We start from the raw sequence: 60,948 nt of genomic DNA on the forward strand, positions 1-60,948 counted from the left end.
TGCTGGTGGACTTAATTACTTTGTCCCGGAATACAGTTTCTTTCCTCTTTGGTTAAGCTGTAAATGGATATGCCTTTAGCAACATTTCACTTTAATAATTACAAGCCAAAAATATGTGAAGTTTAGTTATCTGTAACCGAGCGGGGGGGGGGGGGGGGGGGGGGGGGTCGTGTCAGAATAGTTTGTGGTAAGAGACAAAACTTAAGGGATTTTATGTGATTTGTGTTTGTGAAGAGTAAAGCGAACTCGCATTCCAACCATATGATCATGGCATGTACATAATCGAGGCTGGACCAGATATTCCACTGATTGAAATTGTTAGCAATCATGCACGCAATCTGTGTACGAGACTTACCACCCGATCCATTTGGTCGTCTCAAGGGTTTGCTGAAAATCAATTCTAACCTGGAATTCTCACCAGTGGAGAGGGAGGGTGAGGTGTGTGTGTGTGTGTGTGTGGGGGGGGGGGGGGGGGGGGGGTGTATGGAGGGGGTTTGGGTTGGGGGTGGTTGGGGGTTGGGGGTGGTTGGGGGTTCGAGGGAAGGCTACATTACAGATTGGCTGGTACCAAAACAATGTGTGATCTGGCTGATCGGGCGTCATTGTATCTCATCGACGTTGAGCAATGCTCATGCTCTCAACCACTGGTTTGTCTGGTGTGATATAACCATATATTCATGGTCTGCAAGGTGGCATATAATAATAACTACCTCGTCCTAGTACGTCAGCTCTATCTACAAACATGCGGTGCTATGAACCTAAACTGTCTGGCACAAGGGTGTGCAAAGATAAATTTTTAAAGACGTAGTCATTCGATGCTATTAAAAAAATCTGTGACATGTTGTTCTCTCTAACCTGCACATTATGAAACATATCACATCGTAATTACACATCTGGTATTTTTTATAACAGTATTTAAATGTTTCCTTCTTAAAAATATGCAAATGATGTTTCTTTCTTTAAATATGCAAATGATTTTGGCCAAAATGGTCCCCGGCATACCTTGTCCTTTATCAGTTACGTCAGATTTCACTGTGTTACACTGTACCTGATTCAAACATCGTTTATTTACTTGCAGTGTTGTTGTTGGTATGTGTCCATCACTTAGAGGCGGCCAAGAGGGTCAATGCAAGGCAGGTACTCCTCGAAGGCCTCCCTGAAGTTGTACCAGGGTACACCAGAAGGAGGTCAGCCCGGGACACGGAGACAACCAGGACCCGCAACATGAGGGAGGTGTTCCAGCTAGCTGGTGGGGAATCGTTCCAGGAAACAGAGGAAGCCAACACTGTGCAAGGAACTCGACAGGTCAAAATGAAAGAAAGGTACCATGGCCAAGAAGTGTTTGGCGCATCAGTGACATTGACCATGACTGAAGAGTCCGGGGTGGTAGTTGATGCTACTGGAGATTATGTTAATAACATTGAGGAAGACGTTGACGAGTCTAGAGGAAGCATCACTGAAGACGAGTTGTTTGCTATATTGATTGCTTATGCTGGTGACCAAAGTAGGACGGGGGATATAAAAGGTAGGAGTATCGCGTATGAGGTATACACAGACGAACATGATGTGGCCCATCATGTTGCCATTGTTGAATATTTAATTGAGACTGATGATGTTCAGAAACGTCCTAGGGGTATCATCGACACGAGGACTCGGGAAGTTATGACCTATTTTGACAGCTTGGAGACTTGCTTTGATAGGGAGGATGAAGAAATGATCGGCGGAAATAAGAAAATAGGCATCATCCATTATGATGGTACGCATAGATGTTTGGATTTAAGACAAGAGAATGGAATATGTTATTTGGAAAATGAGCATGTTAAAGTGATTGACATGAACAACTCAGCCATAGAGAGATCAACGGGGGTGGCACGTTTCGATTGTGCTGGGAATCTTAATGACAGTATAAATGGTGCATATTCACCTGCTATAGATGCTCTGTACTATGGCACTCAAATAGTAAAGATGTTCAAGGAGTGGTACGACACAGACCCAATCAGAGGAGGACTTACGCTCAGGGTTCATTTTTCACGAAACGTCATGAATGCCTTCTGGAACGGCCAGAACGTTTCCTTTGGTGATGGCAGGCGAAGATTTATCTACCCACTAGTTTCCCTTGATATTGCTGCCCATGAAATAGCCCATGGTTTCACCGAGCAACATTCTGGTCTCATCTACATTGGACAGTCAGGAGGACTCAACGAAGCCTTTTCGGACATGGCTGGAGAAATGGCAGAATTGTACACCAATGCTACTGACTGGCAGGTTGGTGCTGACATCATGTACAGACGGCCCATGCGGTTCTTTGCCAACCCTGAGAAGGATGGAAGATCGATTTCCCACATGGATAAATTTTCAAACAGAATGTCTCCACACACGACGAGCGGTATATACAATAAGGTGTTCTACCTCTTAGCACACGAATATGGCCTGAATCCTATAGAAGTCTTCCGGGTGTTCCTCCATGCTAATAAGATGTACTGGCAACCCATGACCAACTTTATCAGCGGAGCGTGTGATGTGATGCAGGCAGCTTATGACATGGGCCAGCCAGGAGAACCTTTTGTCAGAGCGTTCCAAGAGGTTGGGATCGAGGTTTGTGATGTGGAAGACCACCTGCTCCATCTGAGGCTTAACCGGACTAAAGACCAAATCACCGTCTCCAATGAATCCAGTCCGGCTTTTGGTATAGATCTCCCAGACTGGAGTAAGGAGATCCTCGTCGAGGCAACGAGTGACAGCGGAGATGACATAACCATCACGGTGTTCAGTGAGCCATGGAAGCAGATTAACGACTCCACTGTTCCACTGGTCCAGAGCTCTAATCGCGTCACGTATGACGTGAGTGGTGCAGGACCGCATTTCTACGTCATCCGACTGTCAACCGGGGGATCTGCCTCGACAAATGTCGGCCTCACTGCAGGATATACTTGCCAAGAGAACTACTCGACATCGAACCACAAGTTCACCTTGTACTACAACAAGGAATGTGGAAATGCATGAATAACAGAAGGAGGATGGGTGGTAGTATGCTATCAGGACATAAAAGAACTGGTGATGCATTTAATGCGAGGCGAAGCGGGACCTCACAACCTTATACCAGTACTTTTAGGTGCTGATAATATGCATTTCACCCTGACGTGAATCAAAGCTAAACATACTCAAAGGGAAAAGCACTTTTTTCCTCTATTTCTGTTATTTTCTTTGGAGATGCATAGTGTTGTGGTGTGAAATTTGGCTGAAGATTTTATATAATTTGTTTAAAACAGTATTCTTTTCACACCACGAAATTTATAACTGAAATTCTCACAAGCGAGTTATGGAGAAATGCTTACGTTTGTCATCGATCAAATCAAATAAACCACAGAAAGAAATTTCAGGACTGACGTTCTCTTTGATCCTTTAATGTATTCAAAAGAACGTCCCTGGTTCTCCTTTGCAAAACGGTTGTTGTTTTTCGAATACTGATCAAACCGTAAAAGCAATAATCGCATAATTATCATTTTCAGTGATCAATTTAGATGTATGTGACCACTTACTTTTGACTTTGAATATGTGGCGAAACTCATCATAAAACTGGTGTCGCTGACAGCCATGAAAAGTGTGAATGTCGTGACTTTTGTCATGGCGGTATACATGTACTCAACGTGCTCACATCTTGATACCTTATTTGGCAAACGTCTATTAAATGTGTAAAAGATGGAAACTAAACTGAAGCGAAAGTAAAACTTGCTGAAATGGACATGAGGTACATCTGAAACTGCCTCGCATGTTGAAAAACTGTGTAAATGCGTCGACTACATAAAATACCAATAAACCTTTATCTATATTCATTTGGTAGATAGAAGTCACTTGATTTCTTCAACGTCTGTCCTTGCATTGAGAAGAACAATTCACGTGTACATTTTGTGATCATGTTATGTTTTCTTTGTTTTTTAACGCTACAATCATCAATATTCCTGCTATGTGACGGCGGCCTGTAAATAATCGAGGCTGGCAGACAGACCGGTCAATGATATTATGTGCAGTGTCTCGCGCCGTTGGGGTACGATGACAACCAAGTCACCAAGCCTGACCAATCGATCCATTTAATCGCCTTCTACGACAACCATACGTTGCCGGGGACCAATTCTAACCTGGAATCCCGACGTGACCATCGTCCTTTAAAGTTATTTGTATCAGTCAAACTTCGTAAGACATCACATTAGTTTATACTATGTTCAATATTAGCTTCCATGTCCCATGTCCGCTATTAATGTGTTTATGCTTGAAAAGAATAAAACTGTCTTCATTTTTAATATATATTCAGATGCTATTTGGACAGTGTATTTTGTTCTATATATGATTCCTATTCTATATTGTATAATTCTAGGAAAAGGCCAATATTTGGATTTTACATATCTCAAATAACAAAAGATTATACCCAAATTATCTCAAGATGTAAACAAAGATATCAAATAAATATGATTCATGATCGAATGTTTTGTGTCACGATTACTTCTCACCATGTATTGAATTGGTAGCTACACGTACATGAAAATTTTATCGAAAAACTATGGATTATAACATTTTCACTACATGTAATAAAAGGATTATTTCTCATAACTTTATGTATTTAGACTACAAAAATATCCATGCATATTGTTTCCGACAATTGTTGTTTCCAATGGCACCAACCCGTCTGATGACATGTTTTATATATGTATACTCTTCAAAAAAGAAACTTGACATAGATGTAAAACCACTTTTTGCCAAATATCTAAAATAATTACATTAAATAAGAACCAAATAAGTCAAACAGAAAGATGATGTGTCTATTATTCGCGAAAACACATGCAAAGCACATAAACGTAGCGTTTGGGGATCAATTTTACAGCTTCATCCAAACGCAACCGCCTGTAAAAAACGTGCAGCACAGGATCCTGCATTTAGGCATGCAGGCCCCCCTGCTGAATGGGTATAGAAATCAACATCAACGGCTGTTCATACAGTCCTTATAACGGCAGTAGAGGCGGTGACAGTATGCCAAGACTGAATGCAGCTCAACGGAACAACGCCATTGGAAGATTAAAAGCTGCAGCAACTCAGCAAGAAGTGGCCAGGCACTTTGGCGTATCCAGACAGACAATCTCCGCACTGTGGACCCGATACAACAACACCAACAGAGTTGACGACAGACCAAGGTCAGGAAGACCAAGGGTGACAACCCAAGCACAAGATCGATACATCCGGCTGCGACACCTCCGAGACCGCACTACCACAGCCACGTCTACAACCACACAGATCCCTGGGTACCCAGAATATCAGATCAAACGGTACGCAACAGACTGAGGGAGGCTGGACTTTTTGCACGAAGACCTGTTCGACGTCATGTATTGACCCCACGTCATCTGGCGGACCGTCTGTTTTGGTGCCAACAGAGGGTTAGATGGGCACGTGCAAGGTGGAGAAATATACTGTTTTCTGACGAGTCCCGTTTCCTACTCACACGTGCTGATGGCCGTGCACGTGTCTACAGACGTCGGGGTGAACGGTACGCCCCCAACTGTGTGCAGCAGGTTGTCCCATTTGGCGGCGGGAGTGCCATGGTATGGGCCGGAATTCATCACGGTGGTAGGACGCCTCTCGTGCATGTGGCAGGTGCATTGACAGGTGTGCGTTACAGAGACTTGATCCTACAGCCTTACGTTCTTCCTCACGTCAACGTTCATGGCGGACAGTTCCAGCAGGACAACGCTCGACCGCATATTGCATGTGTTTGTCAGGACTTCTTACAGCACAACAAACTCCAGACATTACCTTGGCCAGCCCGGTCACCAGATTTGTCCCCGATTGAGCATCTGTGGGACGAGTTGGATCGACGCGTTCGCAGAAGGAATCCACCGCCCCAAACACTTCCGGCGCTTCTTGATGCACTTCAGCATGAATGGCAGCACATCCAACAGCGTGTTATTGACAACTTGATTGCATCGTCGGTGTCAAGCGATGATTGATGCACGTGGTGGGCACATCCGATACTGACATTTTCTGTACCCCTGTGACATTAACTGTATCGTGTACGTGTGTCTGTCTAGGTGACACGATTAATGTTTTGAACATTATGTACATTGATCTTCAAACAGTGTTTCAATTATGGTTTCTGTGTCCTATCTTGAAACAATCGCATTATATTACATTTTGAAAGTCAGTGTCAAGTTTCTTTTTTTGAAGAGTATATATGTGTGTATATATACATGTGTGTGTGTGTGTGTGTGTGTGTGTGTGTGTGTGTGTGTGTGTGTGTGTGTGTGTGTGTGTGTGTGTGTGTGTGTGTGTGTGTGTACACGACGCACACAACATGATTAGTTAACCACAGTCAAGTTCGGCATTTCGAAGTCGGGTAAAGCGAATTCCCCATTTAATGACGCTGGCTTTTGAAGTTCGTTATAACCGAGGATGAATGCATTATTTTGGCTTCAAAGACATATTCAATGCCCATTGCATTTGTCAAAATCACCACGTCAATTTCTTCAGATGTAAGATGTTTAAAAGAAACAAAGCATGTCAGAATCCAAATGAAGGAGTAAGCATATACTCCGAAACGTTGTGTTCCTCACAATAAAGGAGTTGACATTCATTAATTCCCTCCCTTAATCCAAATGTGTTTCTTTCTTCAAAACCAAAATTTCAGAATCCAAATGACGTTAAAAGAATCTCATTATCTAGGGATGGAAGAATCTCAGGCTCATTCTGATCAACTGAAATACTCGTACTTTCTACTGGTTCATTGTTCCGTCTAAGGTAATATCATTCAAGTACTGGTGCTGATTTAATTACCTTCACCACAAACCTGTGTAGATTCTACACAAAGAACAAGTTCTCAGATCATGATTATTTATATATGCCCTGGCAAGACATGGCAGTCTAATTGTATCCCATGCCTTTAATCCCATCTTTTTAACTGAGTGTATGTCACTGATCATTATTGTAGGACCTGTACAGATCATGTAGAACGATATTGATACCGGTCCTTGAAAATGAAAGTCCCCCGTGGAATATATAAGGACATAAAAGACTTATGTTAGGATCGTTTCAGTGGGACATTGGAATCTGACTTATTGAATTTGAGGCGAAACACGCCGGTATACAATCGATTGTCTCAGTGATGAGACGCACTAATAGCGTCAAAGGAAAGGCCACTTTCGCGTTTTAACCGAATCATATACAATACTGTTCAGATGAAATACTGTAATGACAGATCATCTCCGTTGATATATACCTCGTTGGTTCCTTAGTTCCCAGACTATCTAAGAACTCTCAGAAATCAAAGACATGTAAAGGATATGTTAATGTCAAACCTCAACACCAGAGAGCTTCCAATCCCGACTTTCCAACGAAACAGATTCCATTGGACGTGTTAGGCAAATCAGCAGTGAAAACCATGTGAATGGATCACTGAAAATCAGTGATGACACGAGGTGCTCGCGAAAAGGGCAAGCATAACGCTTGTTTGTACGCCTAATAAATCGAAACGATGTTTTAAATTTGCAAACATTGATCATTCCTTTAACCTCGGGGTATAAATCCGACAACAGAATAGTAAAAGCCATGACGGCTACACAGACGTATATATACATACGCAATGACCATTAATGGACATTCACATCAGTAAGCATGAAATATTAACGTCACTGTTCAGTTCGTGTTGATGATGGTTTGTGTACATCAAACATTAACTTTTGGTCCCCACCAACGTCTGCCGGATGTAAGAGGCGACGGAATGGATCAGGCTCGGTGATTGCGCGTCATCGTACACCGACGACACCGACGACATTGCACATTATTTCAATCCCTGGTTTATATCAACCAGACTTGATTATTCACAGACCGCCGTCATATAGCTGGAATATTGCTGAATACGGCGTTAAACAGCAAAGATGCCAACAGTAACATTTATCCCAGGTAGAAGTTGGCTATTGGGCCTGCACTATCGAGTCCACAACTTTATTCTGACGAGCACTACCAAAGCCAATATTCCCTGCTTATTCTACTGACTTGTCACAGCGAAACAATTTTCTCAATTGAATGTTTTGTGGATTGGTTACAGTCAGTTCTTGAAATATGCCATTTCGTGAAATGATTAGTTGGGTTAGTCAGTTCTTGAACTGACTCATTTTCCTAGTCATTTCATGAAATGACTGAAATTTATTACCAGATATTACATGTAATGACTAAGCAGTTTCCATAATGAATAATTAAGAAAGAAAAAAGAAAGACCCATTCACAGCTTTTAATTACACCCACATATGTTACACTCAGACTCATGTCACTGTCTTATTGTCACTCACTGAACTGATTATTTCCTGTGGCGATTTAAGCTAAAGTTTTAAAGTTTGGCCTGGAAGTACTGACACCTACATGTATGGTATTTTTTATATCACTGCAGCCACACCTGACAAAGCATTGTTCACCACTGATTTACTGGTTCAGTAAGACGTTTCGGAGGGTAAATCTCAAATAAAAACCAAGTAATTGGTTTCTGGTACCATAAAGAATGGGAGTCTTCGTTGCATTAATGCATTGATCACTGTTATTTCTGTCCACTATGAGGGGGCACGGGTGGCCCAGTCGTCTAAGGTGCCGCGATTCTCTGTGCAGAATTGCGTCCCTTGGGCACGCCAGAAACCTGTGATTGTGGGTTCGAATCCCGGTACGCCCCGATTATGTTTCCAGGTTTGTCAGCACCAAACCTGTTCTCGTGGGTTTCACCAAGTGGTAAACGTCTGAGACCTGCATCACTCCGGGCTTCCCTCCCACATTAAGCTGACAAACCGCGATATACCTGGAATACTGTTAAAAGCGGCGTTAAACCCAACTCACTCACTCACGCTGTCAACTATGACATCTCTAGCCCGATCTACCATAGGTATGGGAACAGCAACGTTGTCTCCTGGTGGAACTGCAGGTTATTCCATACGGTGTCTCTTGACCAAACGTTCAGCTTGGGAGACTTTGCTTTTCCGACTGCTCCCATAGATATCAGTGGACGAAGGATGCAGAAGACGGTTTTGATAAACCATAATCCATTTACGTTACCATGGCACATTGACTACATGTCCGTGAGGTAAACATGTCCATGGGAACCCAGTGGTCAAGATGGGCTTCACCACAACACGTGTTGTCAGTGGTCACTCCCTCCAGACATATTGATTTGAAACATTGTACTGTGTTTGTCAAGATGTTGTCGCATGTGGTCAGCAATTCCGTCTCGACCTTGACCCGTGAAGATCCGGGTAAGAATAGCTCTTCAACAACCCATGCTTACCGTAAAAGGCGACTATGCTTGTCGTAAGGCGACTAACGGGATCTGGTGGTCAGGCTCGCTGACTTGGTTGATGCATGTCATCGAACCCAATTGCGTGGCTCGATGTTCATGATATCAATCACTATATTGTCTGGTCCAAACTCGATTATTTACAGACCGCCGTCATACAGCTGGAAAATTGCTGAGTGCGGCGTAAAACAACAAAGCAACCAAACAACTGTCTCTACAGCCATGTCCAGTAGAAGTGTGCACATTGGAGCAACTAATGCTGTTTGTTCATGGATAACGCTGCTTGACTGTATTGTATCAGTCAAGTAATGTAAAACAGACACACAACTTTTGTCACTTCACGTGTGACTGGTTCTATCAGTCATTTCCTGAAACGACTGATTTCATAATTTGATTATAACAGATATTCCATCACTTAAGACTTCACTATTACGCAAATCCTTCTGGTTCAGGCTAAAAACCGTATAAATCCACCCTCGCGGCTATAGTGTAGTGACATAGATTTCCACAAGGGGGATACAACGAGTTTTGTAGTGTACACAACGTACTTGCGAATACCCATACAAGCTAGGCCTTCACGAACATTGTGAACATCTATACGTGTTCCTGTACTGAAACCTCGTGTGACTTTTGTTACATTAACAATTTCAACGTCATATCTCGCTTGAAAATGTCAAGAAATAGTGTAGGCAAAGCCTTATGCAAGAATTCCTTGCCAGAATTCAAATTCACAATCCTACTATTTCCCCTGTTATTGCCTTACTTATCGGAGATATCCTGAATGGATGTTTATCGATTTTGTCGTCTAAGAGACGACTTAAGACGATAAGTATACGGGGAGCAGAGGTGTTGTTTTCAATCTATATGAAGTTTGTCACCAAACATTTGGTCTAAAATGAAATCGTGTGACTGCAAGGCTATTGCCAGCATCCTTACTTGCTCTGGAACATAAATAATCGAATTGTGATTCTTCAGCGCTTGGATTTGTTTTGACAACACTTCCATCCTTTTAATTAGGGGCCATGCCACGAAGTCTGCAATGTTAACAGATTGCTTGCACAGGCTGGTTGCAGTGGGGATTGTAGGTGTGGATCGTTAACTCCTCCGAGCTATTAAGATAATTACTAGCGATTTTGCTATCTGTTCACTCTGGTGTGTGACGGCGCGTGAACAAATTGTATTAATATTATCTGAGTTTAAAGACAAATAGTGTTGTTATGTCACAACGTTTGTTCTAACTAGCAAGACTGAAATGAACATTGAGATGTTTAGCTGATGGTGCGTTCATAAAATCTTTCATATCTTACTAAACCTTGCTCATGGTCGTGCTAAGTTATACTATTTTTGTATTAATTAATACTTAGACTGTCACTGAATACAGTTTCTGTTCTCTTTGGTTAAGCTGTAAATGGATATTCCTTTTGAAATATTTCACGTCAATAATTACAAAACCCTTACCATATTTCATAAGAAATGTTGTACGATTCCGACTATGTCATGAGTATGCGTTTATGATTCACTATCAAGTAGTGATGATACCAAATGATCGCGAAAAGGTGAGCGTATCCTGCCCCACCGGTGGCACCCGTCACAAACACATGCAAAGGCAAAGAAACAGGAGCACATATGGTACAGGTCAAAATAGGGAACTGCATCGGACATCATTATTGTCAGTGATGGGTCAAATGTGGAAATGTCCTCCACATGTTTACCATTAAACTTTTTGAAAGCTTTACTTTGGCCGTGAATGTTGTAACCTTGATGAAACAACTTCTCAGCAAAAGCTCATCTTTTGAATGTAAACGCGAAACTGAGGTTCTATCCTCCACCCCAAATGGTTTTGTACTTGGGGAATGTGGCAGATAGCCATTGTATATATTTTCGATCAATCGCTGTATAACTTACTGGTTATAACTACCGACACTTTCATCTTGCGATACCCAGTAAAGACCTTAAAAGGGCTATTCTTACTCGATCTAAATGCCAATCACTCACGCAATAAAAATAATTGGGCAACATATATCAAAATCACCTTGGATACACAAAGATGGATGAGGTTGTTGGAGACATAGAAATAGTTATGGCATATTTGCTTCAAAGAGCAAAAGATAATTTTCAGCAAATATGGATGGAAAAACTATGAAATAGCAAATGTACAAATACCTATTCCCTCTTCACACAACAATTTACACTGAAAGAATATCTACGATAAAAATGATTCGAGTCTCGCTAGCTCAATTATGATCTGTGTTTACATCTTTTGATACTATTTTTGCAGAAAATGAGGATCATTTTATGCTTTTTGTAAACCCAATCTTTCAATTTATTTCAAAGTAGTTTACATGTTATCCAAATATACATCTGTTTCGCATATTGGCCTGTCAACTTCAAATGTTATATTATTACAAAATAGTGAATTGTCCATATTCATGCATTGTCACGTTTACCACTATGGTGAAACCCGGGAGCTGAAAAACCGAGGCGAAGCGAGACTCGACCCCACAATCATAGGTTCCTGGCGTGCCCAACGGACGCAACCCCGACAGATATCGCGGCGCCTTAGACGACTTGGCCACCCGATATTAGACACTGAGACAGCGTGACTATGTTGCGTACAATAATATATTTTAAGCCTCCCTAGCCCACCACATGTAGACGTCAAAGGCGTATTAGCGTTAAATTGATCTGAGGGAGAAATCTGTAGGTTATCTAAAGATTTATTTTAAAAGATTAAATTATAACTCCACTTCTTGCCAGTACATTCCACTACAGATTAAAACGATATAAAACGGTTTAAAACGGCATCAAGCACCCATGGTTCGCTTTCACATAAGTAGGTCTTTATGGGGAGTCAGAAGGCAATAATTTCCAGTTATCAATTTAGATTTATACGACCACTTACCTTAGCCGTTTAATATGTAACGAAACGCATAAAATATTAAACGTTAACGCAAGAAAAAACCCTATCTCGATTATCCGACTGATAATCTTTGGATGTAAAAGGCAACAGGAATATTATATGAATGGGTCAATGAAAATCGGTGATCACAACAGGTGTTCGTGAAATGGGTAAGCATGTGCCTTCCTCGACGTGATCAAATCGCGAGATATCGCGTGAAATGTGGTTGCACTTATTGCACTTATATAGCGACGTGCATGCACGTGTATGTGTGGATGCATGTATTCGTCCGCACGAATGCCGCTTTATAGTGCTAGCCCACTGAGATACCATGCCGCAGCTTAACATGAATACCCAATGAATACAGTATAACGACTCCGAGGCGACCAGTCCTTAAGCCCCTTAATGCCGAGCGCCAGGCAGGGTAACAACAAGTACCATCTTCTAACGTCTTTTGGTATGACGTGGCCGGGGCTTGAACCCGAGACCTTCCGCTTTCCGGGCGGACGCTCTACCACTAGACCACGGAGGCGGCTATGAAATCAAGCAGCCCAGTAAAGTTGTCACATGTCGTCCCTTGGTGTTGATAACGATCCCAGAGTCTCGTTATGGTGCTTAGGGATACATGACAGGCCTGGCTGCGGCTGACCTAGATTCACCCGTTTCCAAGCGACCGACTTGTTTCTTTCTGCTTCTTCCAGTCGCGGCATGTGTTTGCTGTTGTGCAAAATGTCCCGATGAAAGGACAGGTAAACGAAAACGCTGCATGTTTATAGACCTGGTGTTCATGCTTCAAGTAGTTACGTCATGTGGCGTGCACGTTGATGCAGTTTGGCGAATACCTCGTTCGCGATCTGCAGTTTGCATTAGTTGTGTGAGGTGACAATAACAATAACGATATGTTGGACCACCAAATTACACTATGTTCATGATTCCTCTTTTGCTATGTGTACAATTCTGACATTCATGATTTCATTCATTTGGCGTTATTTTTTGTGTATTATACATTCAGTTGCTATTTGGACAGAGTGTTTTGTTCTACCCACGATACTTATTCTATATTGTAAAATCCTGGAAGAAAACCAATATCTTGACTTGTTATACCTCAAAGGAAACAAAAAGGATACCAAAATAGATATGCTAGCTATTCGAAGTTTTTATGTCAATATTATTTCTTACCACATATTGATAGTTTTACAGAAATGCATGGTTTATGGAATAACTATGCTTTTAAAAACTTCTTGACTCCATATTATGTAAAAAACTATTTTTCTTCAAGATAAATCATAAACGTAATTTACGTACATGTTTGTATGGGTTTTTTAGAATAATTGAATTTAAATTATTTGACTTATAAAGATGAGTACACGCGTCCTGCCTTTTATCAATACTGTTCAAGTAACACCAAGCGTAAACGCTCCGGAGAATAATTATCTGTTTAGCATAAGACATGGGATAAACGACGGCCACCTTAGGATATATAAACCGAATGGACACTCCACTGAGGGTAAATCGAAGTCGGGTAAGGCGTCCACATATAAAGAAGCCAAAGTTTAATGCTATTTGTATGTGAATAACTAAATTCTGATTTCGTTGAAGTTCGTTATAAGTCAGTTTGCCTGCAGCATATTATTTTGAAAACAATTGTTCATGTTCGTTGCATATGTCAAAACGTTACTTCACTCACTGTATTAATCTTTGTTTATTCCTCTTGACAAAATGAGGCTTTCGGGCTCTTAATTTCAACCTGTATGAAAAAACACTGTCAGAATATGTTTTGGGGTTGTTTTTTTGTTTCTAAACCACAATTTTAGAATTGAAATATCATTACACGTATCTCAGTATATAATAGAAGTACTTTCTGCTCAGTTTTCAGTCTAAGGTCCTTCAATGTCATCCCAGTACCGGTGCAGATTGAGTTACCTTCACCACAAATCTGACACTTGTGTAGATTTTGCACACAAACAAGGAGTCAGATGATTTATGCCCTGGATAGCTGTGTTATCCTCATTCTATCCCGTGTCTACATCTGTCTAACCCTGTGTACTGTGCGTATGGCACTGGTTATAGCTGTAGAGGCAGTCCATTGTCTAACTCTGTATACTGTGCGTATGGCACTGCTTAGACTTGTGGAGGCAGTTCATTGTCTAACCCTGTGTACTGTGCGTATGGCACTGCTTAGACTTGTGGAGGCAGTTCATTGTCTAACCCTGTGTACTGTGCGTATGGCACTGCTTAGACTTGTGGAGGCAGTTCATTGTCTAACCCTGTGTACTGTGCGTATGGCACTGCTTAGACTTGTGGAGGCAGTTCATTGTCTAACCCTGTGTACTGTGCGCATGGCACTTTTTAGACTTGTGGAGGCAGTTCATTGTCTAACCCTGTGTACTGTGCGTATGACACTGGATATTGTTGTGGAGGCAGTTCATTGTCTAACACTGTATACTGTGCGTATGGCACTGCTTAGACTTGTGGAGGCAGTTCATTGTCTAGCCCTGTGTACTGTGCGTATGGCACTGGTTATTGTTGTAGAGGCAGTCCATTGTCTAACACTGTGTACTGTGCGTATGGCACTGGATATTGTTGTGGAGGCAGTCCATTGTCTAACACTGTGTACTGTGCGTATGGCACTGGATATTGTTGTGGAGGCAGTCCATTGTCTAACACTGTGTACTGTGCGTATGGCACTGGATATTGTTGTTGATGCAGTCCATTATGTAACCCTGTGAACTGTCCGTATGGCACTGGATATTGTTGTGGAGGAAGTCCATTGTCTAACACTGTGTACTGTGCGTATGGCACTGGTTATTGTTGTGGAGGCAGTCCATTGTCTAACCCTACGAACTGTGCGTATGGCACTGCTTAGACTTGTGGAGGCAGTTCATTGTCTAACCCTGTGTACTTTGCGTATGGCACTGGTTATTGTTGTGGAGGCAGTCCATTGTCTAACCCTGTGTACTGTGCGTATGGCACTGGTTATTGTTGTAGAGGCAACCCATTGTCTAACCCTGTGTACTGTGCGTATGGCACTGGTTATTGTTGTGGATGCAGTCCATTGTCTAACCCTGTGTACTGTGCGTATGGCACTGGTTATTGTTGTGGAGGCAGTCCATTGTCTAACCCTGTGTACTGTGCGCATGGCAATGGTTATTGTTGTGGATGCAGTCCATTGTCTAACCCTGTGTACTGTGCGTATGGCACTGGTTATTGTTGTGGATGCAGTCCATTGTCTAACCCTGTGTACTGTGCGCATGGCAATGGTTATTGTTGTGGATGCAGTCCATTGTCTAACCCTGTGTACTGTGCGCATGGCACTGGTTATTGTTGTGGAGGCAGTCCATTGTCTAACCCTGTGTACTGTGCGCATGGCAATGGTTATTGTTGTGGATGCAGTCCATTGTCTAACCCTGTGTACTGTGCGCATGGCAATGGTTATTGTTGTGGAGGCAGTCCATTGTCGAACCCTGTGTACTGTGCGTATGGCACTGCTTAGACTTGTGGAGGCAGTTCATTGTCTAACCCTGTGTACTGTGCGTATGGCACTGCTTAGACTTGTGGAGGCAGTTCATTGTCTAACCCTGTGTACTGTGCGTATGGCACTGCTTAGACTTGTGGAGGCAGTTCATTGTCTAACCCTGTGTACTGTGCGTATGGCACTGCTTAGACTTGTGGAGGCAGTTCATTATCTAACCCTGTGTACTGTGGGTATGGCACTGCTTAGACTTGTGGAGGCAGTTCATTGTCTAACACTGTGTACTGTGCGTATGGCACTGGTTATTGTTGTAGAGGCAGTCCATTGTCTAACCCTGTGTACTGTGCGTATGGCACTGGTTATTGTTGTGGAGGAAGTCCATTGTCTAACCCTGTGTACTTTGCGTATGGCACTGGTTATTGTTGTGGAGGCAGTCCATTGTCTAACCCTTTGTACTGTGCGTATGGCACTGGTTATTGTTGTAGAGGCGGTCCATTGTCTAACCCTGTGGACTGTGCCTATGGCAATGGTTATTGTTGTAGAGGCAGACCATTGTCTAACCCTGTTTACTGTGCGTATGGCACTGGTTATACTTGTAGAGGAAGTAACGAGAGTTGGAGGATATCGCAGGACATGATGGTGTTCTGGTGTATGTCTTGTGGCAGTGACCCAAATATGGGGTGGACTGTGGTCTGCGGACCTTTGGGAGTGGGACTGGGGTGTACGGGTTTGGGTGGTAAGCGTTTTGATGTTAACAGAACGTGTTTTGTCATATCAGTAAAAAACGCTGGTTTTAACGTATCTCTAACGTTGACTAAACCTTTAATGAAAACTGCTTCACAAAATACATCAAAATCATCTGAAACTCAGACACCTTCTTTACCACCTCAAAAAATTACAAATGTTAATGAGAATTATTCCAAAAAACAAATTTCCAGTGACCGTCTTCCAAAAGGACACCGAGACCCTGTGACCATTTTTAACAAATTCGGTGTTTTAGATGACATGGAAGTGTCAGCCAATCAGAGCACCCGCTCTAGGAGCCATTCTCCAAAGAAAAAAGTCGGGAGCGATCTCCCATAACACACCCACCATGAATACTACACTAATACAATGGAATTGTCGAGGAATTAAAGCAAATTTTGAAGAAATCAAACTTCTAGCCAAAGATTATAACCCCGTGGCATTTAGCCTTCAGGGACGATTATTCGTTTAACTTGCGCCAGTATGATGCCTATAGTTCCTTTGCAAAGATTACCAACGGTAAGGCCTCTGGTGGCACAAGTATACTTATTAAACAGGGAGCATTACATAGCCCCATTGTACTAAATACTAATTTACAGGCTGTTGCAGTACGACTAACTTTTACATGTTGCAATAACTTTGTGCTCTTTATATATACCTCCATCATGCGCTCTTCAAATCAGGGATCTGGATAACCTCATTGAACAGCTTCCTAAGCCGTTCATTATAGTGGGTGATTTAAATGGTCACAACCCCTTATGGGGTTCATCTACACATAATGACAAGGGAAAAGTACTTGAAGACATTCTTGATAAGCATAGTCTGTGTCTGCGTAATGATGCAAGTAACACCTACCTCCACCCGGCAACAGGTACATACTCAGCTTTGGATTTGTCCATTTCTGACCCATCACTTCATAATGAATTTTCGTGGTCAGTTCATGGTGATTTGTGCGGCAGTGATCACTTTCCTACCGTGCTTAAAGCTATATCTCCCTTTGTGGATAGTTCCTTTTCCAAATGGCAATTTTCCAAGGCTGATTGGCTGGCTTTTAGTTCTTTGTGCTTACTAAATTGAAAGTTGATCCTTTTATGAATGATAATGATCAAATCAAACTGTTTTCTGATACATTACTCAACGTTGCCACTGAAACAATCTCTAAAACCTCGACATCTCCACGTGTTAGTACACCATGGTAAATGAAGATTGCAAAAAAGCTAGAAAGACCAGAAAGAAGGCTGAAAGAGTTTTTAATAAACATCCGACTCAGGATAATTTAAAACACTTGAGGATATCAAGAGCAAAAGCTCGTAGAACCATTAAGCAAAACAGACGAAGCAGCTGGAGGCATTTTGTTTCCAAACTGACTACACGTACACCACTCAATAAAGTATAGAATATGGTTCGAAGGATAAAAGGTAAAGGGTCCACCAGCAGTGTTCAACACTTAACAGCTGATGCCGACACATGAACTTCCAAAAAAGACATCGCTAATAAGCTGGCAGAGACAATTAGTAAAAAAATTTCGTCTGCCAACTATGATCCTAAATTTCAAAGGTATCAAAATCAACAAGAAAAGAAGATTCGTAATTTCAAATCCGATAATTCTGAAGACTACAATGAATCTTTTTCCTTAAATGAACTGCAAGAGGCTATAAACAAAGCTCATGATACAGCATCTGGGCCAGATGATATCCATTATCAATTATTAAAACATCTACCTGAGTCATCTCTTTTAACACTCTTGTTCATTTTCAATAATATTTGGGAATCGGGTAATTTTCCTTCTTCTTGGCATGAGGCTACTATCATTCCTGTACCAAAACCAGGGAAGGGTCACACGAATCCTTCTAATTACCGCCCAATAGCTTTAACAAGTTGCATCTGTAAAACCATGGAACGAATGATCAACAGGCGTCTTGTCTGGTATTTGGAATCTAATAACCTGATAACTGATATTCAATCCGGTTTCAGGCATCAGAGGAGCACCATTGATCATCTCGTTGGATTAGAGTCATTTGTACGCAATGGTTTTATTAATAAACAACATGTAGTATCAATCTTTTTTTATTTAGAGATGGCATACGATACAAAATGGAAATATGGCATTTTAAGAGATCTCCATAATATGGGTCTTCGTGGCCGTATGCCTGATTTTATCACACGTTTTTTAGAAGATAGAAAATTTAAAGTTCGAGTGGGCTCCACATTATCTGAGATATATGATCAGGAAATGGGGGTCCCTCAGGGCAGTATTTTATCAATGATACCTTCAGCATAAAAATCAACAGTCTTGCTAAAGTCTTAAATGACAATATTGATGGTTTGTTATTTGTTGATGATTTTAATATATCATGCCGTGGTGTCAATATGAATACCATTGAAAGACAGTTACAACTCTGTCTAAATAAAATACATAAATGGTCTCAAGAAAACACCTATTGTGTCCATTTTTGCAACAAACGGAAGGTACATAAAGATCCAGAATTGACTTTAAATGAGATTCCCATCAAAGAAACAAAGTTTTTGGGTATTATCTTGGTCATAAATTATCTTGTTTACCTCATATTAAATATCTGAAGGCTAGATGTTTGAAAGCTCTTGATATTCTTAAAGTGGTATCAAATGCTAAAGGGGGTGGAGATAGAGACACACTTTTGAACATCTATAGAACCTTCTGAAACACTGAAACTCTGAAACTCATCAATTATTTTATCAACAAGAATTTCATGAACTGAAAAACAACTACCCATCTCATACACAGATGGGTCAAAAGATGATGAGAAGGTATCAGCTGAGCTGTTACTTACAGCTGTACTATGTCAATACGACTAGCTGATGGAAGCTCGATTTTTACGGCAGAAGCACGGGCTATACTATTAGCTTTGCAACATATTGAAAACTCTACTAAAACAAGTTTTCTCATATTTTCTGATAGTCTGTCCTGTCTACAGGCAATCAAAAACCGAAAAGTGGATCATCCATTTTTAGCTGGAATTTTATCAGTAGCTGGGAAAGATAAACTTTTTTGTTGGCTGCCCAGTCATGTTGGCATCAGTGGCAACTGTAAAGCAGATTCTTTGGCAAAAGCCGCTCTCAGTAAACCAACTTCAAACACAAACCTTCCATATTCTGATCTAAAACCTTCCATCAGACAATATGTGAATGATCACTGGCAAAAAACTTGGAATACCAAGACTCTGAACAAACTTCATGCTATCAAACCACTGATTGGAGGTCACGGATGTTCTGTTTTATATCGTCATGATGAAGTTGTTTTACAGCGGTGCCGCATTGGCCATAGTTATTATACATATTCATTTTTATTGAAGGATGAAGATCCACCTTTTTGTATCCCCTGCAATAGTCCAAATACTATCAAGCACATTTTGCTTGATTGTGTTGATTATGCACTCATCTGACAACGCTTTTATGATAATGTTCATACCTTATCTGAACCCTTTAACACATTTTCTAATCACTTGATTTTAGCATATTTAAAAGAAATCAAACTGTATGATAAAATATAGATTCTTATCTGAACAATCAGTTTTTACCCTTGAATGTAATATTAACTGAAGGTTTTAGTGATTTTCAGCATCACTTTTATTATGTTTGATTCCATGTGGTCAGATAAGACATTTTCTCGCCGCGAATAGCTGCAAGATTGCTGTATGCGGCGTTAAGCAAACATTACTCCACTCCACTCCACTCCACTCCACTCCACTCCACTCCACTCCACTCCACTCCACTCAAAATCCAACTCTGAAGGACCATGTTACCACCGTCAGGACCGATCTATTTATTTCTAAAAGAGTCATATTTGTTTTGTCCCGTGTCACTGTGTCGTAAAACCAGTCAGGTCACGGTTTAGTGACCGCACCGCTTTCCTACCTCGAAGTCCAGCGGTCGCCATACTCCAGTGTCTGTACGTTCATTGTTAGGGAATTTGTGACCCTCTGATTTTATTCTCCAGCTGTTTTATGGCATACTGTTATCATGTATTGATTTGATATATCTTATCTCGTATATGTATGGACACGTTTTCATGTATTATAAATGTTCTTGTAACTAATATTTCCACGCTATCGCGCGATTATCTAATACTAGCACAGGATATTTCTCATGTATTTGCGGTCATTTTTGCCACCTCAATAATCGTACATATCTGGTTGTAAGTCTTTAGTGGATCGTTAGATAGGTTATGTTTAGCGCTTTAGTTTTGTTCTTACATCTTAGACCTTGATTTAGTAGTTAATTTACTATTCCGGTTTCCCCAGTGTTAGGAAACACACTTTTGTTACCTCACCAGGCTATTGCAGTCCCACTGCCGACCAGGACATGTTGTTCTCGATGACGTCCTCGTTTATGTATATAACCCTTGACAAATTCATGTGTATTTACCTCCGGGGATCGCTAGACCGTTTACGGGTCGTTTTCGTACGGGGTAGTCATTCGAAACTTAGGTTTCGTTAGAAAGTGGTTATGGGTTTTCTCCCTGGTACTAACTTACTCTGGTGGTATTGAGCTTACACCTATTGGGCAGGCTTATATATTTCGTTCTCCGTGTTTCTAGTAATCGGTGGATCACCAACTTTACCGCGATTGCCTAGTTTAGTCAAGTAGCTATTTACACTTTACACTTGATTGCACTACGAATTTGTACCGAGATGCAGCCATCTTCCGACTTCAGTTTTTTCGTCTACATTACTACGGTAATTGTGTTATTGTAGGCGATTCAACTTCACTCAGTTCATCCCATCCCTCATTTGATAATGGACAGATACTAGAGAACAACCTTAATAAAACTTGATACTTAAACTATCGCCGAATAATTAAAAATATCCTGCTCATGAGTAGCTTAGTAGCAAGTAAGGGGAAGCACTCTTTGACAAAACAACAATTATTAAGAGGCTTAGCTACCCCTTTTCATGAGAAGTCTCTCATGTGTATTTCAGGTATTTTAGTATAAAACACCCATGGAACCACTGATCATGCCGAAGACGTAGTTTACTAATAACAACAAAAAGATTATTTATTTACTCTTATAGGAGTTAACTAACTTCTTAAACAGATTTCTGAAAAGCACTTAAGTACAGACTAAAGTATAAGCGACTGACATGTTTTCATTGGAGATGTGTAGATACAGGATGTTGGCGAGTTAGTTAGAAACCTGACGTCCCAACCTCTTTGCCCTTATCCGAGATGCTACAGAAATTAGACAAAGCTGAGGGGAACAAACTTGCCCAGTATCTGCACGATTCCAGACCCCCCTCCTCGCAAGAGACTGCACATGGAAATTGATCAAAGGTTACAGAGGCTGAAAGACCACCATAGAGAGAGGCGTAAAGTAATTTGCAGGACATTTAGTTAAACTTGGTTGAACTGTTGAACTGATGTTACATGTATATTGTTCATTTGCTGTTGAAGTACAGGACTCTTATAAGTGTTGAGGAATATTACTTGTTGACTATACTATGATATGTTATAGTTGGTCATTGTCCAGAGTCCAGATATTTCTGCTTGTTAAAACTCGTTTATGCACACAAAATCTTTCGCCGCTCAACGGCTCTTCAAGTGTAATGAACACTTTACTGGTCATAGTCATAGGCGACGGACAACAGCAGCTTCGTACATTTATAATACTTATCGTATCTTATTCTTCAGTAAATCTTTATCTTATTTTACACGGGCAGGATTACTGTTTCTGAAGCGGTCAGTTTGTTACGCCTCTGATCACTGGTGCATAACTTTTTTTTATGATAACACTGTAGACGAAAGTGGGCGTCCCAAAACTTGTCCACATACTCCACTGTTTAAATCTTTGTACCTTTTTACTTTTTGATCCAACTTCTTATCGCTGTTTTAACCTGCCTACGTCAAACATTTAGTTTGCTCGGCATGGGAAACATATTGAAAACAACTATATTTGGGCGTTAGTACTCCATCTACTTTATGCAATAGGACCGGCAGCTGGTAAACAGCGTCAACTTTGTTGTAGAATTCTTTTTCCATCTTTTCATCATACCCCACTGCATCAGTTTGCACATGCGATAAGAGCAGGTGAGCTACAGAGCACACGACTCCGTTCTTTAAGAATGTTCATATGGTCGCCATGACCTGTCCTCGAAGTTGTTTGACTGAACATTCAGTCTGGAGTAAATCTTTACCATGCACATTGAAAAAGAGGATTGTTTTTATGTTTAAACCCTCTTTAAGGAATATGATTACAGCAATCTCATTAAAATCATATCTTAGTTTTCGCTTCCGCAATATAGTTTTGCTACATTTTGATTAATTGTGTTTTCAAAATGTGTTAGTCCAAATATGAAAATATATTAAATATATTCAATAAAAACTTTGAAACTGTAATCATCAATCTCATTAAAATCATATCTTAGTTCTCGCTATCGCTAAACAAAGATCTGCGGACATCCCATTACGGGTCACGTCAGAACGACCTTTCGCGAATTTTGACCGACAAATGAAATGAATGACAAGAAATCGACATTGGCCAATCAGAAGGCAGCTTTCTCGAGCTTTACGACACTAGTTTTAAACTGGCGACTACGCTTCGAAACATATTTTGACGTATTCTCGATTAAAAAATTAAAACTGATAAGAAGAACATTCTGAAATGGCTTATAGATGGCACAGATTGTATGGATATAATCATAAAAACCGTAACTATAGTTCGGAATACCCTCTGTTAAATATATCGTGGTTGCGTGATTAGAAAACACATTCCGACTGTCACTTTCATGATCTTGTAAGCGACGCTCTGATTGGTTGGATGAAAGGTCGTTCTGACGTGACCCCGAATGGGATGTCCTCAGATCTTTGTTTAGCGATAGCGAGAACTAAGATCTGATTTTAATGAGATTGATGATTACAGTTTCAATGTTTTTATTGAATATATTTAATATATTTTCATATTTAGACTAACACATTTTGAAAAAAACAATTAATCAAAATGTTGCAACCCTATATGCACCAGAGACCATATACAGGTACATCTTTGCGTTTGCTGAAATAAAACCAATTGGAAAAACGGACAAATACACGACATGCATTCCGTCTAGCTCCAGATATTTATTCCGACAAGATTCTTACACTCCTTCCGACTAGCTTCTGACATGCATTCCCACCAGCTTTTGACATGCATTCACACCAGTCTCACGGTGGCTGACTGCTCAGTTAAGCAATACACATTACACAGGCAACTAAACGTCTTCAAGAAGTTAGATGCCTATCTACCACAAGCAGCCTATGATGGCTGATGCGTCTATGCTGCGCTAGATTTATCACGAAGAGCGATCCATACATTTTGCTCTGCAGGAGGCAATGAATGAAACACCATTAAAACAGTACAATAATTGCTTTAACATGGTGTTGCATAACAGATAGCAGAGCTGTCTACAACCAGCATTCCAGTGGAAAGAAGCATGTTGCCATATTCTCCGTTAACGCGTGTAACAATAGAGATTTGGATTGGGCCCTTTTTCGTTGAAAACGTCAAGTATGGAAATAACATATATTTTCAAGTACTCATATATCACTACGTATGCTTACCTGTTATGCTATTTAGAGAAAAGAAGTTCAGGTAACAGAATCATTACGTCTGTACATCGAGGCACACTGAATACAAACACAGGTCCAAATTGCAGGTCGTATTAGGAACCTGCGGAAACAGGCAATACGCTTCTCCCGACTAATCGGGACTCTACAAAACTATAGCTACGTCCCCCTAACACACTACACATGTACAACTTACCTTAAATTAAATTAACGTCCTTTCATTCCCATGTTTCATCCTAAAATAATGGAATTTTTCAGTTTCAGTTTCAGAAATAAGTATCTTTTTCGGACCGTTTGATTTCAAACATCCCTGTGGTAAATCCAGGGAAGAATTGTTAACATGTGTTAATCACAAGAACGACTACAATGGATCGGATGGTCCTGATCGAATGATTGCGTATCACCTTATACAAATAGCGTGGTTTGTCTGATCTCAGACAATTTACTTGCCCTCACACTGTGCTGATATGAAGACGAGACGACTAAAACAATTTTGGAACTTCCATCGTTATCATGTAACCTTCGAGTGTTACCTTCCTTATTTCAGGAACCTTCGAGTGTCACCTTCATAACATTGTAAGCTTCGAGTGTTTCCTTCAGTATTTCAGGAACCTTCGAGTGTTCCCTTCCTTATTTTAGGAACATTCGAGTGTTCCCTTCAGTATTTCAGGAACCTTTGAGTGTTAACTTCAGTATTTCAGGAACATTTCAGTGTTACCTTCCTTATTTTAGGAACATTCGAGTGTCAAATTCATTATTTTACGAACCTTCGAGTGTTCCCTTCCTTATTTTAGGAACCTTCGAGTGTCACCTCCATAACATTGTAAGCCTCGAGTGTTTCCTTCAGTATTTCAGGAACCTTCGAGCGTTCCCTTCAGTATTCCACGAATCTTCGAGGGTCACGTTCATTATATTGTAACGTTCGAGTGTTCCCTTCAGTATTTCAAGGACCTTCGAGTGTAACCTTCAGTATTTCAGGAACCATCGAGTGTTCCCTTCAGTATTTCAGGAACCTTCGAGTGTTCCCTTCAGTATTTCAGGAATCTTCAAGTGTCACCTTCATAATATTGTAACCTTCGAGTGTTAGCTTCCTTATCTCAGGAACCTTCGAGTGTCACCTTCATTTTTTGAGGAACCTTCGAGTGTCACCTTCATTATTTTAGGAACCTTCGAGTGTCACCTTCAGTATTTTAGGAACCTTCGAGTGTCACCTTCAGTATTTTAGGAACCTTCGAGTGTTCCCTTTAGTATTTCAAGAATCTTCGAGTGTTACCTTTAGTATTTCAGGAATCTTCAAGTGTTACCTTTAGTATTTCAGGAACCTTCGAGTGTTCTCTTAAGTATTTCAGGAATCTTCAAGTGTTACCTTTAGTATTTCAGGAACCTTCGAGTGTTCTCTTCAGTATTTCAGGAACCTTCGAGTGTTCCCTTCAGTATTTCAGGAATCTTCGAGTGTTACCTTCAGTATTTCAGGAACCTTCGAGTGTTAGCTTCCTTTTTTTAGGAACCTTCGAGTGTTCCCTTCAGTATTCCAGGAATCTTCGAGTGTTCCCTTCTGTATTTCAGGAACCTTCGAGTGTTCCCATTCAGTATTTCATGAACCTTCGAATGTTCCCTTCAGTATTTCAGGAATCTTCGAGTGTTACCTTTAGTATTTCAGGAACCTTCGAGTGTTCCCTTCAGTATTTCAGGAACCTTCGAGTGTTCCACTCAGTATTTCTGGAATCTTCAAGTGTCACCTTCATAATATTGTAACCTTCGAGTGTTAGCTTCCTTATCTCAGGAACCTTCGAGTGTCACCTTCATTATTTTAGGAACCTTCGAGTGTCACCTTCATTATTTTAGGAACCTTCGAGTGTTCCCTTCAGTATTTCAGGAATCTTCGAGTGTTACCTTTAGTATTTCAGGAATCTTCAAGTGTTTCCTTCAGTATTTCAGGAACCTTCAAATGTTACCTTTAGTATTTCAGGAACCTTCGAGTGTTACCTTTAGTATTTCAGGAACCTTCAAGTGTTACCTTCAGTATTTTAGAAACCCTCGAGTGTTCCCTTCTTTTTTCAGGAACCTTCGAGTGTTACCTTCCTGATTACAGGAACTTTCGGGTGTTACCATCAGTATTTCAGGAACATTTAAGTGTTACGTTCAATATTTCAGGAACTATCGAGTGTCACCTTCATTATTTTGGAACCTTCGAATGTTATCATCCTTTTTTGTATCCTTCGAGTGTTACCCCTCCTTGAGTGAGTGTGTACATTTTGTTCAACGCCGCTTATTTAACCCATATTACTTAGTGACATGTCATCGTATATTGGTATGAGGGGGAGGCCCGAAGTGATGCAGATCCTTTTCATTTTCCGTGAACTAAATCAAAACGAACCGGAATTCGAATCCACAATTATGGGTTTCTGTCAGGCTAAAGAGTCACTACGGCGAATTGATACACCATTGTCGACTGGGCCACTCATGCCCCAGCATCGGGACCAAGACCATCCTGAATAGGAATTAACATTCCGGCGTGTCAAGAGATTTCGATGGAGTTGCATGAAGAAAGATAAACGTTATATTTTCCAAATAAACACCTGGGTTTTCTAACCTACGTGTGATAGCGGGAATATATAGGAATCTGTCAATGACCACATTGAATAATTAAAGGTCAAAATGAACAAAAATCCTCTCCCATAACAATATATTGTTCTGTCCTGTAGTCCAAAACCTAATTTATGAGTTTACCTTTTAAAGATACATAATAAACATCAATAAGTATCTTATGTGCGTTGATGGTTCAACCCACGAATGTACCTTGTACATCAATTAGAAAGATGTACGTGTTTATTTGGCCAGTTTATAGCTAGTATACATAGCTTTAACAACCGTGATCTATTTACGAACGCATCATTTACATCACAGCGTGGGGGAGACAACGAGTTCAGTACATTTCTCACACGGTTTTTCGTTTACGTTGTCAATAAACACTTAGGTGTTGTACTCAAAACACAAAATGTTTCGGAAACAAAAAATGGAAGAGCGCGCCGTACCAAGTGAATGCAAAGCTGTCAAGCACAATATTTATATTGGGAAACATTAGCGGAATGAAAATATAACTATGTTGTTTGGTGTCATTCGCAGAGTTGTTGCTCGTACAAGACCATACAATAATATCATAAATGATGTGTGTTAACATTTTGGCTTCTTTGCTACCATTCCTGTAGAAAAAGACCTGTCATTGCCCTGCTTGGATAACGGACTTGGTTTAAGTGTCTTAACCGCTGTCCGTCTTTACTTAAAGTTTTATGTTCAGGACAACAAATTCAATAAATATTGTTGTTTTTTACCATATTCCACATAGGATTACTCCCTCAACAGGTCGTGTTTTATTGTTAGATCCTTTAATATTAGGTAGGTCAAAGATCGTAATATTTGTCAAAACTTGACCAGCGGGTCAGTTTCGGTAACCAGCTAATCTGGTGCATATCAACGAGTTCAAACATCATGATAATGACTGAAGCCCCATGGGAATGGTTCCCGGACGATATCTTCAAAATATATTGACCAAAATGTTCCCAATGCCAATCGGTAAACGCGTCGCCTGTACAAATATGATCGTGTTTTATTATGTTAGAGATATAAGTAGTCCCTCTTGGAACATTTATCTAATTCAAAAGCCAAAATTATCGATATTACGGATGTCAATGATTACACACATGGCCTCGTTAATGTTGAGTGAGTGGGTATGGTTTCACGCCGCTTTTAGCAATATTCCAGAAATGGGCTTCACACATTGTACTCATGTGGGGCATTCGTCGTGACGAGCGAACGTTTAACCCAATTGGCTACCCCGCCGCCCTCTTTGATATTTAAGTTCAGATGATGACTCCAACAAATTATGAATGTCGTTTAACGCCACAGTCAACAATGATCCAACTCAATAACGACGGACTGCGTGTAATCAGGTGTGGACATATATTAGAAATATATTCCTCGAAAAACACTATAATCAGCCCTTATTACACATGTTAGCTTTATCTGTACATAAGGATGAGACACGCCCAGAACATGCAGTTATTATTTGTCATTTATATGAACACCTCTGATAACATTCATATTTATTTTAAGGGTTTCTTCATTTCTTACATTTAACATATCCCATGTGTCAGAAGGGTCTTCATCGTTATTTGGCCATTTTGCACGGGAATTAATTTCTGTCAATACCCCTGACAAATATTGATGGTTCGTCGTAAATTTAAGTTTACTCGGCATCAAAGGTCGCATGGCCAAGCGTACAATACATGAGATAAATCTTTGCACATGGACAGGTGGGACAAATGTTATACATTATACAGGCAGATTTATTTTCAAATATATGGCAATATTTTTAATTAGCTTAACATTTTTTTATGCTACTAGTTGATTAATTTTGATCGTGATGTATACTGGTAACAGTAGCTTGGGATGTAGAGCTTTCTTTTTTCCTTATAAAATGGACAAACTAAAAGGGAATGGCATTCATCTTCAATTATATTATGATCACATTTCTTGCACTTAAGTAAGTAAGTAGTGACTTTGTCATTGTAACGAAAGTGTTCACTATCCAACTTATGGCTCAAACATCGGAGTTTAAATAATATGCGGATGAGATATTTGTTTGGACATAACTCCATAATATATTTCTCTGGTTCGAGTACAGACTTTTATGTAGAATAATGGTTTAGAAATGATGAAGAAATACTTTTAGCATGCCAATTTCGCCTAGTACTACTTCGCCTAGTACAGCATTAGTTGATACTCTTTTTAAACACATAAATATCATTTAAAGTAAAAACTCCCAAATTTCCGAACCATATAACAATATGGAAGCTGTTTTACTGTCAAATATCGTAGACGCTACCTTTAGAGAAATGTTTGCATAATCTTTTAATAAGGTAATAACAGGAAACGAAGCCTTTCTGGCTTGTAGTGCTAATGTTTCACGCGCCTTTGACCAAATTAATCTGGATGTGAAGACAATACCTAGATATTTAAAGTGGGATACTGCTTTCCAATGTTTATCATCATCAGTCCATTGTTCTGTATTTCGTTGGTATCCGCCATTTCTGAAAACAACAATACATGACTTCTCCAGGTTAACTTCTCGGCCCCATTTGATATAATAACCTTTTAACACATCAAGTTTTCTTTGTTGGCCTATTACAGTGGCATCAATCAATATTACGTCATCTGCAAATAAACTATTGGGGAAAACACCGCTATCCAATTTAACATTTCTAAATATGGTAAATTTGAATTAGCGTGTTTAAACAATTCGGTTGGTACACCATCAATACCCGGGGATTTGCCCACTTTAAGTGACTTGATTGATTTCTCAATCCCCTCTCTGGTAATACGTTCATATCCAAGTTAGCCAATTCTGGGGAACAAATGGTCACGTGACTATAGCAAAACTGGCCTGGCTGGGACTGGTTTGGAAACGGTCTTGTATATGCGATCAGGATGAAGTACATGAAGTATGAAGGATGAAGTTATAGGTTCTGAAATAAGACAACGCCATCTATGTACATAGCGCCATAGATAGCTTCATATGGATATTTTTTTTACAGTATGTCAACAAACTCGCATTTGTGCACACAAATGTTGTTTGCGAGTTTTCCTGTTTCATTCGATATATATATTTACACTGTGAACCTAATGTTTCTTTCTTACACCATTCCTACAAGTCCCTACAAGGAGATGGTGGTACAATCTGGGAAACCCCTTCTTGTGTCTCACGCAACTACACTAACTCATTCACTCATTCACTACAGCGTCTCTACCAAGTTCGTGTGCTTATGCTACAGGCAAAACAATAGCTTATAATTTATTTCAAACATATTATTCCAATACACAGACAACTTCTTATAAAGTCATTCAAGCACCACGCACAAAATACACAAATAATCCTTAAAACGTAAGTACAAAGTACACATTGTTACACAAAAACTGACTAGATGTATGCCATACCACGGATACCATTGCTTCTACTAAACAAACATGCAGTCAATGGTTAGTAGATATCCAAGATATCTTCTCTGACAACCTCTCGCCGCCGAAGCTACGAACGTTGCCAAGTCGTGATGAAAGTCTGATTCGTTTTCCTGCGGTTGAAAACGCGAGACTAGCAGCGGGGCGTGTCGTATTACCGATCCTGCCTTGCTGTCAAAACCGCCGGGGGTAACGTGGCTACCAGTGCCATGGCGATGGTGCCTTGCTTCACGAAATATGGTGTAAAATTAACCAAGTAATTGCCACTCGTCCATTACAAGACTTCGTTCGTATTTCACGCTCAACTATTCTGGTGGCGCGCCATCATGAGGAACTACATTTTCTTTCTGACTATAGGTAAGACTTTTGACGTTATCCACGCAGACAGAGTGTAAGAAATATCTACGCATGTTACGTAATCTTATGCACATGTTGTTGGAATAATGCAGCTGTTCATTGTCGTAAAGAAGATTCAATGCTTAATTGTTTTTTTGCAGATATGTCAATATGGAAGAAGAAAATATTGAAACATTTTGCACAAATGAACATTCTGCGTCTTTAGTGATATCTTTCAGTGCCAGCCTGTCACTGCAAGAAATTATCGAAATACCCCAGAGTAACAAGTTTCAGAACCATTAATGGTGCTGTACAAACAGTTCATGTGTTATCGTCGAATACTTTTGGTGTTTCGCAGTATGGCTAGTTTTTAACAGATTATATATTATTTTGATCTCTTTTTACATAACAAAAATGAATTATAAAGAGTGTATTCTATTCATGCAAAAAGAATATTTCAAATAGAGTTGTGACCACGTCGAGCAAAGCATAAACATTTGACCTATTGACCTTTTTTCAAAATATGGCAAAGTTTAATAATGGTTATATGGAGGTATAACAATCTCAAAATTACAGTATGTCCCTGCGAAGGTGTCTACAAATATCATCAATATAAAAAAAATATTTTACGAGCGCAGATTATGGAGGCTCAATCATTGGAATAATTCCGACTATTATCCCAAACTGGCTTCCATGGGAGATGTCGCTTAGGTGACATCAAGCGTGGTCTCCTTTTGTTTATTTAAAAATGAAGCTTAACATGCGTCAGGCCCAGCCCAAATCCCCACTATCGATACAATAACATCTCCAAACAACTAGACAGATTTACGCACGCACACACACACACACACACACACACACACACACACACACACACACCATTATCAAATATTGATTAGTATATATTTGATATACTACAAAAGACGCTCAGCGATATTCTCTATTTCTCTATTTCTGCGGTAAAACATGAGTACAAACAAGTTTGATATCGATGGGTAACGAAACGTCTTTTAAACAAAAGCTCCAAGTGTTGGTGATGTTCTATCGGAGAAACGTCAGGGGTTAGTTAATGTATTGTAATTCCTCAGCGTCCCCCTTGAATGCGCAGCTAGTAGGAACATATTTACGGCGGCATATTTTCTCACAAACTATCACTAGCCTGTGAAATCGGAGTTCAAATTCCTCTTCGGGTCAATGTTCTGACCTTGTAACGCATAATTGCTTGTTACACAAAGTAAACGTGGGCCTTTTTCTTATATTCTCAATGCTGAGAAACAGCTGCTGATACAATGTTATTCTATCCCTCGTCGTACACATATAGCTATCCTCGGTTGGCTGAGCAACGAGGATTCTGAAACATCTTTTTCAGACTACATGTTCAAACCTGAACCGAACTTGCTGGATCTTCTATAGGTTTGCTAAATAGAGCTCAAATAATGCAGTTACGAGTAACACAGATACAGTGTTCAAAGCGAGGACGGGTTAAATTCGCTTTCCCAGCCATAATACGGAAGAAGACAAGAATTAATTTTCCAAATTGCACCATATTTTGAATTTGTAAAGCGCACTTTATAACTGCTCAAAGGCGCTTTGGCCATATTTATTACCCCGGTCACATGATCAGTGTGCACTTGATTTTTCAATCTCAGCTCCCTGGGGAGTATACGAACCAAGCAGTCTGTATGGCGCTAGACGGTTAACAGCCACTACCGAGTACCCATTCACTGATGCCTGAACAGAGGTATATTTCGAACAAAGCAACATGCCTTAGGAGTCAAGATGCCGAACGCGGTCATCCAAAACAACTATCCGCGACCGACGTTGCTTAACTTCTCCCGGACCGCGTCCGTGGTAGAGCGTCCGCCCGGAGAGCGGAAGATCCGGGGTTCGATCCTGGTCCGCGTCATACCAAAAGACGTTAAAAGATGGTACGTATTGTTACCCTGTCTGGCGCTCGGCAATAAGGGGCTAAAACAAGGACTGGCCGGCTCGGATTCAGTATGCCGTGTCTGAGTGGGGTATTCATGGTAAACTCACACACACACACACACACACACACACACACACACACACACACACACACACACACGCTTTGGTCCCTTTTGACGTTTAAACAAAAATATCATTATACTGATTGCAACCGAACCAATGTGACTCAATTCCCACTGTTTGTACTGCAAGGAAACAACAGGAGAGAGATGACATAGGTTATCCTTGAAATGATCCCGCCAGGATTCCGGATCGCATTAGGTTCGCAGGATCATCTGCTTGTTGTAAGGGTCAACTAAAACCGATCGAGGGGCCAGGCTCTATGACTTGTCATCGTGCCCGGATGGCGTGAATATCTTGTCATAATTCAGTACCTCTTTTGCTTAGTCAAGACTGTAATATTTTACTGTAGTGATATAGATTGAATATTCCTAACACCATCTGTAGAACACATGTAGATCTCAGACAGTTGAGGACAGGGCACTAGCCTACTGAAACAGCCTCATGGAGCTATTATCACAAACACCATCTGTAGGACACATGTAGATCTCAGACAGTTGAGAACGGTGCACTAGCCTACTGAAACAGCCCCACTGAACAACAAAAGTTCCTGTGACATTTAATAATATTTAACGCAAAATTATGTTTTTTACCAAATCTGAAACAGTTTCGGTTTGCAACAGATAAAAGACTCCTGTAAGTGTTCAAATGGTTTAATTTGCCATACTGACTTCAGAAAATGCGTGATTTCATTTTTTTAAAAACATGAACATGCCAAAATGTCAATTTACAAATCAATAGCGTGTTTGTCCACCTCTGGTTGCGATGCAAGCAACACATATCCGTCTCATGGAATGGACCAGGCGTCGCACAAAGTCCTGTGGGATATCTGTCCATATCTGCTGGAGCATGTTTCGAAGTACCTGGAGTGTCTGTGTAACACGTGGTTGACGTCGAAGGCGCCGATCCATCTTATCCCACATGTGCTCGATTGGTGAGAGATCGGGGGAGCGAGCCGGCCAGGGGATGACATTCACATTGTTTTGTTAAAGAGAATCCTGAACAAGTAGAGCAATATGAGGCCGGGCGTTGTCATGTTGAAAGGTAATGCCTGGGCCATGACGACGCAAAAAAGGTAGAACAACAGGGCCGATGATCTCGTCGCGGTAGCGCTGTCCATTGAGACTTCCCTCTACCACTATCAAACGGGTCCTCTGTCTTGCTGTATTCCCACCCCATACCATACCCGAAGCGATCTTCTGCCATGACACAATGATTGACGTAACGTTCACCTCGACGGACGGTACACTCGAATCCGTCCATCGCTGTGGCTGAGGTAAAAACGAGACTCATCAGTGAATAGAACTTGTTCCCACTGCATGGCCGTCAAGCGTAGACGCTGTCTGCACCACTGTAGACGTGCTTGACGGTGGTTTCCTGTCAAAATGGGACGTATGGCCGGTCTTATTGCGACAATCCCTGCACATCTGAGGCGACGACGTACGGTTTGTGAAGATATTCGTCGAAGGCCAGGGATGCTTCTTGTAGTCACTGTTGCTGGCTGGAATCGATTTCCTAGGTGTGTTGTTCGAATCAAGCTGTCTTGTCGATTATCGGTTACGCGTGGCCTGCCACTCCGAGGATGGTCTCTGACTGCATTCGTCTGTTGCCAACGTTGCCATAAACACCAAATGGTGTTTCTGTGGACGTTAAATTGTCTTGCAACATCACGTTGACTCGATCCTGCTTCAAGCATACCAATGGCTCGCAGACGCTCATTTTCGGACAGGCATGGCATTTCGTTATGTTGAATAATTGCGTAATTTTGTTGTTTTTCTGAGTGGTTGTTGTCAGCACGATGCTAAACAATGCACATGGAATCCCGTTAACGCACATTTTTTATACCCATTCTTGGGTAGTGAAACGCATGGGGCTTGCATAAAAGTCAACCTTTGCATGGAATGCATGCTTTTCTGTGGCAGTTGCGTTTTTGTGACTTGATTCCATACATGTACTACAATATTGAAAACCAAACTTTACTTGTTTGTAAAATACACTGAAATATTGGTGTCACAGGAACTTTTGTTGTTGAGTATATAAGAACTGATTACGTTCATTGAGCAAGTGGAATCTACACGCAATTCTCATCAGAAGGAAGTCCAAACTTGTTTCAAATATCTATCATTGTCGTGGAGTTTGAAAAAATGAAATATGTTTACATATCCGTCGAAAACTTAGTTTTCATGATGACTGACAACGTTCTGGGTTTTTTCGTTCTCTATAACCCTTCAAAGCATTTCTTAAAGGCACACTTTTGTCAAAAACAAGGGTTCCACAATATATCTGTAGATATTCATGTAAAGGAGGTAGGATAAGCACCCCTTTATGACCCACCGGAAATGTTTAATTATGAAAATTGCGGAAAGCTTTGTAATAATGATCTGAGTGAGAATTGTCAGACATATTGAAATTGTTGACAACCACTTTTGTTTCCTTTAACACTTGAAAGTTTTTAAATTCTGGTGTGATCAAGCAAAAACACATGTCGAAAATGAGCGTATAAAGACGATTTTTCCAACTTCAAGAGAACTAATCCGTGACCCAACATGAACTTTTCGCCATATGGTCGAACTGTTTGTGTCTCCTCAGAAATTCAGTTTATGTCTAAGACTTGCTCATAATCACATATTAAATAAACTCGACAAAACCCTTTCCATATTAATAGGCAATCTCTGCCCAAACCACAGTCGATTGTACGATTCCGACTATGTAATGAGCAAATGCTTCATGAAAAACTATAAATTCAGTCTTTTCGACACATTTTAGCCTCAGGTATTCATTGTTGTCCAAAACATACATGTGTTAAAATGAACAAAGTCTAGTTCTCATTCATGTAAACATATTATAACTGTCACAACATGTCATGGCATATTGTTGAGTGTGGCGTTAAACAATAAACACATATAACATGTCATAAAATTTCTGAAATTATTCCTGTGGACCAAGAATGTATGGAAGCGTATTAATGCCACATTCTAAATAAATCATCTGCTGCGAAGATGATACTTTCATCCACGTAAATTATACTTCAGTCTATGTAGATAGTACTTTCATTTACGTACATGATACTGCTCACATCTACGTAGAAGATACTTTCATCTACGTACATGATACTACTCACATCTACGTAGATAGTACTTTCATTTACGTACATGATACTACTCACATCTACGTAGAAGATACTTTCATCTACGTACATGGTACTACTCACATCTACGTAGAAGATACTTTCATCTACGTACATCATACTACTCATATCTACGCAGAAGATACTTTCATCTACGTACATGATACGACTCACATCTACGCAGAAGATACTTTCATCTACGCACATGGTACTACTCACATCTACGTAGAAGATACTTTCATCTACGTACATGATACTACTCACATCTACGCAGAAGATACTTTCATCTACGTACATGATACTACTCACATCTACGCAGAAGATACTTTCATCTACGTACATGATATTATTATCTACACAGTAGAAAGTATCTACTATCGAATTATCGACATTGGTAACAATATTTTTTCCGAGTCATCGACAATAGTATCGGGTCAGGTTTATATAACCTTTGGCTTAATTAATAATTACCTATTTGTTTGACTTTCAACTTTGACATATCTTTATTGGGGTACCATCCAAACTGAAGTAAAGCAACTCGTTTACACAATATTGGCTGATTTACCATCTTAGCCATCCATTTACGAACGAATGTGAAAGGATCCACATTAATTCAATCGTTTTTATGTGTTGTGGTTAATATCCGCGAAGCAAAACGTGATGGGGGGGGGGGGTCCGGTAGGCGGCGAGAAGGATGACGCACCCCGCACCCCGCACCTCTTATAACCTTAATGAAGATGGCCGTGAACAAACCTTTCTCCAAATTACAAAGTCAACTTCGTTTTCAAAGTGGTCAAAATTCGTTAAGAGGTTAATGAACTCTTTTGAAATTTAACCATTGTGATGACGTCACGCTGTCTTAGCCAGGAATTCACTGGCTATTCTGAACGTGCATTTGTGCAAGGAAGACTGACGCAAATAAAGGTCATTATGCAAAATTTTAGCGAAATTATTTATATACCATAAAATGGTTCAGTTTAAGAAATCACTCGAATATTTATTCTCACCATTTCTCCGTTACGGAAATTAGACTTAAATTATGAAGAGTTGAGAATCATTCAAACTGTAAAAAGATTAAACCAAACTGATAATTGCTATCATCATATGACGCTCTGAAGGTACAATTCTGCAGTTTGTGTTTTATTTTAGCGCTGATTGTTTAACAAATTGTGAAAATATGGAAAAGGCCAAATGAAAATAAACAACCAACATGCTCCCAAACATATAAATTAAATTAACAGTAATTAAGTAATCTTCTTTAGTTAAAATACAAATGTTTGTATTAACTAGTATCCAAAGACGTCGCAACTTCACAAACAACCTCGGTGTCTGAGTAAGAATTTTCTCTTTCAAAAGCACATCACAAAGTTATAATTTTTTGTCATTATTTAAAGCTGCATTTAGCAATATATCTCTAGCGCCTCCTGCGCCACTAGTGGCATCCGTCACAAACACATGCAAAGGCAAGTCAATTGTTCACCTGAAAAAAACATGGGTACAATATTGCTCGACATGAGCGGACTGGTGACTGTAGGAAAGTTGTAGTCATCCATTAGTCTTATGGAGAATATGTGTGCACATATCTGAATATGAAACATGAGGCCGTCTCACCGGTCTCCTGTATTTCAAGTTCAGGTGGGTTAATCAGTGGAAGGGAACTGGCTATTTGATGATTATTCAACGAAATCAGTTCACCCAATTACGTGAAGTTCAAGTTAAACTTTTTGGCTAAATTACCTTGTTTTGACTTTGCCAATCTGAGCAGAAATTCCGATTCACGTGCATAACGAAACAGATCAGCAAGAAGGAGAGCGCAACTGGTGCCCATGGAGACGCCTACTCCTGCCTAAGTATCTTATCCCCAAATCTTATACAGATGTTATTTATGTTTGTTGTTTGTTGTTTAACGCCGCAATCAGCAATATTCCAGTTGTATGACAGCGGTCTGTAAATGATCGAGTCTGGACCAGACAATCCAGTGATTGACATCATGAGCATTGATCCACGCAAATTGGATACGATGACATGCATCAACCAAGTCAGCGAGCCTGACCACCCGATCCCGTTAGCCTGCTCCTCCGGCAAGCATAGTCGCATTTAACGGCAAGCATGGGTTGCTTAAGACCTATTCTACCCCAGATCTTCACAGGTCTGTTATCAATGAGGAGATCCAACACTTCACATATTGTTTTCTAAGAACAATATTATCGTTTCAAGAGCACACCTAAAACCATATTCAACATTTTTTCATCAAAAGTTGTTACATGTATTCATCAAGGGCTGAAGTAGTGCCTTTTGCTTTTTAGGATTATTAAGACAATGTCATGTATTTTCTCCTCTTTCCGTGGCAACAAGTTATACTCTGTTCATAGTGGTGTGTTTGTCCGGGCCATATCTCTAAAACTAATAGGTAGTCTTTCTTCAAACTGTGCAAACTCAAAGACCAGGTTGTCAACTTGTGCCGTTTGCTATTAAAGGATTTCCCAAAATGTGTTTGTTTCCCGGTTTGCATGGAAACAAGTGAGACTCAGCTGATTGGAGGTAGGTGTCGTTTCCGAGGTAGAACTTAAAAACTATTCAACATTTTAAATCCAAACTTGGTATTTATCAAGGGCTGAAGTGCTGATTTTTGCTATTTAGGAATTGTTTTTAAATTAATGTTTTCCTAACAAAGTAGACACAATTTATGGATAACAACTTCCTTAATTACTGTAAAGGCGACGTTTCGATATAGATTTTTACACCGTTGTCAAGCAAGACTGAATGAAGAACATGGTACAGAACATATATAGTAGATGGGGGATTAGATGAGGTGAGGTGAAATGGGGTTTAACGTCGTGTCCAAGATTATTGCACTTATATAGCGACGTGCATGCACGTGTATGTGTGTGTGTCGCTGCTTGTACTAGTCCGGACTGGTGCCGATTTAAAGTGCTAGCCCAATGGGATACCATGCCGCAGTTTAACATGAATACCCGACTCAGACACAGTATTCTGACTTCGAGCCGATCAGTCCTTGTTTTAGCCCCTTAATGCCGAGCGCCAGACAGGGTAACAAAAAGTACCATCTTTTGACGTCTTTTGGTATGACGCGGCTTGGGTTCGAACTCCGGACCTTCCGCTCTCCGGGCGGACGCCCTACCATTAGACCACGGAGGCGGTCAGATGGGGGATTAACAGTAACAACAATAATTGCATACATGAGTGGGATAACATGAGTAGGTAAAGTAATGACAACAGAAGGATAATACTGTAACAACATGATGGACAGAGAACACGTGAGGTCGAAGGCAATGAGACATGAAGCCAATTAAACAGGATGAGTTTACATAGGTGTGTTGATTATTGCTTAATGAGTTCATGGTAGGCGGAAGGGATGAAATAAACCTTGATCTCTGTTCAACGATGGCTTTTGGCGGCGAATGTGGACTGCTTCTGTTAGTTTTCTTTCAGTGAGGTTGTTGGAGAGGATTTGGACGTTTTCCCAGTTGATGTTGTGATTGGCAGTTGCTGATATGGTCCGAGATGGCTGATTTACTGTCTGATTTGATGGTTGAAGTTTTGTGCTCTTTGATTCTGGTGTTGATGGGCCGGGATGTTTAACCTACGTAGGATTGTCCACAGTTGCAGTCAATTTTATAAACTACACCTTTAGGCTTGGGCTGTGGTTTGGTTGTGTTTCTGCCGTTGGCTCTAAGTAGGGTATTGAGGGAGGTGGAACTGGTAAAGTAGGTGTCAATATTGGCTTGCTGTATATTTTTCCTGTGTCCATGGCAACAAGTTTGACTTTGACTGGTGTGTTTGTCCGGACCATCTAAAACTAATAGGTATTCCTTTATGACACTTTGCAGACACAACGACTATTATGTCAATGGTGCCTTTTGCGAGTGACGGATATTCAAAAATTATACTGTTTCAAATTCCATGGCAACAAGTTTGATTTTTTTCTGTGTGCATAATGATGTGTACCTGACATAGAAATACAAAGTTCTTCATCCCAATTCCATGGTATTGATTTGATAGCTCAATAACCATTCTTGTATACAGAGAGACAGATTAGATATACAATTTCTCATCAAGCTGGACTAAAAGAAACAATCAGAGGATTTGTTCTTTCGAGTGTGCAGGGGCCGGTGCGATTTGTCATCTTCTGATGACTCTTGTTCTTTGGGTTGTTGGTCTATATGTTGGTGTTTTCCAAACCCGCATCTTAGAATTATAATATCTAGAAGCCGAGAGGGCGTTTACAGCTGCTTATTACCTGTACAATGTCAGAAAACGTCAGTAGAAGAATATGCATTGGTTCAAGCCTTTCAGAAAATCCTATATTTCACCCGTGCGTAATCGGTAAATGTCTAAGCGGCACGTGATGCTATTAGCCACCGATAAACTAAGCCCATTCTGACAGTAACGAGACTATGGAAAAAGTCGAAAGGTTACAACTGATTTCTATTTTAGAATGTTTGTAGCGTGTATTCTCTCAGAACATGTATGCCCACTGTGTTTGATAAGCAGCATTCATTATCGTATAATATGGTGTAGTACATCGCTAAAGTCTGGAGCTCATTAGGAAGTGCTCTATAAGTATGGCATAACATCAGCACAGGTGGCAGTTTGCCATGGAACGTCACATTGTTTTAATTTTATGTTTTCTACAGTTTCAACAGACACACACACAGGGAATAAACGCTGGGATTTTTTCTTTCCTTCTTTATTCATCTCAGCAGGTACAGCATATATATACATAACATGTCAATAAAAGTGTGGTACAGGGTATTCAAGAAGTGTACAGCTTTTCATACATATAAATTCTTGCCTTTCAAGTCAGCGTACTGTGTCAGTGTGTATTACAGACGGATGTTTCTATTACATGTATATTTGACTAAGGTTTGTGCTTGTGCCAGTTTTCTTACTTTTGATCAAAAAGTGTTTCCTCCGAATGCAAACTTGTGTCAACAGGACATGAACATCGTGCATACACAAGCTTAAACTGCAAGGGAACGGGCAATAGGTTAAACGAAAAGACAGATATAACTACCACTGCACAGGTTCCGACATTTTGAGGACTTCATGGATAAAAGAATTTAAGGCGATTTCTTTTCTTTGTTTAATCCCATAGTTGTGCGTACCGTTATACATTTCACAGCTGTGAGTACCGTCATTAATGTCACAGTTGTGTGTACCGTCATTAATTTCACAGTTGTGCGTACCGTCATTTATGTCACAATTGTACGTACCGTCATTAATTTTACAATTGTACGTACCGTCATTAATTTCACAATTGTACGTACCGTCATTAATGTCACAGTTGCTGTGCGCACCGTCATGAATTTCACAGTTGTTGTGCGTACCGTCATTAATTTCACAGTTGTACGTACCGTCATTAATGCCACAGTTGTACGTACCGTCATTAATGTCACAGTTGTACGTATCGTCATTCATTTCACAGTTGCTGTGCGTACCGTCATTAATTTCACAACTGTTGTGCGTGCCGTCATTTCATAATTGTTCAGTCCAACGTTATTAATGGCATTATTGTTCATGTATATATATGCGTAATGTTCTTTAGCAGTTTCATGGTAGTTATTCATAGGGTGATTAAATTCGTGGTTGTTATACAACACTTTAATAAAGCTACCATATGTTGTTATAAGTGTCGCGTTTGTTCCTCGTAACACTGCTACTCTCACGGTTGTGAGGCGATGTTATTAATGTCACTTTCGTCACTGTGTGAAATTCGAGAGCATGGGTGGTTCAGTCGTCAAGGGCACCGTAATTCACTTTGCAGATTTGATTCCCTATGATCGTGGGTTCGAATCCTTGTTGGAAGTCATCATAAGTCTTTCTCTGTCAGCAACATATCCGTGGTCGTGGGTTTCATGAAACTGTTAACCGTCTCAGACCTGCATCAAATCGGGCTTTCCCCCAACTTCAAACTGACACCTCGTGATATAACGGGAAATACAGTTCAAGGCGGCGTTAAATCAACGTCACGGATTGTGAGCAATTCTTTGTATGTGCCCCCTATAAGGTTACACAAAATAAAATTATTTGCCAGATTTTTCTGATTTGGCGTTGCAGAGGTCATATCTGTTGGTTCTAAAATGCAGGACCTGACGGAAAACCGCATGGTACAGCCCTTGTCAGAAACAGGTTTATCAAAGTGTTTCCCCTTGGGGGATCGTATTACATACTTACTTCATTTGCCAATAACGTTCTTATCGTTATATGTCTTCAAAGCGGTGAAGGTTTATATTTCTGTAGGTTACGTTATCAAGCCTCTGTTATATCTCCTGTTATACCATATGTTATGAAAGCATGAAAACAAGATGGCAAGGGTGGAGTAATAGTTTAGGTAAACAAACATATTCAATCGAAGTCTGTCCTGGTGAAGGACCGCTAACGTTAAACATAAGATTCTAATATTTATTTTACAATTGCCAACAGCCATACACACAGTCGTAGAAGAGATATCGTAGTAAACACGTGGAGATGCAGTTGGGTGACAGTGCTGGCAGATATCCCAGTGTGTCCACCTTACTAAGTAGATATAGTATTTGCAGTAATAGACGGAATATCTCAACGTTAACCAACGTGACCAAGCGTACAAACGTTGGTCCTACTATTCCGCAGTTAACTCGCAATCCTGACGTGATCAAAATACTGATGTTATTACTTTTTATGCGACGTTTAACAACAGTTTCGACTTGATCAAAATTACACATATCACTCCTGCTAAATGGACGTTAAACAATATCCCAAGCGTGATCATACATACAGTAAACTACGGTTATAACGAACTCAAAGGGACCACTAATTTTAGTTCGTAATAACCGTATTTCGTTATAAGCATATACACAGTATATATGCAACTAATGGCCGGGACTAAAAAAATAAGTTCGTAATATCCGTCAGTTCGTTAAGCGTGTTCGTTATAAACGTAGTTTACTATACTCATATATCTCCTGCTATTTCGACGCAAGATAACAGCCCAAAGTGATAAAACATACTCATTATTTCTGCTAGTTTGACGTTAAATAAATGCGACAAAACCCTTTCCAAATTCATACGAAGTCACTGCCCAAAGCAGAATCGATTGTACTTCTCCGACTATATCATGAGCATGTGTTATGAATCACTATTAAATAGTGATGATACCAGGTGTTCCAGGTGTTCACCTGTCCCACCGGTGGCACTGTCACAAACACACGCAAAGGCAAGTCAATTGTTCACCTGTTAAAAATACGAGAACATGTGGTACAAATAAAAACAGAGAATTGCATCAGACATCATTCTTGTAAGTGATGCATCAGATTTAGAAATGTCCTCATCTATCCACCATGACACTTTTTGAAGGCTTTTCTGAGTCCTTGAATGTTGTAACCTTGATCAAACAGAAATGTGGACGCAAAAGGCTGGAGCTGGAGTTAAAAAGGGAAGGTTTACCATTGAAAAGTTGAAGTCATCACTCTTGGGAAACAGTCTTGTGGAAAGTGTTTTGTCGTTCTAAATCTTTATGTAAGCATCTAAATATGAAACAGATGAGGTGATCCAACTGGTCTCTTTTATTTCTAGTTCAGGTGGGTAAATCAGTGGAAGGGAATTGGCTACTTGATATTGATATTTGTTATCGAGCGATATCAGATCATCCATATACCTAAAGCTTAAGTGAAACTTCTTGGCCAAATTACCTTGTTTTGACTTTGGCAATCTGAGCAGAAGTTCCGATGCATATGAATAAAAACACAGGTCAGCAAGATGGGCGGTGGCACTATTTGTGACCATGGGGATGTCTACTTACTGCCTTAATGTCTCACCCACAAAATTGGTATAGATGTTATGAATGAGTGAGTGAGTGAGTTTGGTTTAACGCCGCTTTTAACAGTATTCCAGTTATATCACGGCGTGTCAGCTTAATGTGGGAGGAACGCCCGAAGTGATGTAGGTCTCAGACGTTTACCACTTCGCTGAAACCCACGAGCACGGGTATGGTGCTGACAAACCTAGAAACATAATCGGGGCGAACTGGGATTCGAACCCACAATCATAGGTTTCTGGCGTGCCTAAAGGACGCAACTCTGCACAGCGAATCGCGGCGCCTTAGACAACTGGGCCACCCGTGCCCCCTGTTATGAATGAGAAAATCCAGAATTTCACATATTGTTTTCTCAGAAAACTACAGATGACATTTGCTTTCATTTTACCAAATTGACCTGAACCTCTGAAGATAGATGTGTGACTGTAATAAAAGCCCGAAAACATTTTCCCTTAAGTTTGTCATGTGGGATAGTGGTGTACAAAGATGAAAAAGCAAATGTTTTGACAGAATTTAACCTGGTTCTTTTCTGAGATTGTAAAAGCTTGATCATAAAAGCAAATCCTTGGAGTTTTTGAGAATCCACATGGTATTAATTTCACTTGTCTGAAGTGCTTTTCTGTGAATAAAAGTATGTCCTTCCTTGATTGTATTAAGGGTCACGGTTAAATATTTGGTGATACATTTGCTTGACCCAGCAATATATATCTCTTTGTATGGATATGGAGCTTTCGAATCCAGTACAAAAGTGGACTGGACATGTCTTCAGACCATCAGCCCAAACGTCATCAAACATATTCATATTACTCCTGCTATTTTGACGTTAAATAACAGCCCCAGTGAGATCAAAGATACTAATATTACTCTTACTTATTTCAACGTTGATCACCAGCCTAAACTTGATCAAATATACCCATGTAACCCTGCCATTTCGACAATAAACAACACCCCGAACTGATCAAACATCATTATAGTATCCTTGCTATTTCGAAGTTGACCAACAGCCTGAACTTGATCAAACATACTCATATTACTCCTGCTATGTAGACGATAAACAACACCCCCAACTGATCAAACATAATTATACAATCCTTGCTATTTCGACGTTGACCAAAAGCCTGAACTTGATCAAACATACTCATATTACTCCTGCTATATAGACGATAAACAACACCACCAACTGATCAAACATAATCATACTATACTTGCTTTTTCGACGTTGATCAACAGCCTGAACTTGATCAAACATACTCATATTACTCCTGCTATATAGACGATAAACAACACCCCCAACTGATCAAACATAATCATACTATCCTTGCTATTTCGACGTTGATCAACAGCCTGAACTTGATCAAACATACTCATATTACTCCTGCTATATAGACGATAAACAACACCCCAACTGATCAAACATAATCATACTATCCTTGCTATTTCGACGTTGATCAACAGCCTGAACTTGATCAAACATACTCATATTACTCCTGCTATATAGACGATAAACAACACCCCAACTGATCAAACATAATCATACTATCCTTGCTATTTCGACGTTGATCAACAGCCTGAACTTGATCAAACATACTCATATTACTCCTACTAGTTAGACGACTTGTGGAGTTGTAACAGGTAGAAATCTTACTCTACCAAACTCGACGCCTTTACCGCAGTGATAAAACAGAAATACTGTTCAAAACAAGATTAAGCACAACACACAGTCACTCTAACCGGTATGAGCCATTATTAGACTAAACACATCAAAAGCCAATATTTATTACATGCCTGGGGTTTTATAAATAGGGCATGTTTGTCTACGGGCATTTTAAGATAACAACTTAAACGACATGGAACAAGAATTCAGACACTATTCGAGAATAACCATCGTGGTTAGACAAACACCATCAACAAACTTCCATCGCATTTCACGTTTCTTCTCACCACGTATCTTATTCACAGACTTTATTGAAAATACACTGATACGATAACCCTTATTCCCAGCACTTGCCAAAACGAGAGAACATTCTCAGCACCGTGTGGTATTTAACATGGTTCTATTGGAAAGCTATGAATGAAAAACAGTCTCACTAAACTTAAAACGTGAGTAATTTCACGGAATATTATGCTTGTTATTTATTGTTTGTAAAGTAACCCCACCCTTCTGCACTTGGACCGCATGTGAACTGCAGTCTGCCCCTAGACTATACAGGGACACTGTACACAGATTGAGTTTCAGCTTGTCTATAGAGAAGGCTGTATGAAAAGTAGGGCTTTTGTACAAGAGCCAACTGAACAGACAGATGTTTTCTATATTTGAGACAGAATTATCTCCCGCATAAAAAAGAAAGGTTCAAATCGAATTTGATCTTAGGAAACAACGTGATTCTGTTTAGTGAATTAGAGGGTTCAAATCACGACAATACGTTTCTGAATATAAAACTAGTTTGACGAAAATACCAGGAAATTTATATCACCAATGTAGTTTTGCGGGCTGGGTTTCAAATTGAACCCCGCCAAATCTACAGATAACATAGTTATAGTTATAAAATTGTTCAAAACACTCCACCGGTGATTATAACTTTCCAGTATAAGTTACACGAATGCGCCAAAAGAACAAACATGCCATGTCATATGAAGTTTATGTGAGAGTGGGTGAGTGTGTATGATACTAGAAATGAAATGTGCGCACTGGATCAATGTGGGTATTGAACCCGTGTCTTCGGCGTGACGAGTCAACGTGTTAACTACTAGGCTACCCCACCTCCCCTAATTTATGCAGGGTTATGGCAAATGTTTCACTTCCGATAAATATTGGTTGGTTGGTTTGTCGTTTAACGCCGCACTCAGCAATATTCCAGCTATGTGAAGGCGGTCTGTAAATAATCGAGTCTGGACCAGACAATCCAGTGATTGATATCACGAGCATCGATCCACGCAATTGGGATTTTAGTCGTTAGTCGTCTCTTACGACAAGCGTAGTCACCTTTTACCGATAAATAATAATAGTTTAGACATGTTAATCGTAGAGTGGGGAGAGGATGGTGATAAGGAGTGGTATGACTGGTTATTAGTCTTCGTATCCCGGCAAACAACTCGTTTGCCAGATTCAGAATCGATCATTTAAGGCATCCGTGTACAGTTCAACATTGCTGAGGCGAAAACAGCCCTCACTATACAGTGCTCCTGGGAACAGAACATATAGTCTGGTAGGTGAATGAGGGCACATAATGCTGCACGTATTGTCGCATAGTGTTCATTGTTGTGTCCAATATAAAGAAAACCATATCAGCTAATATTCAATTGAACGAAAAGTGGTAGTGAAAGGACAATGCGCCTTTTGACACATATGCATAATCAAGAAATAAACTTTCAGAACTTGTCAGGAAAGTTATCAATGTGTTCATATAGGCTTATTTAAGAGGTTTTCATGGAGCGTTTCTCATATTTGAGTGAGTGAGTTTGATTTTTCGCAGCTTTTAGCAATATTCCAGCAATATCACGGCGAAGGACACCAGAAATCTTGGTAGAAGTAGATAAGGTCAGTACACACATATGGTAAAAAATCATCTTCGCGCACAGACTTGCTGGTAGTTAGATTTTCTCTTGAAGTTAGTTCAGAAGTCAGAAGTCGCGTGTAAGAAAGAACATAGGCTAGTTAGGAGATAAACCTACTGTGTTTATAGTGTCCGCGATGATGCGGTCGTCAAATCGGCTGTTTCAATCAGAGGGGGTTTATTATGATTTGACAACCTCTGATTCACCAATCAGAATCGAGTAATTTTCAAATTCATAGTAGAATGGTTATTTGACGTGTCTTATTATTCACGTCCAAACATTTCAAAGTTTTCAGTAACTTTTAAATTTAACAAACGGCCTCTTGATATATAACCTACGCTTTCCATCAGAATATATATGTACTTGAATAGCCTATCAATATAATCTTGAATATAATCACCGATAACAAGAAGGACAAAATTAGTATTATCGTTAAAGGAGGTCTAAGCTCTGGCCATTTGACCGTCCTAGCATTTTTTTATTCATTGAACCCTACTTTGTTCGTTAACTCAAAATACAGCTGTCTCGCAGTGAATGATTACCCCAATTACATAGAAATAATGTCTCAATATCACACATGGTACTGATCACAACATGTAGAACTTGACTGTAAATCACCAAACTGCGATACTTGACCGTCTTTAAAGATATATACATATAGCATTAGCTTGAAAGCTCAAAACTATACTTAAACTATTCTTCTTTCAAATCATGCCACGCCTGACGCTCGGACGGGAACGCCGAGACCATAGCAAGGCCTGATTGTAGATATACCAAACGCCCCTATCATATTCTTCAGCGCTATGGAATCTCAAATAAGTGTCTGTTTTTTCGATGATTCTAAGATGGCAATCACACCGTGTCCATTGATAAAACATCTGCCTCTTCCTTGTACAAAGCTTCAGTGATAGACATATTGTCAGTGAATGACAGACCAGAACGATACAATGCCAGGAAAGACTTGGTCTGTCGGGTTTTCAAACACACACAACCTTTTTAAACACTCTAAGTGACAAAATCCATAAACACTATGATTGAGGTGGGGTTTTTTTAAATGGATAAACTGTAACATTGTGGAGAATATGTTTCGGATAAACTTTGAATTCTACAGTTTAAGAAAATATGTTATGCAGTAACAGTAAGCAACCTTGTACGTCATCATTTCACATTTTTGAAAAGCTAATCAAGACCAATGTACTGTTTATGTTTGCGAACAAATATAACCAAGCAATTGTCAAAGTACAACAAACACAATGGATCTATCTTCCACTAAAATTGCCAGATATGCGTTAGATGTTCAATAGTTTAACAAACATAAAGATGTTTGGCCAATCGTAATAATATTTGCGACCAACTAAGGATGAAAAATCACATTTTGACTTTTCATTATATTTTAAAAAAACAGTATCTTCAGAAGCCAAAAATACAATTCATAGGCTTCAATTCATATTTATTACAAAGATGCAGGGCATCAAACATTTAGACTCATTTTCTCATATAACTGTTTATTTAATAATTGTAGGTTTTAGACATACTGTCTGGTGAATTGAAAGTAGACATGTACGCTGAAATGTTTTGAAATGATGTTTTTATTACATTACGAACTAACGAGAGAAAAATAAGATACTTTTGTACAGTCCGCACATATGGCGAGCTTCACTGATGTAAGTTGACGTCAAAAGTCTTTATGACGTCATAGCACAATTGCATCCTAGCACCCATAAGGTCCCTTTTATCCTGGTGGGTCACATTTATCAATCAAAATGGATAGCGATTGACATATAGGAACATGTAGTGGAATTCGTCACCAAGTGAATTTGTATCATATAATATGCACAAGCGATCCTCACGAGATATCCATGTCCATCTACCCGTCTCCATTGGCAATTTGTGGTTACATGTGCGGAAGAAAAGTTCAGGTTGAGAAATATTTAGAGGCAGTAGTAAGTAATTTTAAAATGAAGGGTAGTCTCTTAGATACTTGTAATAATTCCCTTTTGAAGAGTTGACGACAGCACTTTTCCATGACTGGATCAACTGAAGACGGAGGGTATTCTCAAGTTGAAATGAAATGTACGCTATATTATAATCATCAGGGATATATAGGGGCGGTCGGGTAGCCTAGTGGTTAAAGCGTTCGCTCGTCACGCCGAAGACCCGGGTTCGATTCCCGACATGGGTACAATGTGTGAAGCCCATTTCTGGTGTCCCCCGCCGTGATATTGCTGGAATATTGCTAAAAGCGGCGTAAAACCATACTCAGCCAGTCAGTCATCAGGGATATCAAACATATGCTTAAGATCACAATTATCAACGATACTTTTTATATGATTAAGCCAAAGAAATTGGGTATGCTTTATTTTATTGTGATTTATCAAACATTTTAACATAAAAAGCTCCATGTTATGTTTATATTGTGAAGGCTGACCAATAACCATTCTTTCAGCATTTTGTATACTGAGCGCTCGAGTTCGCCATATATCATGAAGTTTGGCGTGGACCGTTGTATACCTGCTGCCGGTTTTAAGATATTTAAATGTACTTTTTCAATTATTTCGGTGTTATGAAAGTCCCCTATTTCACAACATAAAGTAAAATAGGGACAACAATTGTATCAAACGCCGAAAACACGGTTAGGCTAGGTTGGAAATCATATGGGAATTTCTCTCTCTCTCTCTCTCTCTCTCTCTCTCTCTCTCTCTCTCTCTCTCTCTCTCTCTCTCTCTCTCTCTCTCTCTCTCTCTCTCTCTCTCTCTCTCTCTCTCTCTTTCTCTCTCTAGAGAGGTTGGCAATCAATCATTCGCCAGTCCCAAAACACGATACAGGCAATAAGGCCATTCATCACTCTGAAGTGTATTTGATTGGCTAAGCAAGCTTTCTGTTTTTGCGTTTATGTTTCCATACACCGAAAAAGAAATTAGACGAGGACTACTGAATGGCTGATAATAGAATAGGCGGAGCTTGTGTTACTTCTATTGGGCAGAAGTATATGACATTTTTTGGTGTTAATGATAAAATAAGCAGTCTGTTGATGTATTTATTTGTAAGAAGTGACTTCAATACGTTGTTGCGTTTTTATCGATATAAACGTAAAAGCAGGTGTGCACGCTGATATACACAGTATGCAAAAAAATTCAGATAATTATGGCGGGGGAGTAACTGGACTTTTCCTTCCGAGAATGGCAACTGTTCAGGAGATCGACCATGACAACATTTCCTGGAGTTGCAATTAAAATAAATAAATAAATTAAACAGTTCTAGTTGGAGCAGAACCAACAACGAGACTGCCGCGATCTTTCTCATATTTAATCTCATTTTACCTGAGAAAACACATCAAAAACCAACATTTATGACATACTTGAGGTCTTATAAATAGGGCATGTTTGTCTACAGGTATATTGAGGTTGAGACCTACTTGTGTTCAAAGTTGGAACAAGTATTTAGACATCACTCAGGGATAAACATCGTGGTTGGACAAACACGCTTCAATAATCTTCCATCGCGTTTCAAGTTTCTTCTCTCAACGTATCTTTTTCAAAAATACACAGATACAAAATACACTTATTTCCAGCACTTTCCAAAACGAGAGAACATTCTCAGCACCGTGTGGTTGTTTATGTGCTATGTGTGAAAAACAATCACACTAAAACTTCAAACGTGAGTAATTACACGGAAAATTGTTCGCTTATTTATTGATATTGAAGTTAATCCATCCTGCTGCACTGACATCGCAGTGAACTGCGGTCTGCCGCTAGATTATACAAGAACACTTTGCACGGATTGAGTTTCAGCATGTCTATTGGGTAGGCTTGAATACATGACCCTTTTTATGGACAACAACTTCTTTTATCCTTTGTCACGACGTTTCGCGGCTACTTCTTGCTCATTCCTTCACCTGATATAGGAGCAAGAAGTTGCTCTGAAACGTCGTGACAAAGAATAAAAGAAGTTGCTATCCATAACAGGCGTCATGGATTCATGTTACTCCGAAATACCCATCAAAGACTATGTAGGGTAGGCTGTATGAACAGCAGAACTTTGTACAAGAGTGATCAAGTCATATTTTTTAAAATGACAACTATGTCTGCATGAAGAGTGAGTGAGTGAGTTGGGTTTAACGTCGCTTTTAACAGTTATATCGCGGTGTGTCAAATTAATGTGGGAGGAAAGCTAACCACTTCGGTGAAACCAACGAGCACGCGTATGGTGCTGACAGACCTAGAAACATAACCGGGGCGAACCGGAATTCGAACCCACAAACATAGGTTTCTGGCGTGCCCAAGGGACGCAACTATGCACGGCGAATCGCGGCGCCTTAGACGACTTGGACACCCGTGTCCTCCTTTGAACAAGAGCCAAACTGAACAGACAAGTGTTTTCTATATTTGAGACAGATTTGTTTACCTGCATTAAAATGTGAATACATCTCTTAGAGGTTCAAATAGAATTTGATCATGACTTTGGAACAATGTGGGTTTGGATAAAAATCAGTTTCAAATCACAATAACACGACAATCGAACAATTTGATGAACTTACTCTGAAAGTTATAACACTAATGTAGTTTGCGGATTGATTTCATATTGAGCGCCGCCAAATCTGCAGATAACATAGCTCTACTTTAAAACACAATAATTTTACCTCCTAGTTGTTCTTAACACGCCACCTGTGATTATCAAACTACGCCGGTTTTAACAACATTGCAACATTATGTTGTCGGAGAATACCTGAAATTGACCATCCTGGCAATTATTCATTCAAACCTACTTTGTTTTGTTTATCAGTTAACTCAGTCTGGCAATGGATGATGGCCCTAATTACACAGAAATGATGTCACATCTCTCACATGGTACCGATTACAACATATAGAACTAAACTTCGGTTCTTTACCGTCTTTAGAGTGCATAGAGCATTAGCTTGAAAGCGCTATACTTTAACTTCTTTAAAATCCCGCCACGCCTGAGTTTCGGACGAGAACAACGAGACCATAGCAAGATCTCATTGAAGATATATCCTTCGGCGCTATGCTATCTCAAATAAGTGTCTGTTTTTCGATGATTCTAAGATGGCAATCACATCGTGTCCATTGATAAAACATCTGCCTCTTCCTAGTGCAACGCTTCAGTGATAGACATATTATCAGTGAATGACAGTCCGGAACGATACAATGCCAGGAAAGACTGGCTCTGCCAATCAAGACAGTGGCTTGCTTCTTCGGGGATTTCAAAAGTCATTCCCCAGTCTGAAAACACGGTTAAGTTAGGTTGGAAAATATGCAGGGATTGCTCTTCCGACAGGTAGGCTATCAGTCCAAAAACACGATACAGGCAAAAATGCTATTCATCACTTTTAAGTAGGCTCAAGCTTGGAATATAGGCAACTAAACACTTCGATGTGATACCAGGTGCCCACGCGTCAAAAACGCATGCAATGGCATGTCAAATGTTCACCCTGTTACGTATCAGTTCCCAAATTGAAACAATATGTTAACCCAGAAGTCTGTACTTAAATGAATTTAGCGTGAAACCAACAAACAACCCACAAATGGTATGTAATCAATAATATATTACACAATTAACTAGGTTTACAAATAAATACAAATTACTGCACAGAAATTAAAATGCCAGTTCACTATAGATTGGTCATACAAAATTCAATGGCAGCAGTTGAAATGACAATAACAATAACAATATACAAGTCGACGCAACAGTGGTCAAGTTTCAAAGATAGGCCTTGGCGTAGTGTGAAATGGGATCTTCACACGATAGCTGGTTTTTGATGTTATGTCAGAAGAAATGCCTGACGAAATGTCAGATGAGGCAGGGACGTGCCCGCTCCTCTTATATACTAGCTTCCAGTAATTTCTAAACGGTGCTAGACCAGTCCAGTGTCACTTGAACATCACAGAATATTCCATTCCATATGTTTCTATAATGCTTGATATCCATTGGCATGCTATTCCAGAAGTTTGCGGATAATTCGAGCATTTAAATAAAATAACTTCCTCACCACTGCTTACATTAAATAGTACTACATACCTGACAACTGATCGTTGTCCATATACAATGCAATGAACTTCAACTGAATCTCAACAGAAACAATGTAATGCAATTACGATCATTGTTTAACAATAAATTACACTACCATATAACAACCTGAACAAACACGAGAACACATTATGTAGTAAAATTATAGAATTGCATTGGACATCATGTTTGTGTCAAATGATGCGTCAAATTTGGAAATGTCCTCCACATATCTACTATAAAACTATTTGAAAGCTTGACTAAGACCTTGATTGCTGTGCCTCTGCTCAATGTGAACTTGATTTATTTTTAAGTGAAATTTCATAATTAGCAATGTAACTGTTGCAACAGGTAAGACAGCGAATAGTTTGTCCTCTATCTTGGTTTCGTTTGTCACACATGAAGTTTGACACTGTATGTAAAACTAACTGAGTCGTGTTTAAGATTGAAAATATGTGCGAATTTCAACGTTCATCCGATGCTAGAAATTCAGTTTTCAGCGTACAAATGTCTGATTTTTTGGTTATGCTCTCTGTATGGATTACCCAATGGGTAACGTCGCAAGCAGGATAATTACCAATTGGTGATGACACAGGTTTTCTTTCTTTTGGTGTCAGTTCACGTCATCTAATATTTGGATATTGTGACAACATACCCAATATATGTTAGTTCTTCATTTCGAGATGCAGGAAGATATGGATGGATGGTAAAACGATATGGGGAAATTTGCATCGATGGCGATTTGCTGGAAGATTTTATTGATGCAATGGTGACGGGGAAGATAGGCATGTGTAGTTAGGTGATGTGAGAAGATAAGCATGGGTAGTTAGGTGATGTTTAAATATATAGATAGAAGGTATGGTGGTGGTGGTATATGTGTGTGTGTGTGATGACATGCATCAACCAAGTCATCGAGTCTGACCACCTGATCCCTTTAGTCGCCTCTTACGACAGGCATAGTCCCTTTTACGGCAAGCATGGGTTGCTGCTGAAGACGCATTCTAACCCCGGATCTTCACGGGTTCTACAGCTAGACCAAGGGGGCGGTCTGGGGATTGGGGAAGATATTGATGAATGGTATGGTGATGTGGGGAAACACGCATGAGTGGCATGGGAATGTGGGAATATATTCCTGGGTGGTTAGGTGATGTGAGAAGAAATGTATATTTTGTTAGTGGTGTGGAAACATAAGCATGGATGATATATTAATGCGGGAAGAAACACACGGATGTTTAGGTGATTGGAAAAGATATAAATGTCCGATTTTGAAAGATATATCCATGCGTGGTTAGATGTGGGTGGAAGTGTGCATGGATGCACGCAGTTTGGTGATGTGAAAATCGAACTGGGTGTCTTGGAAGTAACTGAGTACACCCAAATATTTAGCAAGAAGGTATGATAGCATTTAGTTGATAATAAGAATTGGATGACGTTTAGTAAAGATACAAGATATAATGATAACATAATGTCGTCGTTGCTATGAAGATCAGCAGTCAGGATTTCTTCTCCGACGTCAAATGTTTTGTTGCTTTCAGCTGAAGTTCGTGCATTGGGCAACTTTCGAACATTTCTCTGACTCTCGGTACATCGGTGATCTGATGGTAGCACAAATGTGGGCGTGTTGAAGAGTCTCTTTAGATATAACGTCATTAATACATATAACAAACAGCCATCGTTTATCCTGTCAAAGGGGTTTTACCTTCCCTTGGTCTCTCGACCAGTCGGCAAACAAGGAGTTCAAATAATTGCATACCACTTTATAACACGTATTACGTCGAGTTCAGACATTTTGGTATGTTTTGCTACTGGATATTCAGTTATGATTTTTTCTTGTAAACATATAATCTATCCAATGATAATATCCTCACATGATGGGGACGGCGAGTACTTGCTAACATGGTTTTGGTGTACAAGTAAGTATCAGTTCTTAATCTCGGGGAAACACTGACTGGGTAATTGCCATGCACCCAACACTGATCACGAGTCACTGAATATATACAGGGAGCAACCACGACCTCCTATGCCAAAGAAGATGACGACACTGAGAAGGTCCATGGTAACGAAAGACATATTCAGCATCATTTGAACAATTTGATACAGGCAAACCTCGAACTTCATTTACTCGACATACCGGTTAAGGCGATAAGTATCTACTCTCCCGTATCATCCCAATGATCTAATATAGGCACTTCGTTTCTCTCGAACTAACTCGATAAATGTTCGATGGTCCCCAGAGCGTCTAATTAATGTTTGCGCTATATTTTGACATGTAGAGTAACATTAAAATGATACAATTGTGAGCGATTATTCTGTCTCTTAACTCTTTACTGTTAAGGCTGGAAAAGGAAAACAGACAAACATATGTGTAGCAGAGTTTGTGAAATATATAAACAAGTGATTCTGTTGCATTTGATTGGCTAAGCAAGCTTTCATTTTTGCGTTTCTGTTTCCATACACCGAAAAAGAAATGAGGCATGGGCCACTAACTGAATACTGATTGGTTGATAATAGAATGGGCGGAGCTTGTGTTGCATTATTGGGCTGAACTATGTCACATTGTTTGGTGTTATGACAAAATAAGCAGTCTGTGAAGTTAATATTGTTGAGGTATTATTTATAAGAAGTGACTTCAATCTGTTGTTGCGGTTTGTTTATTTATGAACGTAAAAGCAGATGTGCACGCTGATTTACGCAGTATGCAGATAATTCTAGATCACTACTGACCTTATCGGGAGATCGACCACAACAACTTTCCTGGGGATTTACAGTTTTAAAAAAGTAATAACAGTTGTAGTTGTCTCACTGGTAAAACGAGATTATATTTGAGAAAATATCGCGGCAATTCAAAAACCTGCCTTGATGTAGGTAATCCTCCAGCGCTGGCTATGCGTTGATAACATGTGTCTTGACATGTGTCAAGAAGTCTCTACTAAAAGCAGAGTCGATTGAGCGAATCCGTCGAAATCGTGAGCATGTGTCACTATCAATTTATAGTTTATAGTTTCGGTATTGATTTATAGTTTATACCGAAACGTATGACAAAGTCGTGCATGTATGAAACAAAATTTATTTTGGGGAAATTAAATACGAAATGCAGTGTAATATCCATAGGTTTCTTGTTGAACGCCGCACTTAGCAATATTCCAGCTCTGTGACGAGGGCTAAGTATGTGATCAGTGGATGTCTTGATAACACGGTTTTATACCACTTGAAGCTTAAATCTAACATTGTTTCATTTGTTTTAGTCATCTCTTCACTTTCGTTATCTCTCCTTTGTGTTTACTTCCAGTGGCGGCTTTCACCCAGCATGAAGTGCAATCAGCCAAGCGGATGAGTGCCCGCGACAAACTGACACGGGTGTCAACAGCTCCGCTGGGCTACCTGACTAGACAGCCTCCTGAAATGACGGAGACCCACAGAGCTAAGCGATCTGCTGAAGGCGCTTCAATACGTCCTGAAGAATACGCAGAAGAGATTCTTGGACTAAAGGGCGCGGAGAGGTTTGAAACTGTTAAAGAAGTTGTCACCGTCCACGGCGTCACTTTGAGGAAGATGAAAGAACGGTACCGGGACAGGGACGTGTTCGACACCATCGTAACGGTCAAAGTGGACGATGACAACGAAACTCTTGTTGATGCTAGTGGTTCTATTGTTGAAGATATTGAAACCGAATTAAAGGACTTTGATCACGAGCTGTCCGACGAGAAGTTGTATGATATACTTATCATCCATAACAATGATGAAAATATCACAGAAAGTATAGGAAATCGTAAGATTGTGTACGATGTACATTTAGATGACAACGGTACGGCCATTCCAATTGCAATTGTGGAATATCTCATTGAAACGGAGGAAGTGGTGAAGCGACCAATGGCAATCATAAACACAAGAACTGGAGAAGTGATAAAAGCATGGAACAATCTCCAGACGTGTTTCCCCAACGAACGCCACAAGCTCTACGGGGGTAATGAAAAGATTGGTAAACGGGAGTATGGAATAATACCTCAGTGTTTGGAAGTGCGAAAGGAAGGGAATACTTGCTACTTGGAGAATGACCTTGTGAGAGTTGTTGATATGCAGCACACAGAGCTGGAGAACATCACTGAGACTGCAAGCTTCGACTGTGATCAGACCTACAATGACTCCATCAACGGAGCATACTCCCCAGCCCTAGACGCTTTGTACTTTGGGACACAGATACAGAAGATGTTCCTTGAATGGTTTGGTCATAAGCTTGTTGATGACCTGGTCATGAGAGTGCATTTCTCCAAGAATCACGTGAATGCTTTCTGGAATGGCAAGAATGTGACGTTCGGAGATGGTCGTAGAAGAATGGTCTATCCTTTTGTTGCCCTTGATATTGCAGCACACGAAATCGCTCATGGTTTCAGCGAGCATAACGCGGGGCTGCTGTATGTGAGCCAGACGGGAGGGATAAATGAAGCCTTCTCGGACATGGCAGGTGAAATGGCAGAGTTGTACCTTGACATGGTAGATTGGAGAGTTGGTTACGCCATCATGTGGCCTGAAAGATCCATGCGCTATCTGGATGATCCACCAAAGAACGGAAGATCCATCAAGCACATGAAGAAGTACAAAGAAGGCATTGATCCTCATGGGTGCAGTGGGATCTACAACCGCGTGTTTTATCTCCTGTGTCAAGAATACAGTGATGATCCCAGAGACGTCTTCAGAGTCTTCCTCCTTGCCAATAAGATGTACTGGCATCCTCTTAGCAACTTCTCAGACGGAGCGTGTGATATTATGAAAGCAGTTTATGACCTTGGTCAGACGCCAGAGCACTATATCAAGTCCTTCGACGACGTTGGCATTGAGGCATGCGACATTAAAGACCACATTCTCCATCTCAGGCACAATAAAACCCGAAATGGGGTCACCGTTTCCAGATCAATTAACCCAGTGTTTGCCATCGAGGTTCCCGAGTGGGCTAGTTCCTTCTATATCCAAACAACAAGCGGAGGTGGCAAGGATATATTAATTGAAATAATCACTGAATCTTGGAACAGACAGACTAGAAACACTGTGCCTGTTGCTGATGAAAACAACTACCTGGAGTACAATGTAACCAATCTGGATTCCAGGTACTTCTTTATCCGGTTCTCGACAAAAAGTCGCATAGCTATCAAGGATGTATCCGTGAGGGCAGGCTACTTCTGCTTGGACTACTACACTCATCGAAACTTCTTGTACAGGGCGTTCTATGCACTGGAGTGTTGGGGCATTGACCTTTGGGCAGGATGAGTCAATCGTAGAAGGAAACATAGACGAGGATTGTACTTAAATACGACTTCTGTTAGCACACTGAAACACTTGCTAACAGACAATATATATACTATGCATTAAACTTGACATTTAAATACCAGAAAGCTATATGGATGGATGATAACGTGAGTAATATGGTAATAGATGAACACCACTCTGTGACCAAAAGGGTGTTACGAGTGATCCTGAAAGTGTTCATAGTCTGTATTGACTTACCGAGAGGAAAGGTCGTCTGATTTGGTTTGTTGCTTAACAGTTTTAACATAGATTTTAAAAGTACGAAACCTCGTTAATCCGGACAGATCCGGATTGACAAGTTTCCGGATTATAGAATCATGGGTACGGGGTATGTTTCCTTTGTAAACATCTTAAACAGTGTCAGATGAGGCGGTCTCATACATTGTAATGATTTTTTGTCTCCATTAACTGTTTCTTTATTGAGTCTTAAGAACATTTTGGAAGTTTAATGTACTCCCACATTTCCGCATATACTGAATGGCGATAACAAAACGTCCCCAAACTGTAGATATGGGTCATTATTCATATGTTCGTTACATTTTCTTAGATCATGTCTCTAATGAATATTTGGAAAATCACAAAACGAAAATTTGTTTATTGTAATAGTTATTTTATTCAGTGTGATATGCTTGTGTGTTGTTTCTCAATTTAACTAAACGTCATACATTTGCATTTAATGGATCTGAGAAAGATGGAATATTATGTTAACCCCAAATGGACTTCAACAGGGCGGTGAACACTGTCTTGTGTCAATTTGAATGACAAAAATGGAATATCCTGTTGAAAGGTTCACCTTGTAGGACATACATTTAATTCAATATTTTCGTATGGTATCTATTCACCAACTAACGCTGTTTCATCTATTAATATGTCAAAGGCTGATATACGAGTACAACAGTTGAGCATTTAGCTTTTCCTTTTTCAATTTGTGTTAGAAGATTGTATATAGATGGATTGATAGATTGGTAGAAAATTGTGTTCTCATTTGAATATTTGATTTTGTGAAGTATGTTATCGTGACTGTTCACTACTGTTTAAGGAAAATAAACACAAGTAAATATTTCTAACTGCTTGAAGTTCCTTCGTTTTCATGTATCGTCATTTTGAATACATAATATTATAACAAAACTATGTCATCAAAGTGTCCTGCATGAACACATGAAAAGTGGAAAAAACATGTCTTACTGAAAACAAATGTAATGTAGAATTATGGATTATAGTTAAAAATGCCTTACCAAACAAACACATGGAAATATCTTGGACACATTGTGTACAGCGTGTTTATTCAGTGTATGAGTTTTATATAAGTCGAAAAAAACTAGTGGGCAAAAGAAAGTATACACCCATGTTTGATGGTCAATAAAATGAAAACAAACAAGAGAATGTTATTCAATGATGGTGTATTCGCTAATAGGGTCACATGCGATAGGCTGTGAACAATTTCAGTGCAAAACGCAAAACAGGTGACGTGTACATGACGTTTACATGAACGTGGGGGTAGGCAGATCACAGGTCACAGGAATGATCAGAGTCAACCAGGTACTGTCTTGATAGGTTTGTGATCTTTAACAGAGTACCTGGTACGCTCAGTAACAAGTATGACCACCGTGAGCATCAATGCACGCCCAGACTCGCCGCCTCATTGAAGTTGTCAGTCGCCTGATGACGTAATCGGGCACCAAACGCCCCCCCCCCCCCCCCCCCCTGTGAAACAGCTGAAACCTGCTTTCGTCAGAGAAAAGCCCTCTCTGCCAATCACGGACATGCCAACGTCCTACTGTCCAGGCCCATTGCAGTCTTCGACGTCGATGTTCCCGGGTCAATGCCATTCCACGGAAGGGACGGAGAGCTCTAATACCTGCGTCACGTAGACGTCGTAGCACGTGCGTCGACTGATACGGTGTCCTAGCGCCGTTATTGTCGTTTCCGTCGCCGTGACGAACCTGTTGCGCAGATGGTACGTCCGCAAGTGCCGATCTTCCTGATGCGTTGTCACTCGTGGTCTGCCCGATCTTGGCCTGTTTTGTGTCCTGCCTGTCTGTCTGGGGCGTCGAAACAGTCTGACGACCGTTGCCAGTGTACAGTTGAGGTTGTTTGCAATCTGTGTTTTATTACTTGGGCTGTCTTAGCAACGGTTCATCGACTTTTAAAACAAATTCAGCACGTGCAATTCTGAAAGATTAGCTTCTCACTTAAAACCTCATTTCAGGGTAAGTCGATCTCCCCATCCAAGCATACATGATGAAAGAGAGTCAGCATTTGGCGCAAGATTTGGTCCATTTCAAACGCAATGGTTGTAGTAATTATATTGTGCTTGCCATCATTATTTCGCCATCAAGGCTCTCTTTGAAAGGACGTAACAAGACGTTTTCTTAACTGTTAATGTGAAAATGGAGTTGATTTTCAAACGCTCATCGTCTTTCAAGTGGTAGTAAGGCTTGTCAAGAAGATTATCGAAAATAGCTTTTCCAATCGCATTCAGCGGAATGTGTTTTGCTTTATCATAGTGTTTTCTTTCAGGCCAGGTTCACACAGTGCCGATTATGGATCCCGTTTGAGATCAGACAGCGCTAAGAAACGAAAATTGAAAAAGTCGGATTACTATCCTCAATGATCGGGAAGGTCCTATCATTGTCTGAGCGTAGTCGTATACGTTCGTAACAGAGTCCTACAGGTCGGGAAAGTTCCAGAGAGGTCGGCCAAGCACTCCCGACAGTAT

The 60,948-nt window shown here is 40.1% G+C and overlaps 2 protein-coding genes across 2 annotated transcripts in view; both read left to right on the forward strand.

Annotated features, from left to right (window-relative positions):
* Window positions 1–4,475, forward strand: part of LOC124144527 (elastase-like) — a 15,593-nt gene extending 11,118 nt beyond the window's left edge. The window contains exon 2 of the mRNA XM_046513972.2: window positions 1,079–4,475. Within this exon, the coding sequence (XP_046369928.2) occupies window positions 1,079–3,003 (1,925 nt within the window). The 3' untranslated portion in view covers window positions 3,004–4,475. The remainder of the gene's footprint in view (window positions 1–1,078) is intronic.
* Window positions 4,476–30,149: 25,674 nt separating this feature from the next.
* Window positions 30,150–59,292, forward strand: LOC124144536 (elastase-like). The gene is made up of 2 exons (XM_046513984.2): window positions 30,150–30,378; window positions 56,218–59,292. Exons 1-2 carry the CDS (start codon window positions 30,348–30,350, stop codon window positions 58,188–58,190), a joined length of 2,004 nt encoding a protein of 667 aa, XP_046369940.2. The 5' UTR covers window positions 30,150–30,347; the 3' UTR covers window positions 58,191–59,292.
* The last annotated feature ends 1,656 nt before the right edge of the window (window positions 59,293–60,948 follow it).

The sequence above is a fragment of the Haliotis rufescens genome, unplaced genomic scaffold, assembly GCF_023055435.1.
Source record: "Haliotis rufescens isolate VD_foot unplaced genomic scaffold, xgHalRufe1.0.p SCAF_3, whole genome shotgun sequence".
NCBI lineage: Eukaryota > Metazoa > Mollusca > Gastropoda > Lepetellida > Haliotidae > Haliotis > Haliotis rufescens.

Excerpts from the sequence above, each read along its gene's own strand:
- LOC124144536 (XM_046513984.2), top strand. The coding sequence starts at position 30,348 with ATGAGGAACTACATTTTCTTTCTGACTATAG. Across the intron at positions 30,379-56,217 it reads CATTTTCTTTCTGACTATAG|TGGCGGCTTTCACCCAGCAT; the intron begins GTAAGACTTTTG and ends GTTTACTTCCAG.